This window comes from Oncorhynchus gorbuscha, linkage group LG01 (genome assembly GCF_021184085.1).
Source record: "Oncorhynchus gorbuscha isolate QuinsamMale2020 ecotype Even-year linkage group LG01, OgorEven_v1.0, whole genome shotgun sequence".
NCBI lineage: Eukaryota > Metazoa > Chordata > Actinopteri > Salmoniformes > Salmonidae > Oncorhynchus > Oncorhynchus gorbuscha.
This window is the reverse complement of record NC_060173.1, coordinates 6057509-6129597: the sequence shown is the minus strand read 5'-3', so window position 1 is coordinate 6129597 and position 72089 is coordinate 6057509. Positions and strand designations below refer to the sequence as shown.

Genomic DNA, 72089 nt, shown 5'->3' with positions numbered 1-72089 from the left:
GTTCAATAAAAATGAGAGATTAGATGGAGAAAAGAACTCAACTGAATAACTGTATCTGTTACATGGTCCGTTAGTATAGGTCGTGGCCAAAGGTTTTGAGAATGACACGAATATTAATTTCCACAAAGTTTGCTGCTTTGCTGTCTTTAGATATTTGTTGTCAGATGTTACTATGGACACTGAAGTATTAATTACAAACATTTCATAAGTGTCAAAGGCTTTTATTGACAATTACATGAAGTTGATGCAAAGAGTCCATATTTGCAGTGTTGACCCTTCTGGTTCAAGACCTCTGCAATCAGCCCTGGCATGTTGTCAATTAATTTCTGGGCCACATCCTGACTGATGGCAGCCCATTCTTGCATAATCAATGCTTGGAGTTTGTCAGAATTTGTGTGTTTTTGTTTGTCCACCTGCCTCTTGAGGATTGACCACAAGTTCTCAATGGGATTAAGGTCTGGGGAGTTTCCTGGCCATGGACCCAAAATATCGATGTTTTGTTCCCCGAACCACTTAGTTATCACTTTTGCCTTACGGCAAGGTGCTCCATCATGCTGGAAAAGGCATTGTTCCTCACCAAACTGTTCCTGGATGGTTGGGAGAAGTTGCTCTCGGAGGATGTGTTGGTACCGTTCTTTATTCATGGCTGTGTTCTTAGACAAAGTGAGCCCCACTCCCTTGGCTGAGAAGCAACCCCACACATGAATGGTCTCAGGATGCTTTACTGTTGGCATGACACAGGACTGATGGTAGCGCTCACCTTGTCTTCTCCGGACAAGCTTTCCGGATGCCCCAAACAATCAGAAAGGGGATTCATCAGAGAAAATGACTTTACCCCAGTCCTCAGCAGTCCAATCCCTGTACCTTTTGCAGAATATCAGTCTGTCCCTGATGTTTTTCCTGGAGAGAAGTGGCTTCTTTGCTGCCCTTCTTGACACCAAGCCATCCTCCAAAAGTCTTTGCCTCACTGTGCGTACAGATGCACTCACACCTGCCTGCTGCCATTCCTAAGTAAACTCTGTACTGGTGGTGCCCCGATCCTGCAGCTGAATCAACTTTAGGAGACGGTCCTGGCGCTTGCTGGACTTTCTTTGGCGCCCTGAAGCCTTCTTCACAACAATTGAACCGCTCTCCTTGAAGTTCTTGATGATCCGATAAATGGTTGATTTAGGTGCAATCTTACTGGGAGAAATATCCTTGCCTGTGAAGCCCTTTTTGTGCAAAGCAATGATGACGGCACGTGTTTCCTTGCAGGTAACCCTGGCTGACAGAGGAAGAACAATGATTCCAAGCACCACCCTCCTTTTGAAGCTTCCAGTCTGTTATTCAAACTCAATCAGCATGACAGAGGGATCTCCAGCCTTGTCCTCGTCAACACTCACTCACACCTGTGTTAACGAGAGAATCACTGACATGATTTCAGTTGGTCCTTTTGTGGCAGGGCTAAAATGCATGGCAAAGAGGGACTTTGCAATTAATTGAAATTCATCTGATCACTCTTCATAACATTCTGGAGTATATGCAAATTGCCATCATGCAAACTGAGGCAGCAAGACTTTGTGAAAATTAATATTTGAGTCATTCTCAAAACTTTTGGCCACGACTGTAAATAAATGTTCTGAAGGTGGAAATATCGTCTTTGGGTTAGATTGCTGTGCAAATCTAAATCCTCTATAGTCTATTAATATTAGATTAGAGAACTTTAATGTCCTCAATGAGGCAATTCATTTCACAGCATACACATCATGTTGCATACACACTATTTCACAGCATACACAACATTCTTAAAGCACCCAGAGGCTTCCCAGGCATATTATATTGTGAATAGGTTCTTATTATGGTGTTTGCTATTAGTAAAATGCTTTATAAATCCTATAGAGCAGTAGCATTGGCGGCAGGTAGCCTGTCAGTTAAGAGCGTTGAGCCGACTAACACGAAAGGTCGCTGATTAGATTCCCCCGAGCCGACTAGGTGACAAATGTTCCCAGGTGCCATTGAGCAAGGCACTTAACCCTAATTTGTACTGTAAGTCGTCTGCTAAAATGTAAACATTGTAGTGATAGTGAAGAACCAGAGACTTCCCAGGCATATTGTGTAACTGTAAACATTGTAGTGATAGTGAAGAACCAGACTTCCCAGGCATAATGTGTAACTGTAAACATTGTAGTGATAGTGAAGAACCAGAGACTTCCCAGGCATATTGTGTAACTGCAAACATTCACTGGATGTCTATCACTTGGCAGTGACCTTAGGACAATCTCTAGCTTCCATTCCTGCTATTTCTGGTAAATTGTAGTCCAATATGTCTGGCAATCAATATCCTCATCCCCTGACTCTGCTAGACTGAGTGTGTCCCAAATTGCACCCTAAATAGTGCCTCGCTCTCTCTCTCTCTCTCTCTCTCTCTCTCTCTCTCTCTCTCTCTCTCTCTCTCTCTCTCTCTCTCTCTCTCTCTCTCTCTCTCTCTCTCTCTCTCTCTCTCTCTCTCTCTCTCTCTCTCTCTCTCTCTCTCATGAGCCCTTCTAGCTCGTGCAACGCTACTTACGTTTGGAAGATCGCATCGTGATACCTATAGAATTGGAATATGTTTCGACACCTAAGTACGGAGATAATATCTTATCGTGAGGTCCCTAGGGGACAGGGTGTCATCTGGAATTTAGCCGTTGTCCTTGAATGACCTGTCTGCTCACCTACGATGCTGCTCACATTTACAATACAGCAACAGAGTAATACTATTATCTAATAGTAACTAGGAGATTACAATGTGTATACAACATCAGTGACCATCTCTGCTGTCCTTATACACAAAAACTCAATGATTTTCATAGCAAATGCCTCTTTTCTGGCCTTTGCTCATGAAAGAAATTTGGTAGTGTCATAGCGTGAACTTGGTCATCTTGCATTGAATCTCCTTTGGAAACAGTTTCTACATCCACAAATGACACTCTATTCCCTTTATGTAATACACTAGGTGTCATTTTGGAACGCAGTATTTGTCCTCTAATGACGTTTCTGGGCTTGTGTCTGGATCGTAATGCTGCTCACATCTACAAAGGATCTATAACATTATACACCATCTCTGGTAGCCTAGTTCACAAAGGATCTATAACATTATACACCATCTCTGGTAGCCTCGTACATAAAGGATCTATAACATTATACACCATCTCTGGTAGCCTAGTTCACAAAGGATCTATAACATTATACACCATCTCTGGTAGCCTCGTACATAAAGGATCTATAACATTATACACCATCTCTGGTAGCCTCGTACATAAAGGATCTATAACATTATACACCATCTCTGGTAGCCTCGTACATAAAGGATCTATAACATTATACACCATCTCTGGTAGCCTAGTACATAAAGGATCTATAACATTATACACCATCTCTGGTAGCCTAGTACATAAAGGATCTATAACATTATACACCATCTCTGGTAGCCTCGTACATAAAGGATCTATAACATTATACACCATCTCTGGTAGCCTCGTACATAAAGGATCTATAACATTATACACCATCTCTGGTAGCCTCGTACATAAAGGATCTATAACATTATACACCATCTCTGGTAGCCTAGTACATAAAGGATCTATAACATTATACACCATCTCTGGTAGCCTAGTACATAAAGGATCTATAACATTATACACCATCTCTGGTAGCCTCGTACATAAAGGATCTATAACATTATACACCATCTCTGGTAGCCTACACCAGTACATAAAGGATCTATAACATTATACACCATCTCTGGTAGCCTCGTACATAAAGGATCTTATAACATTATACACCATCTCTGGTATCTCTGGTAGCCTCGTTAATAACATTATACAAGTAGCCTCGTACATAAAGGATCTATAACATTATACACCATCTCTGGTAGCCTCGTACATAAAGGATCTATAACATTATACACCATCTCTGGTAGCCTCATAAAGGTTCATAAAGGATCTATAACATTATACACCATCTCTGGTAGCCTGGTAGTTCATAAAGGATCTATAACATTATACACCATCTCTGGTAGCCTCATAAAGGATCTATCATAAAGGATCTATAACATTATACACCATCTCTGGTAGCCTCGTACATAAAGGATCTATAACATTATACACCATCTCTGGTAGCCTCGTACATAAAGGATCTATAACATTATACACCATCTCTGGTAGCCTCGTTCATAAAGGATCTATAACATTATACACCATCTCTGGTAGCCTCTGGTACATAAAGGATCTATAACATTATACACCATCTCTGGTAGCCTAGTACATAAAGGATCTATAACATTATACACCATCTCTGGTAGCCTAGTACATAAAGGATCTATAACATTATACACCATCTCTGGTAGCCTCGTACATAAAGGATCTATAACATTATACACCATCTCTGGTAGCCTCGTACATAAAGGATCTATAACATTATACACCATCTCTGTACATAAAGGTAGCCTCTCTGGTAGCCTCGTACATAAAGGATCTATAACATTATACACCATCTCTGGTAGCCTCGTACATAAAGGATCTATAACATTATACACCATCTCTGGTAGCCTAGTACATAAAGGATCTATAACATTATACACCATCTCTGGTAGCCTAGTACATAAAGGATCTATAACATTATACACCATCTCTGGTAGCCTCGTTCATAAAGGATCTATAACATTATACACCATCTCTGGTAGCCTCATAAAGGATTAACATAAAGGATCTATAACATTATACACCATCTCTGGTAGCCTCGTACATAAAGGATCTATAACATTATACACCATCTCTGGTAGCCTCGTACATAAAGGATCTATAACATTATACACCATCTCTGGTAGCCTCGTTAATAAAGGATCTATAACATTATACACCATCTCTGGTAGCCTCGTACATAAAGGATCTATAACATTATACACCATCTCTGGTAGATCTATAACATTATACACCATCCTAGTACATAAAGGATCTATAACATTATACACCATCTCTGGTAGCCTCACCATCTCTGGTAGTACATAAAGGATCTATAACATTATACACCATCTCTGGTAGCCTAGTACATAAAGGATCTATAACATTATACACCATCTCTGGTAGCCTCGTACATAAAGGATCTATAACATTATACACCATCTCTGGTAGCCTCGTTCATAAAGGATCTATAACATTATACACCATCTCTGGTAGCCTCGTACATAAAGGATCTATAACATTATACACCATCTCTGGTAGCCTAGTACATAAAGGATCTATAACATTATACACCATCTCTGGTAGCCTCGTACATAAAGGATCTATAACATTATACACCATCTCTGGTAGCCTCGTACATAAAGGATCTATAACATTATACACCATCTCTGGTAGCCTCGTACATAAAGGATCTATAACATTATACACCATCTCTGGTAGCCCTCATAAAGGATCTTTAACATTATAAAGGATCATAAAGGATCGATATAAGGATCTATAACATTATACACCATCTCTGGTAGCCTCGTACATAAAGGATCTATAACATTATACACCATCTCTGGTAGCCTCGTTCATAAAGGATCTATAACAATATACACCATCTCTGGTAGCCTCGTTCATAAAGGATCTATAACATTATATTATACACCATCTCTGGTAGCCATAAAGGATCTATAACATTATACACCATCTCTGGTATAAAGGATCTATAACATTATACACCATCTCTGGTAGCCTCGTACATAAAGGATCTATAACATTATACACCATCTCTGGTAGCCTCGTACATAAAGGATCTATAACATTATACACCATCTCTGGTAGCCTCGTTCATAAAGGATCTATAATCTCATTATAAAGGATCACCATCTCTGGTAGCCTCGTACATAAAGGATCTATAACATTATACACCATCTCTGGTAGCCTCGTACATAAAGGATCTATAACATTATACACCATCTCTGGTAGCCTCATTATTACCATAAAGGATCTATAACATTATACACCATCTCTGGTAGCCTCGTACATAAAGGATCTATAACATTATACACCATCTCTGGTAGCCTCTGGTTCATCATAAAGGATCTATAACATTATACACCATCTCTGGTAGCCTAAAGGTAACATAAAGGATCTATAATCTATTATACACCATCTCTGGTAGCCTCGTACATAAAGGATCTATAACATTATACACCATCTCTGGTAGCCTCATAAAGGATCTATAACATTATAAAGGATCTTTAACATTATACACCATCTCTGGTAGCCTCGTACATAAAGGATCTATAACATTATACACCATCTCTGGTAGCCTCGTTAATAAAGGATCTATAACATTATACACCATCTCTGGTAGCCTCGTTCATAAAGGATCTATAACATTATACACCATCTCTGGTAGCCTCGTTCATAAAGGATCTATAACATTATACACCATCTCTGGTAGCCTCGTACATAAAGGATCTATAACATTATACACCATCTCTGGTAGCCTCGTACATAAAGGATCTATAACATTATACACCATCTCTGGTAGCCTCGTACATAAAGGATCTATAACATTATACACCATCTCTGGTAGCCTCGTACATAAAGGATCTATAACATTATACACCATCTCTGGTAGCCTCGTACATAAAGGATTTATCATTTACATAACAAATGCATCTCTTTTTTTCTCCTTTTTTTCTTTTTTGCTGGTGAGAGAGATTCATAGCGGACTCATTTTAACCAGTGACATTGTCATCCTACATATCATCTCATGGATATCACCAAAACTCATATACATAAAATACTGCTTTAGCAAATTCACTCACCATACACCTTAGGGAAACAATGGTGCTATCTAAAACCTTAAAGGGTTCTCCTACGGGGACAGCCCAGAAACCTTTTGGAAGGGTGGATCGTATACAATGTGTAGTGTATAGCATATTCTGTATAGTATACTCTATTGGAGTGGTCATCGCAAAGCCCTGATCTCCATCCTATATAAGATTTGTGGGCAGAACTGAAAAAGCGTGTGCGAGCAAGGAGGCCTACAAACCTGACTCAGTTACACCAGCTCTGTCAGGAGGCCTACAAACCTGACTCAGTTACACCAGCTCTGTCAGGAGGAATGAGCCAAAAGTCACCCAACTTGTGGAAGGATACCCGAAACGTTTGACCCAATTTAAACAATATAAACACAATGCTACCAAATACTAATTAAGTGTATGTAAAATTCTGACCCACTGGGAATGTGATGAAAGAAATAAAAGCTGAAATAAATCATTGTCTCTACTATTATTCTGACATTTCACATTCTTAAAATAAAGTGGTGATCCTAAATGACCTAAGACAGGGACTTATTTCTAGGATTAAATGTCACGAATTGTGAAAAACTGAGGTTAAATGTATCTGGCTAAGGTTTTTTATTTATTTCCGACTTCAACTGTATATGAAGATGTTGTGAGTTCTGGGAGAACAGTGCAGAGACAGAGAGAGAGAGAGAGAGAGACAGAGAGACAGAGAGACAGAGAAAGAGAGAGAGACAGAGAAAGAGAGAGAGACAGAGATGTTTCGCATGCCAATATAGCCCTTAAATTGAAATTGATTTGAATTGAGAGATGGAGAAAGAGCGAGACAAAGACAGAGAGAATGAGACAGGAAAAGAGAATTTGTGTAAGAGATTGAGAGAGAAAGATTGAGAGAGAGAGAGAGAGAGAGAGAGAGAGAGAGAGAGAGAGAGAGAGAGAGAGAGAGAGAGAGAGAGAGAGAGAGAGAGAGAGAGAGAGAGAGAGAGCAGAGAGAGAGCAGAGAGATGTATAGTTTGCTGCAGCTCAGTGTTATGTGCCTCTGGGGAGTGTGTGGGCACATGGTGATAGATTCCCTCTGTTTCCATAGAAGCAACACCACGGCAACCAAGCAAGTTGCCTCTGGCATAAACAGGACAACCAATGGCCTGCAGGTAGAAAGCTTCACTACTTGTTATAAGCATGTATGACTTATAATATGCCATGTATTTTATGTAAAGGAAATGTACTCTTGCTGGCTGTTATTTAGTCAAGGATCATTAGGAGATCATTATAAAACATTATAAGCAGCTCATACATGCTTATGATAAGTCTTATAATGCATTATAAGCACATGATAATACAGAGTCATGTGTTACTGGGACCACTAGGGTGGAAGGGAGGGTAGTGGGGACTGGGACCACTGGGGTGGAAGGGAGGGTAGTGGGGACTGGGACCACAAGGGTGGAAGGGAGGGTAGTAGGGACTGGGACCACTAGGGTGGAAGGGAGGGTAGTGGGGACTGGGACCACTGGGGTGGAAGGGAGGGTAGTGGGGACTGGGACCACTGGGGTGGAAGGGAGGGTAGTGGGGACTGGGACCACAAGGGTGGAAGGGAGGGTAGTAGGGACTGGGACCACTAGGGTAGAAGGGAGGGTAGTGGGGACTGGGACCACTAGGGTGGAAGGGAGGGTAGTGGGGACTGGGACCACAAGGGTGGAAGGGAGGGTAGTAGGGACTGGGACCACTAGGGTAGAAGGGAGGGTAGTGGGGACTGGGACCACTAGGGTGGAAGGGAGGGTAGTGGGGACTGGGACCAATAGGGTGGAAGGGAGGGTAGTGGGGACTGGGACCACTAGGGTGGAAGGGAGGGTAGTGGGGACTGGGACCACTAGGGTGGAAGGGAGGGTAGTAGGGACTGGGACCACTAGGGTAGAAGGGAGGGTAGTGGGGACTGGGTGGGGACAGGGACCACTAGGGTGGAAGGGAAGGTAGTGGGGACTGGGACCACTAGGGTGGAAGGGAGGGTAGTGGGGACTGGGACCACTAGGGTGGAAGGGAGGGTAGTGGGGGCTCGGACCACTAGGGTGGAAGGGAGGGTAGTGGGGACTGGGTGGGGACTGGGACCACTAGGGTGGAAGGGAGGGTCGTGGGGGCTGGGACCACTAGGGTGGAAGGGAGGGTAGTGGAGGCTGGGTGTGGACTGGGACCACTAGGGTGGGAGGGAGGGTAGTGGAGGCTGGGTGGGGACTGGGACCACTAGGGTGGAAGGGAGGGTAGTGGGGGCTGGGACCACTAGGGTGGAAGGGAGGGTAGTGGGGGCTGGGACCACTAGGGTGGAAGGGAGGGTAGTGGGGACTGGGACCACTAGGGTGGAAGGGAGGGTAGTGGGGGCTGGGACCACTAGGGTGGAAGGGAGGGTAGTGGGGACTGGGACCACTAGGGTGGAAGGGAGGGTAGTGGGGACTGGGACCACTAGGGTGGAAGGGAGGGTAGTGGGGACTGGGTGGGGACTGGGACCACTAGGGTGGAAGGGAGGGTAGTGGAGACTGGGACCACTAGGGTGGAAGGGAGGGTAGTGAGGACTGGGACCACTAGGGTGGAAGGGAGGGTAGTGGGGACTGTGACCACTAGGGTGGAAGGGAGGGTAGTAGGGACTGGGACCACTAGGGTGGAAGGGAGGGTAGTGAGGCTAGGTGGGATGTTTTTTTTGGGGGGGGGGGGGTGTTATAAGTAGTGTTGTTGTGTCTGCAAAATGTCAATAAAACATTGATCACAATAAGGAACATATTTACAAGATGACTATGGATAAAATGTTGTTAATAAAGTCATTACAGGAAGAAGAACAACGCAAACACAATAACTTAGAGAAAAACATAAAACAAAACATGTATTGTATTTTTGTAAAATTTCTCTTCTTTTTTTTGTTCCGTAACCATATCCAGTTTAATGTTCCGTAACCTTATCAGGGTTTAATGTTCTGTAACCTTATCAGGGTTTAATATTCTGTAATCTTATCGGTTTAATGCTCCTTAACCTTATCAGGGTTTAATGTTCTGTAACCTTATCAGGGTTTAATATTCTGTAATCTTATCGGTTTAATGCTCCTTAACCTTATCAGGGTTTAATGTTCTGTAACCTTATCAGGGTTTAATATTCTGTAATCTTATCGGTTTAATGCTCCTTAACCTTATCAGGGTTTAATGTTCCGTAACCTTATCAGGGTTTAATGTTCTGTAACCTTATCAGGGTTTAATGTTCTGTAACCTTATCAGGGTTTAATGTTCTGTAACCTTATCAGGGTTTAATGTTCTGTAACCTTATCAGGGTTTAATGTTCTGTAACCTTATCAGGGTTTAATGTTCTGTAACCTTATCAGGGTTTAATGTTCTGTAACCTTATCAGGGTTTAATGTTCTGTAACCTTATCAGGGTTTAATGTTCTGTAACCTTATCAGGGTTTAATGTTCTGTAACCTTATCAGGGTTTAATGTTCTGTAACCTTATCAGGGTTTAATGTTCTGTAACCTTATCAGGGTTTAATGTTCTGTAACCTTATCCGGTTTAATGCTCCGTAACCATAAGCGGTTTAATGCTCCGTAACCTTACCCGGTTTAATGCTCCTTAACCATATCAGGGTTTAATGTTCTTAACCATATCAGGGTTTAATGTTCTGTAACCTTATCAGGGTTTAATGTTCTGTAACCTTATCAGGGTTTAATGTTCTGTAACCTTATCAGGGTTTAATGGTCCGTAACCTTATCCGGTTTAATGCTCTGTAACCTTATCCGGTTTAATGTTCCGTATGTCACGCCCTGGTCGAAGTATTTTGTGTTTATCTTCATTTATTGGTCCTTGGTTGGTGGGGATCTGCCATTGTAGCTTGGTGGGGTGTTCTAGTTAAGTCTATGGCTGTCTGAAGTGGTTCTTAATCAGAGGCAGGTGTTTATCGTTGTCTCTGATTGGGAACCATATTTAGGCAGCCATATTCTTTGAGTGTTTCGTGGGTGATTGTCCTTAGTGTCCTTGTTCCTCTCTCTGTGTTAGTTTACACAAGTATAGGCTGTTTCGGTTTTCGTTACGTTCATTACGTTCTTTGTTTTGTAGTTTTTGTAATTGATTCGTGTTTTACGTTTGTTAATTAAACATGGATCGCAATCTACACACTGCATTTTGGTCCGACTCTCCTTCACCACAAGAGAACCGTTACACCGTAACCTTATCCGGTTTAATGCTCTATAATAGAGGTCGACCGATTATGATTTTTTTCAACGCCGATACCGATTATTGGAGGGCCAAAAAACTGCCACCGATTAATCGGACGGTTTTTATTTATTTATAATAATGACAATTACAACAATACTGAATGAACACTTATTTTGACTTAATATAATACATCAATAAAATCAATTTAGCCTCAAATAAATAATGAAACATGTTCAATTTGGTTTAAATAATGCAAAAACAAAGTGTTGGAGAAGAAAGTAATATGTGCCAATATGCAATATATGTGCCATGTAAAAAAGCTAACGTTTAAGTTCCTTGCTCAGAACATGAGAACATATGAAAGTTGGTGGTTCCTTTTAACATGATACTTCAACATTAACTTCAATATTCCAAGTAATATAGTATTTATAGGACTATTTATAGGACTATTTCTCTCATTCTTTCATTTACCTTTGACTATTGGATGTTCTTATAGGCACTTTAGTATTTTGCCAGTGTAACAGTATAGCTTCCGTCCCTCTCCTCGCTCCTACCTGGGCTCGAACCAGGAACACATCGACAACAGCCACCCTCGAAGCAGCGTTACCCATGCAAAGCAAGGGGAACAACTACTCCAAGGCTCAGAGCGAGTGACGTTTGAAACAGTATTAGCGCACACCCAGCTAACTAGCTAGCCATTTTACATCGGTTACACCAGCCATTAGGCTGATAGGCTTGAAGTCATAAACAGCGCTGTGCTTGCAAAGAGCTGCTGGCAAAACGCATGACAGTGCTATTTGAATGAATGCTTACGAGCCTGCTGCTGCCAACCATCACTCAGTTAGACTGCTCTATCAGATCATAGATTTAATTATAACATAACACACAGAAATACGAAACTTTGGTCATTAATATGGTCGAATCCAGAAACTAGAATTTCGAAAACAAAACGTTTATTCTTTCAGTGAAATACGGAACCGTTCGGTATTTTATCTAACGGGTGGCATCCCTAAATCTAGATATTCCTGTTACATTGTACAACCTTCAATGTTATGTCATAATCACGTAAAATTCTGGCAAATTAGTTCGCAATGAGCCAGGAGGCCCAAACTGTTGCATATACCCTGACCCATGAACTCAAGAGAAATTACACAATTTCACCTGGTTAATATTGCCTGCTAAACTGGATTAGTAGTTATAACTAGTGATTATGATTGATTGTTTTTTTATAAGATAAATGTAATGCGAGCTAGCAATTTACCTTGGCTTCTACTGCATTCGCGTAACAGGCAGGCTCCTCGTGGAGTGCAATGGTTAGAGCCTTGGACTAGTTAACTGTACGGTTGCAAGATTGGATCCCCTGAGCTGACAAGGTGAAAATCTGCCCCTGAAGAAGGCAGTTAACCCTCCGTTCCTAGGCCGTCATTGAAAATAGGGATGTGTTCTTGGCACTGACCTGCCTAGTCAAATAAAGGTATAACAAAATAAAAAATACCAACAAAAAAAATCAGCGGAAATCAGCACCCAAAAATACTGATTTCCGATTGTTATGAAAACTTGAAATCGGCCTAATTAATCGGCCATTCAGATTAATCGGTCGACCTCTACTCTGTAACCATAGCTGGTTTAATGTTCCGTAACCACAAAACACTGTAGTGTCCCGTCCCCTTATTAATACAAGTGACTGGGCTGATCTTTTCAATGCTCTCATTTACCTTATGATGTCTAATCCCTCACACCTACTCTATTACATCTAATCCCCCATACCTACTCTATTACATCTAATCCCCCATACCTACTCTATTACATCTAATCCCCCATACCTACTCTATTACATCTAATCCCCCATACCTACTCTATTACATCTAATCCCCCATACCTACTCTATTACATCTAATCCCCCATACCTACTCTATTACATCTAATCCCCCATACCTACTCTATTACATCTAATCCCCCATACCTACTCTATTACATCTAATCCCCCATATCTACTCTATTACATCTAATCCCCCATACCTACTCTATTACATCTAATCCCCCATACCTACTCTATTACATCTAATCCCCCATACCTACTCTATTACATATAATCCCCCACACCTACTCTATTACATCTAATCCCCACACCTACTCTATTACATCTAATCCCCCATACCTACTCTATTACATCTAATCCCTCACACCTACTCTATTACATCTAATCCCCCATACCTACTCTATTACATCTAATCCCCCATACCTACTCTATTACATCTAATCCCTCACACCTACTCTATTACATCTAATCCCCCATACCTACTCTATTACATCTAATCCCCCATACCTACTCTATTACATCTAATCCCCCATACCTACTCTATTACATCTAATCCCCCATACCTACTCTATTACATCTAATCCCCCATACCTACTCTATTACATCTAATCCCCCATACCTACTCTATTACATCTAATCCCCCATACCTACTCTATTACATCTAATCCCCCATACCTACTCTATTACATCTAATCCCCCATACCTACTCTATTACATCTAATCCCCCATACCTACTCTATTACATCTAATCCCCCATACCTACTCTATTACATCTAATCCCCCACACCTACTCTATTACATCTAATCCCCCATACCTACTCTATTACATCTAATCCCCCACACCTACTCTATTACATCTAATCCCCCATATCTACTCTATTACATCTAATCCCCCATACCTACTCTATTACATCTAATCCCCCACACCCTCTATTACATCTAATCCCCCATACCTACTCTATTACATCTAATCCCCCATACCCTCTATTACATCTAATCCCCCACACCTACTCTATTACATCTAATCCCCACACCTACTCTATTACATCCCCCATACCTACTCTATTACATCTAATCCCCACACCTACTCTATTACATCTAATCCCCCACACCTACTCTATTACATCTAATCCCCCACACCTACTCTATTACATCTAATCCCCCATACCTACTCTATTACATCTAATCCCCCATATCTACTCTATTACATCTAATCCCCCATACCTACTCTATTACATCTAATCCCCCATACCTACTCTATTACATCTAATCCCCCACACCTACTCTATTACATCTAATCCCCCACACCTACTCTATTACATCTAATCCCCATACCTACTCTATTACATCTAATCCCCCATATCTACTCTATTACATCTAATCCCCCATACCTACTCTATTACATCTAATCCCCCATACCTACTCTATTACATCTAATCCCCCATACCTACTCTATTACATCTAATCCCCACACCTACTCTATTACATCTAATCCCCCACACCTACTCTATTACATCTAATCCCCCATACCTACTCTATTACATCTAATCCCCCATATCTACTCTATTACATCTAATCCCCCATACCTACTCTATTACATCTAATCCCCCACACCTACTCTATTACATCTAATCCCCCATACCTACTCTATTACATCTAATCCCCCACACCTACTCTATTACATCTAATCCCCCATACCTACTCTATTACATCTAATCCCCCACATCTACTCTATTACATCTAATCCCCCACATCTACTCTATTACATCTAATCCCCCACACCTACTCTATTACATCTAATCCCCCATACCTACTCTATTACATCTAATCCCCCATATCTACTCTATTACATCTAAACCCCCATATCTACTCTATTACATCTAATCCCCCATATCTACTCTATTTCATCTAATCCCTCATACCTACTCTATTTCATCTAATCCCTCATACCTACTCTATTTCATCTAATCCCTCATACCTACTCTATTACATCTAATCCCTCCTACCTACTCTATTACATCTAATAATAATATAATATATGCCATTTAGCAGACGCTTTTATCCAAAGCGACTTACAGTCATGTGTGCATACATTCTACGTATGGGTGGTCCCGGGGATCGAACCCACTACGCTGGCGTTACAAGCGCCATGCTGTACCAACTGAGCTACAGAAGGACCATATCTCATCCCCCATACCTACTAGATGTACTGTAGGTGACTTTGCTTTGTTATTTTCAAATAATCTGTTATTCTCTCACCAGTGGGGAATGAATTGAAACAGTCCTGTCCTGTTGTATTCATCTATTAAAGGACAACCTGTCTCACTGACTGAAAACATCATACATTAGTGGCATTGAGGCCAAGTGAAACACACACACACACACACACACACACACACACACACACACACACACACACACACACACACACACACACACACACACACACACACACACACACACACACACACACACACACACACACACACACACACACACACACACACACACACACACACACAGGCAAACACACGCACAGTGGGGAGTCTTTATCTCAGCAGTAGGTTAAATCTGGCGAGGCTTCAAATATGAATAGCCATTAGTTGATATAAATGGTGTCTCCCCTGTGGTCTGTAGCTGCTCTACTATGCTCTGTTCTGCTCTACTATGCTCTGTTCTGCTCTACTATGCTCTGTTCTGTTCTGCTCTACTATGCTCTGTTCTGCTCTGCACTACTATGCTCTGTTCTGCTCTGCACTACTATGCTCTGTTCTGCTGCTCTGTTCTGCTCTACTATGGTCTGTTCTGCTCTACTATGCTCTGTTCTGCTCTGTTCTGCTCTGTTCTGCTCTACTATGGTCTGTTCTGCTCTACTATGCTCTGTTCTGTTCTGCTCTACTATGCTCTGTTCTGTTCTGCTCTACTATGCTCTTTTCTGCTCTGTTCTGTTCTGCTCTGCTCTGTTCTGCTCTACTATGCTCTGTTCTGTTCTGTTCTGCTCTACTATGCTCTGTTCTGTTCTGCTCTGTTCTGTTCTGCTCTACTATGCTCTATTCTGCTCTACTATGCTCTGTTCTGCTCTACTATGCTCTGTTCTGCTCTGTTCTGTTCTGTTCTGCTCTACTATGCTCTGTTCTGCTCTACTATGCTCTGTTCTGTTCTGCTCTACTATGCTCTGTTCTACTATGCTCTGCTCTGTTCTGCTCTACTATGCTCTGTTCTGTTCTGTTCTGCTCTACTATGCTCTGCTCTGTTCTACTATGCTCTGCTCTGTTCTGCTCTACTATGCTCTGTTCTGTTCTGTTCTGCTCTACTATGCTCTGTTCTGCTCTACTATGCTCTGTTCTGTTCTACCATGCTCTGTTCTGCTCTGTTCTACTATGCTCTGCTCTGTTCTACTATGCTCTGTTCTGCTCTACTATGCTCTGTTCTGCTCTACTATGTTCTGTTCTACTATGCTCTGCTCTGTTCTACTATGCTCTGTTCTGCTCTACTATGCTCTGTTCTGCTCTACTATGCTCTGTTCTGCTCTACTATGCTCTGTTCTGCTCTACTATGCTCTGTTCTGCTCTACTATGCTCTGTTCTGCTCTACTATGCTCGGTTCTGCTCTGCTCTACTATGCTCTGTTCTGCTCTGCTCTACTATGGTCTGTTCTGCTCTACTATGCTCTGTTCTGCTCTACTATGCTCTGTTCTGCTCTGCTCTGCTCGACTATGCTCTGTTCTGCTCTACTATGCTCTGTTCTGCTCTACTATGCTCTGTTCTACTATGCTCTGCTCTGTTCTGCTCTACTATGCTCTGTTCTGCTCTACTATGCTCTGTTCTGCTCTACTATGCTCTGTTCTGCTCTACTATGCTCTGCTCTGTTCTGCTCTCAGGCCTTTTCCTCCCATGTGTTTTGAGACAGTTGAAGAAAAGACATCTTTAACATAGCCTTTATAGGCCTACTACACTATTCACTTAGAAACACTGGAGACCCATATGTTACTTCACAACCATACCTTACACCTATCTAAACCACTGAGGAGAGGTGACACACAGTGAATGTTCCTGACTGTCCAAGATGCAGTTTTGACATAAATCTGCTTGAAAATCTATGGCAAGACCTGAAAATGATGGCTGTCTAGCAATGATCAACAACCAATTTTGACAGAGCTTGAAGAATTGTAAAAAGAATAATGGACAAATGATGCACAATCCAGGTGCGGAAAGCTCTTAGAGGTTTACCCAGAAACACTCACCGCTGCCAAAGATGATTCTAACATGTATTGACTCAAGGGGTTGAATACTGATCTAATCAAGATATACAGTGCCTTGCAAAAGTATTCATCTCCCTTTGTATTTTTCCTATTTTGTTGCGTTACAACCTGTAATTTAAATAGATTTTTATTTGGATTTCATGTAATGGACATACTACACAAAATAGTCCAAATTTGTGAAGTGAAATGAAAAAAATAACTTGATTCAAAAAATTCTAAAAAATAAAATATGGAAAACCTGCCAAGAGATGGCTGACAACCAAAACTCACAAACCAGGCAAGGAGGGCAACAAAGATACCAAAGATAACCCTGAAGGAGCTGCAAAGCTCCCCAGCGAAGATTGGAATATCTGTCCATAGGACCACTTTAAGCAGCTATACAGAGCTGGGCTTTACGGAAGAGTGGCCAGAAAAAAACATTTTTTAGAGAAGAAAATAAGCAAACACACTTGGTGTTCGCCAAAAGGCATGTAGGAGACTCCCCAAATATATGGAAGAAGGTACTCTGGTCAGATGAGACTAAAATTGAGCTTTTTGGCCATCAAGAAAAACACTGTCTGGTGCAAACCCAACACCTCTCATCACTCCAAGAACACCATCCCCACAGTTAAGCATGGTGGTGGCAGCATCATGCTGTGGGGATGTTTTTCATAGGCAGGGACTGGGAAACTGGTCAGAATTGAAGGAATGATGGATGGTGCTAAATACAGGGACATTCTTGAAGGAAACCTGTTTCAGTCTTCCAGAGATTTGAGACTGGGACGGAGGTTCACCTTCCAGCAGGACAATGGCCCTAAGCATACTGCTAAAGCAACACTCGAGTGGTTTAAGGGGAAACATTTAAATGTCTTGGAATGGCCTACTCAAAGCCCAGACCTCAATCCAATTGAGAATCTGTGATATGAATTAAAGATCGCTATACACCAGCGGAACCCATCCAACTTGAAGGAGCTGGAGTAGTTTTGCCTTGAAGAATGGGCAAAAATCGCAGTGGCTAGATGTGCCAAGCTTATCGAGACATACCCCAAGAGACTTGCAGCTGTAACTTCTGCAAAAGGTAGCTCTACAAAGTATTGAATTTGGGGGGGTTGAATAGTTAAGCACGCTTAAGTTTAATGTTTTTTTTGTCTTATATCTTGTTTATTTCACAAGAAAAAAAAACTTCTTCAAAGTGTGTTGTGTAAATAAAATGATACAACATCCCCCCAAAAATCCATTTTAATTCCAGGTTGTAAGGCAACAAAATAGTAAAAAAGCCAAGGGGGTGAACACTTAAGGATTTTTCTTTATTTCTACTATTTTACACATTATAGAATAGTACTGAAGACATCAAAACTATGAAATAACACATATAGAATCATGTAGTAACCAAAACAAGTGTTAAACAAACTACTCAAAGTAGCCTCGCTTTGCTTTGGTGACAGCTTTGGACACTCTTGGCATTCTCTCAACCAGCTTCACCTGGAATGTTTTTCCTACAGTCTTGAAGCAGTTCCTACATATGCTGAGCACTTGTTGGCTGCTTTTCATTCATTCCGTAGTCCAACTCATCACAAACCAACTCAATTGGGTTGAGGTCAGGTGATTGTGGAGGCCAGGTCATCAGATGCAGTACTCCATCACTCTCTCAAAAAAACCTTACACAGCCTGGAGGTGTGTTGGGTCATTGTCCTGTTGAAAAACAAATGATAGTCCCACTAAGTGCAAACCAGAAGGGATGGCGTATCACTGCAGAATGCTGTGGTAGCTATGCTAGTTAAGCATGTCTTGAATTGTAAATAAATCACAGTGTCACCATCAAAGCACCCCCACACCATCACACATTTCCACCGGTCTAATGTCCATTGCTCGTGTTTCTTGGCCCAAGCAAGGCTTCTTATTATTGGTGTCCTTTAGTAGTGGTTTCTTTGCAGCAATTTGACCAAGAAGCCTTATTCACACAGTCTCCTCTGAACAGTTGATGTTGAGATGTGTCTGTTATTTGAAGTATTTATTTGGGCTGCAAACTGAGGTGCAGTTAAGTCGAATGAACTTATCCTCTGCAGCAGAGGTAACTCTGGGTCTTCCTTTCCTGTGGCGGTCCTCGTGAGAGCCTGTTAACTCTAATAAACGTATCCTCTGCTGCAGAGCTAACTCTGGGTCTTCCTTTCCTGTGGCGGTACTCATGAGAGCCAGTTTCATCATAGTGCTTGATGGTTTTTGAAGAAACTTTCAAAGTTCTTTAAATTTTCCAAATTAACTGACCTTGTCTTAAAGTAATGATGGACTGTCATTTCTCTTTGCTTATCTGAGCTGTTCTTGTCATAATATGGACTTGGTCTTTTACCAAATAGGGCTATCTTCTGTATACCACCACTACTTTGTCACAAAACAACTGATTGGCTCAAACACATTCAGGAAAGAAATTCCAAAGATTAACTTTTAACAAGGCACACCTGTTTATTGAAATGCATTCCAGGTTACTACCTCATGAAGTTGGTTGAGAGAATGCCAAGAGTGTCCAAAGCTGGCATCAAGGCGAAGGGTGGATACTTTGAAGAAACTCAAATATAACATATATTTTGATTTGTTTAACACTTTTTTGGTTACTACATGATTCCATGTGTTATTTAATAGTTTTGATGTCTTCAATATTATTCTACAATGTAGAAAATAGTTGTTTTTTAAATAAAGAAAAACCCTTGAATGAGTAGGTGTTCTAAAAACGTTTGACTGGCACTATATATATATTTTTAATGTATTTTGTGTAGATTTGTTGACCAAAAAAAAGGTGGATGAGCTGGCCAATCAGCAGTCTACTTGCATTAATATTTGTAACGACCGGTATAAACCCACACTCTTCTGTTATTGGGATACGCCCACACCATTATTTTGATGGGGGTACACCCACACCATTCCAACACTGAAAAGCTGCTTTTTAACACCTGTTAAACTCTACCACCCCCTTGTGGCATTTTCAAAACTTCACGTAATATCGTATACTACCCTCATAAAATACATTTTGGTCCTACAAACACATACTTAGTACTGTTAGAAAGGTATGAACTACAGAATTCAGATAAAGGTCTCAGAAACTACTATAGATGTTGTTTTTTCTCGGAGGTGGGGGGGGATAAGAGATTTAAAAGTCTTGATTGGTGACATATTTTATCTCCAATTACTGTTCTAAAATTATATTTTTGTGCAAAATTGTGTTGTTGATATTTTTCCTTACCTAATGGTGGTGCTCTAAACATGCATAAATTCCCTTAGGAACACAATTTAAAAGCACAGGGCTTGTGAAAAGTTTTTTTTTTGTCTTACAGGATTGATAAACACAGAGTGGACAAAACATTAAGAACACCTTCCTAATATTGAGTTGCATTTTTATGATATTGCCAGCAGTAAGATTTCAGTTTGATTTCCAAAAAGACTAGGCCTGTCGTTTTCAAATGATATGTCACTTTCTATTTTTTTAATTTTTTAAAATGATGTGTGGGTGGAAGGGATGGGGGGGTACCCCCCCCCCCCAACTCAAATCAACCACTCAGAGTTTAACAGAATTTATAAACATACTTAATTACCATACAATTTTTTGGAAGGAAAACTATTTTATTGATATTGTAAGTAATTATAGGTCATATTTCATAGACATCTGGAAACACTGGACAGTTACTTTAAATCAATAGCATTCCACAGTGCCTTGTCCCGCATCTCTCTCTGTGAAGAGTTAACCGATCCATTATTCTCTTCCAGGAGAGGACATTAAAGGCATAGTGGTGTGTGTGTTCCAGGAGAGGACATTAAAGGCATAGTGGTTTGTGTGTTCCAGGAGAGGACATTAAAGGCATAGTGGTGTGTGTGTTCCAGGAGAGGACATTAAAGGCATAGTGGTGTGTGTGTTCCAGGAGAGGACATTAAAGGCATAGTGGTGTGTGTGTTCCAGGAGAGGACATTAAAGGCATAGTGGTGTGTGTTCCAGGAGAGGACATTAAAGGCATAGTGGTTTGTGTGTTCCAGGAGAGGACATTAAAGGCATAGTGGTGTGTGTGTTCCAGGAGAGGACATTAAAGACATTAAAGGCATAGTGGTGTGTTGTGTTCCAGGTTCCAGGAGAGGACATTAAAGGCATAGTGGTGTGTGTTCCAGGAGAGGACATTAAAGGCATAGTGGTTTGTGTGTTCCAGGAGAGGACATTAAAGGCATAGTGGTTTGTGTGTTCCAGGAGAGGACATTAAAGGCATAGTGGTGTGTGTGTTCCAGGAGAGGACATTAAAGGCATAGTGGTGTGTGTGTTCCAGGAGAGGACATTAAAGGCATAGTGGTTTGTGTGTTCCAGGAGAGGACATCAAAGGCATAGTGGTGTGTGTGTTCCAGGAGAGGACATTAAAGGCATAGTGGTGTGTGTGTTCCAGGAGAGGACATTAAAGGCATAGTGGTTTGTGTGTTCCAGGAGAGGACATTAAAGGCATAGTGGTTTGTGTGTTCCAGGAGAGGACATTAAAGGCATAGTGGTTTGTGTGTTAGTGGTGTGTGTGTTCCAGGAGAGGACATTAAAGGCATAGTGGTGTGTGTGTTCCAGGAGAGGACATTAAAGGCATAGTGGTGTGTGTGTTCCAGGTTCCAGGAGAGGACATTAAAGGCATAGTGGTGTGTGTGTTCCAGGAGAGGACATTAAAGGCATAGTGGTTTGTGTGTTCCAGGAGAGGACATTAAAGGCATAGTGGGTGTGTGTTCCAGGAGAGGACATTAAAGGCATAGTGGTGTGTGTTCCAGGAGAGGACATTAAAGGCATAGTGGTGTGTGTGTTCCAGGAGAGGACATTAAAGGCATAGTGGTTTGTATGTTCCAGGAGAGGACATTAAAGGCATAGTGGTTTGTGTGTTCCAGGAGAGGACATTAAAGGCATAGTGGTGTGTGTGTTCCAGGAGAGGACATTAAAGGCATAGTGGTGTGTGTGTTCCAGGAGAGGACATTAAAGGCATAGTGGTGTGTGTGTTCCAGGAGAGGACATTAAAGGCATAGTGGTGTGTGTGTTCCAGGAGAGGACATTAAAGGCATAGTGGTTTGTGTGTTCCAGGAGAGGACATTAAAGGCATAGTGTTGTGTGTGTTCCAGGAGAGGACATTAAAGGCATAGTGGTGTGTGTTCCAGGAGAGGACAAAGGCATAGTGGTTTGTGTGTTAGACATTAAAGGTAGTGTGTGTGTTCCAGGTTCCAGGAGAGGACATTAAAGGCATAGTGGTGTGTGTTCCAGGAGAGGACATTAAAGGCATAGTGGTGTGTGTTCCAGGAGAGGACATTAAAGGCATAGTGGTGTGTGTTCCAGGAGAGGACATTAAAGGCATAGTGGTGTGTGTGTTCAAGGAGAAGAGAGGACATATCAAAGCTATGGTTCCCAGTGCTGAGTGATCTACAGTCTAAAAATAGCAACATGCAGCAGAATGGACTGGTGGAGCTATTTACAGTCAGTCAGTGCCTGCCTGCTTCTCTGCCTGCCCGCCTTTCTGCCTGCTTCTCTGCACTGTTGGAGCTAGGAACACAAGCATTTTGCAACACCCGTAATAACATCTGCATGTGACCAATAAAATGTGATTAGATTTGACTGCCTGCCTGCCTCTCTGACTGCCTGCCTCTCTGTCTCTCTGACTGCCTGCCTCTCTGACTGCCTGCCTATCTGACTGCCTGCCTATCTGCTTCTCTGACTAGCTGCATATGCCAATCATCAAGCATCTTACAATTACATCTGGACACACAACATGACTGAATAGCGTTCTGTTCTCAACGTCTGTCTGTGAGGTGTTTCTGGTTCATTTCAACCTGTAGGAGTTGAAATGATGCTTTGATGTAGCCACGACCAGACCAGGTGAATGCCTGAGTCATGTAGCGTTATTTGAGAGAGGACACGGAGGGAGAACTAAAGGGTTGTTGTTGTTGTTTGTTTTACATTTGAGCGGGGCCATGATCGGGTAGGACAGGCTATGTGATGATATCACAACTTACTGTACACCTATAACAAGTCACGGCTCCTCATGGTCAAGTCCCCTTTACATTCTAATGAACATGTCATGTCATTAGGAAATAAAAATATATATTTTGTGAACATAGATAAACATATAGGCCTAGGCTAGTTTAAAGGAATGTATAAATTCATCGTAGGTCTGTATTAATAACGGAAACCATCCATCCAATTGACAGTAATGACCATACATGGTTTATTGGCACTTTGTAACAAATGACTCGCATGGGTGCAAATATGCTATTATTCGATAATAATTTAATTAAATTCATAGTCTTAATTCTGAAATTCTATTCACCGCATTGCTCGGGTATGAACATAATTAATACAATAAAATAAATATATTGTATATAATATATAATATGTCCTTGTAATTTGCTGCCATTTTCTACTACATCCACTGAAAATAATGTGTATAGCCTATAAATCAATATTCACCGCAAGGATTTTGACGCACAACATTTAAATCCAGGGCCCCGATATTATGACAGAATTTGAAGCAAGATCATTGAGCGTCCAGTCAAAAACCCGCAAGGAGCCATGATGTCCCGGTATTTCTACCGAGCGGCAGGGCAACCGTGCACTTCACATTCTTACCGTTCTGCGAGGAGACCGAATGCAGCATCAGTACTCCAATGAACGCCACCGACACCGACATAATTTCGGCACTTCGTTTTCCAGGTAGCATCGACTCGGGTGGTAGATGCCGGTAATATGGATAGTGGTGGGGTGGAGTGGGGAGACCAGGTTACCGGGTAGATATCAATCTGACTGAAGGAAGCTTCCTCTAATACTCCAATCGGGTCACGCAAAAAAACCGCGGCGCGCTCGCTCAACCGACGAATGCATGACGCCACGCCACCTGTGCATTGGCGGTGCGTGGTGATGAAATCACTCGAAGGAACCACCTTTCTCGTCGGTTAGTGCTATCTGGGATCCCTGGTACGTCCCTACCCTAAATCCTAACCGTAAAACCCTTACCTTAACCACAATCCCTACCAAACACTAACCATTTTACTTTTCAACTTCAATTGGGAAGGGACCCTTTCTCATCTGCGGTGGTAAATCCCGCGAGATTACATTTTGTAGGCTGCATGGATAGAACAATAAATGTTAGTTGCTGTGTAACTACAGTGTAGAATAATTATCATTTAGTACATCCCTATAGGGCTTTTTCATAGAATCTGAAAGCCAGATGACAGTTCAGATGGGAATATCATGCCTTGCAAGTTATTTAGAAGCCACCTTTATCATTATGGTCGTTCAATAAACAAATTGTAGATTTAGAATAGATTAGAAGCATATCGCTGAGAATAGAATACAATAGGTCATGTGACATGACGTATTGGTAGGTAAGTCGCTTTGGATAGAAGCATCTGCTAAATGGCATATATGTTCAGCAGCCAGCTACCTGGTTCAATTCTACCTGGTTCAATTCTACCTGGTTCAATGCTACCTGGTTCATTTCTACCTGGTTCAACCTGGTTCAATCCTACCTGGTTCAATTCTACCTGGTTCAATTCTACCTGGTTCAATTCTACCTGGTTCAATGCTACCTGGTTCAATGCTACCTGGTTCAATGCAACCTTGTTCAATGCTACCTGGTTCATTTCTACCTGGTTCAATGCAACCTTGTTCAATGCTACCTGGTTCAAATGGCTACTTGGTTCAATGCTACCTGGTTCAATGCTACCTGGTTCAATGCTACCTGGTTCAAGGCAACCTTGTTCAATGCTACCTGGTTCATTTCTACCTGGTTCATTTCTACCTGGTTCAATGCTACTTGGTTCAATGCAACCTTGTTCAATGCTACCTGGTTCATTTCTACCTGGTTCATTTCTACCTGGTTCAATGCTACCTGGCTCAATGCTACTTGGTTCAATTCTACCTGGTTCAATACTACCTGGTTCAATGCTACCTGGTTCAAATCTACCTGGTTCATTGCTACCTGGTTCAATTATACCTGGTTCAATACTACCTGGTTCAATTCTACCTGGTTCAATGCTACCTGGTTCAACGCTACCTGGTTCAATTCAACCTGGTTCAATGCTACTTGGTTCATTTCTACCTGGTTCAATGCTACCTGATTCAATGCCACTTGGTTCAATGCTACCTGGTTCAATGCTACCTGCTTCAATTATACTTGGTTCAAATCTACCTGGTTCAATGCTACCTGGTTCAAATCTGCCTGATGTTCAATGGGTCAAGCTGACCCCACCCCACAGACAGACACACAGCCACCTGGCTAAGCCCTGACCTCAGTTTGCAGCCAGGCTTTATTGGGACTTTTAATCCTATTTCACTGTCAACTCCCTCATACTACAGCAGTAGGACAGGTGGCAGTCGGACAGGCAACGCTTGCAAAGTTATCTTGTGTCTGAATGAGCCACAAAATGATCTCCCTCCAAGGCTAAAGGATAAACCCTAATATATACTGTTGGCCTGTTTCACTGTGAACTCAAACAGCAGGAGAACATGGCAGCCTGGCAATGGAAGAACACCGACAACAACCCACAAACTGATCTCTACTACACTTCATGATAAACACTAGTAGGTCTACTGTAAACCCTTCATGATAAACACTTGGCCTACTGTACACCCTTCATGATAAACACTAGGCCTACAGTACACCCTTCATGATAAACACTAGGCCTAATGTAAACCCTTCATGATAAACACTCGTAGGGCTACTGTAAACCCTCCATGATAAACACTAGGCCTACTGTAAACCCTCCATGATAAACACTAGGCCTACAGTACACCCTTCATGATAAACACTAGGCCTATTTCAAACCCTCCATGATAAACACTAGGCCTACTGTAAACCCTCCATGATAAACACTAGGCCTACTGTAACCCCTCCATGATAAACACTAGGCCTAATGTAAACCCTCCATGATAAACACTAGGCCTACTGTAAACCCTCCATGATAAACACTAGGCCTACTGTAACCCCTCCATGATAAACACGAGGCCTACTGTAAACCCTCCATGATAAACACTAGGTCTACTGTAAACCCTTCATGATAAACACTAGGCCTACTGTAAACCCTCCATGATAAACACTAGGCCTACTTTAAACCCTCCATGATAAACACTCGTAGGCCTACTGTAAACTCTCCATGATAAACACTAGGCCTACTGTAAACCCTCCATGATAAACACTAGGCCTACTGTAAACCCTCCATGATAAACACTTGGCCTACTGTAAACCCTCCATGATAAACACTAGGCCTACTGTAAACCCTCCATGATAAACACTAGGCCTACTGTAAACCCTCCATGATAAACACTCGTAGGCCTACTGTAAACTCTCCATGATAAACACTAGGCCAACTGTAAACCCTCCATGATAAACACTAGGCCTACTGTAAACCCTCCATGATAAACACTAGGCCTACTTTAAACCCTCCATGGGAAACACTAGACCTACTGTAAACCCTCCATGATAAACACTAGGCCTACTGTAAACCCTCCATGATAAACACTAGGCCTACTGTAAACCCTCCATGATAAACACTAGGCCTACTGTAAACCCTCCATGATAAACACTAGGCCTACTGTAAACCCTTCATGATAAACATGACCCGGAGCATTCCTCTGCTGCCCCCTACAGTACAGATACAGTAGATGACCCAGAGCATTCCTCTGCTGCCCCCTACAGTACAGATACAGTAGATGACCCAGAGCGTTCCTCTTCTGCCCCCTACAGTACAGATACAGTAGATGACCCGGAGCGTTCCTCTGCTGCCCCCTACAGTACAGATACAGTAGATGACCCGGAGTGTTCCTCTGCTGCCCCCTACAGTACAGATACAGTAGATGACCCGGAGCGTTCCTCTGCTGCCCCCTACAGTACAGATACAGTAGATGACCCGGAGCGTTCCTCTGCTGCCCCCTACAGTACAGATACAGTAGATGACCCGGAGCGTTCCTCTGCTGCCCCCTACAGTACAGATACAGTAGATGACCCGGAGCGTTCCTCTGCTGCCCCCTACAGTACAGATACAGTAGATGACCCGGAGCGTTCCTCTGCTGCCCCCTACAGTACAGATACAGTAGATGACCCGGAGCGTTCCTCTGCTGCCCCCTACAGTACAGATACAGTAGATGACCCGGAGCGTTCCTCTGCTGCCCCCTACAGTGCAGATACAGTAGATGACCCGGAGCTTTCATCTGCTGTCCCCTACAGTACAGATACAGTAGATGACCCGGAGCATTCCTCTGCTGTCCCCTACAGTACAGATACAGTAGATGACCCGGAGCGTTCCTCTGCTGTCCCCTACAGTACAGATACAGTAGATGACCCGGAGCATTCATCTGCTGTCCCCTACAGTACAGATACAGTAGATGACCCGGAGCATTCCTCTGCTGCCCCCTACAGTACAGATACAGTAGATGACCCGGACACTGAGACAGTGTCATTGCATATTGGTACACCAGAATTACATTAATTTCCAATGAAAACGCTGCGTTTGCCTTGCAGCATTGCGTTGCAGAGGAAGTTGCAGTGCATTCTGGGTGGTGCAGGAGTTGGATTTATCTAACGTACGCATAAAACTGTGCGCGTAGACGGCTCGACAGAAATGGTCGCAGAAGGTGAATGTGGAACTTTTTGTTGCGCACATATCCAGGTGACGCCGCGTACTATTTTGCGTAATGACTCTGTCGTATTGTTCGAAGCGTCAATACTATACGTGACGGGGTCTAGCTAGACGGTGTTTCCTTCCTATACAGGTTCAGAGATGAGATTTTCTGTGTTTTTGAATGGAACTCAAATATACTCATTTTAATGTTATTGTAATTACTAATGTATACACATTGTAAAATCTGTATTACACAATACACGTCTATAGTTAGACAGTTATTTGGTCTCCATTTTCTGTAACATTTAAATACTATTTTCTGTTAGCATTCCTTGAAAAATGTGTTGGATCAACAAGATACATATTTATATCAAATCAAATCAAAGTTTACTTGTCACGTGCGCCGAATACAACACCTCACAGTGAAACGCTTACTTACAGGCTCTAACCAATAGTGCAAAAAAGGTATTAGGTGAACAATAGATAAGTAAAGAAATAAAAACAACAGTAAAAAGACAGTGAAACAGTAGAGAGGCTATATACAGTAGAGAGGCTATATACAGTAGAGAGTCTATATACAGTAGAGAGTCTATATACAGTAGAGAGTCTATATACAGTAGAGAGGCTATATACAGTAGAGAGTCTATATACAGTAGAGAGTCTATATACAGTAGAGAGTCTATATACAGTAGAGAGGCTATAAACAGTAGAGAGGCTATATAGTATATAGCCTCTCTACTGTTTATAGCCTCTCTACTGTATATAGCCTCTCTACTGTATATAGCCTCTCTACTGTATATAGCCTCTACATTTACATTTACATTTAAGTCATTTAGCAGACGCTCTTCTACTGTATATAGCCTCTACTGTATATAGTATATACAGTAGAGGCTATATACAGTAGAAGAGCGTCTGCTAAATGACTTAAATGTAAATGTAAATGTAGAGGCTATATACAGTAGAGAGGCTATATACAGTAGAGAGGCTATATACAGTAGAGGCTATAAACAGTAGAGAGGCTATATACAGTAGAGGCTATATACAGTAGAGAGGCGTTATACAGTAGAGAGGCTATATACAGTAGAGAGGCTATATAGAGTAGGGTGGCTATAAACAGTAGAGAGGCTATATACAGTAGAGAGTCTATATACAGTAGAGAGGCTATATACAGTAGAGAGGCTATATACAGTAGAGAGGCTATAGACAGTAGAGAGGCTATATACAGTAGAGAGGCTATATACAGTAGAGAGGCTATATACAGTAGAGAGGCTACATAGAGACACCGGTTAGTCAGGCTGATTGACGTAGTATGTACATGTAGATATGGTTAAAGTGACTATGCATATATTATGAACAGAGAGTAGCAGCAGCGTAAAAGAGGGGGTGGGTGGCGGGACACAATGCAGATAGCCCGGTTAGCCAATGTGTGGGAGCACTGGTTGGTCGGCCCAACTGAGGTAGTATGTACATGAATGTATAGTTAAAGTGACTATGCATATAAGATAAACAGAGAGTAGCAGCAGCGTAAAAGAGGGGTTGGGGGGGGAGGCACACAATGCAAATAGTCCGGGTAGCCATTTGATTACCTGTTCAGGAGTCTTATGGCTTGGGGGTAAAAACTGTTGAGAAGACTTTTTGTCTTAGACTTGGCACTCCGGTACCTCTTGCCATGCGGTAGTAGAGAGAACAGTCTATGACTGGGGTGGCTGGGGTCTTTGACACTTTTTAGGGCCTTCCTCTGACACCGCCTGGTGTAGAGGACCTGGATGGCAGGAAGCTTGGCCCCAGTGATGAACTGGGCCGTACACACTACCCCCTGTAGTGCTTTGCGGCCGGAGGCCGTGCAATTGCCGTACCAGTCAGGGTGCTCTCGATGTTGCAGCTGTAGAACCTTTTGAGGGTAGTTGAGTTCAACCATTGGGATACAAATTCTCGTGACAAGGGCATAGCAGGATTTCTTGTAAGCTTCCGGGTTAGAGTCCCTTGAAAGCGGCAGCTCTACCCTTTAGCTCTGTCACGACTTCCACCGAAGGTGACTCCTCTCCCTGTTCGGGCGGCGCTCGGCAGTCGTCGTCGCCGGTCTACTAGCTGCCACCCTTTTCTTTTTCGTTCGGTTATGTCTGTCTTATTGTTCACCTGTGTCTAGTTTAGTATTTCATCTCGCCCTACCCTTTTGGTTTTGTGCGGGTTTGTTCGTGTAGCTGTCATTTTGTTTGGGTTGCGTTTTGGTTGTTCTGTTGAACAGGTGTTTTTTTTTCAGTTTTGTGGTTACTGTTGTGGTCCTGTTCCTGTTCTTTCGACTTGTAAATAAACCTTTCTTGCATTCGCTCTCTCCTGGGCCTGACTCCACACCCACCTCTCCTAGGGAGAACCTGACAAGCTCAGTGCGAATGTTGCCTGTAATCCATGGCTTCTGGTTGGGGTATGTACGTACAGTCACTGTGGGGATGATGTCCTCGATACAATTATTGATAAAGCCTGTGACTGATGTGGTGTATTCCTCAATGCCATCGGATGAATCCCGGAACATGTTCCAGTCTGTGATAGCAAAACTGTCCTGTAGTTTAGCATCTGCTTCATCTGATCACTTTTATATAGACCGAGTCGCCGGTGCGTCCTGCTTTGATATTTGCTTATAAGCAGGAATCAGGAGGACAGAGTTGTGGTCGGATTTACCAAATGGAGGGCGAGGGAGAGCTATGTACGCGTCTCTGTGTGTGGAGTACAGGTGGTCTAGAATTTTTTCCCTCTGCTTGCACATTTAACATGTTGATAGAGATTTGGTAGAACTGATTAAAGTTTCCCTGCATTAAAGTCTCCGGCCACTAGGAGCGCCGCCTCTGGGTGAGTGGTTTCCTGTTTTCTTATTTCCTTATACAGCTGTCTGAGTGTGGTCTTAGTACCAGCATCTGTCTGTGGTGGTGAACAGCCACAAAAAGTATAGCTGAAAACTCTCTAGGCAGGTAGTGTGGCCTGCAATTTATCACAATATACTCTACTTCAGGCGAGCAAAATCTAGAGACTTCCTTAGATTTGGTGCACCACCTGTTGTTACAAATATGGTCTCCAATGTGGCTTTCGGCTTCGCCCTGATAGGCTTAAAGAAGCTAGAGATCGAGTGTCCCTGCGACCCCCAAATGGATTGGACTGTTTTCCTTCTTCGTGATTCCTGCCATCATGGTCTTTATGCTGATGCTAATCATCCAGGACTGCAGGTAAGACCTGGGCGGCTGCCCCAGGACGGATGTCCATCTCCAGGCTGGTTCACCTCCATCGTCTGACTGATCCGGCTCTTCCTGGATGGACAGTACTTGACTGACTGGAGCGGCAGGTTTGTGATTGTTGACAAGGCAGCTCCTCAGAAGTGGGTTGAGCCTCTACCTTGACGACATCATGCTGCAGGAGCTCATCTCAATAATTATTTGTGGAGTCTCAGGTGAGAAATTATACTGAGGTCAGTTTCCTAGACCCAGATTAAGCCTTGTCCTCAACTAAAAGATACTGAGGTCAGTTTCCTAGACCCAGATTAAGCCTTGTCCTTGACTAAACGACACTGAGGTCAGTTTCCTAGACCCAGATTAAGCCTTGTCCTCAACTAAAAGACACTGAGGTCAGTTTCCTAGACCCAGATTAAGCCTTGTCCTTGACTAAACGACACTTTCAATGGAGAAATGCCATTGAGATATATATATTTTTTAAATCAAGAACAAGGCTTAATCTGAGTCCGGGAAACCGGCTCCTGGTTATTATCATTGATGTCTGTGGCATTAAGCAAAGAAAATACCAGGAAAATCGTTTTCTATGTAATGTCATATACAAAACAAAGTGTTCATGATCAAAAGTGTATACTGTAAATGCTTATCCTCCATAACCCTTGACCTTAGTACAAATGGGGTGGCAGTTAGCATAGGTGGTGCTTGACAGCTGGAGTTTTTTTTTTCTCGCTTCAAACCCCAAGTCCGACAGGATACGTCTCCTGCCATTGTGCCCTCGAGTAGTGCACGTGTGCACTGCTCCCTTAATATTTCTCCAGGTTCACTGCACCATGGCTGAGCCTCTGGGTGTGCGGCTTGGTTTTCCTGGGAGAGTTGAGTTGTAAGTCAAATAAACACATGTCCGTTCTGCACAAGATTCTATCTTGTCTCCTTCTTCAAGGTTATTAGTGTTCCTCTGCTGATCTTCATCTGTGTGGAACTCGTAGTGTACATGATCAGAGGGAGCTGCCAGCAGGAAGAGGAGCTGCCAGCAGGAAGAGGAGCTGCCAGCAGGAAGTCAACAACACTTTATGAGATGCATGAGATGACATCACTTCAACAACGTCATTCCTTTAACACTTGTGTGTGTATCAGGTAGTTGTTGTGAAATTGTTAGATTGCATTTACATTTACATTTAAGTCATTTAGCAGACGCTCTTATCCAGAGCGACTTACAAATTGGTGCATTCACCTTATGACATCCAGTGGAACAGCCACTTTACAATAGTGCATCTACATATTTTAAGATATTACTGCACGGTCGGGAACTAGAAGCACAAGCATTTCGCTACACTCGCATTAACATCTGCTAACCATGTACATGTGACCAATTACATTTGATTTGATCATGATGCCAACACCTGTCTTGTGAAGCTATGTGGAGAGATTATGCATAATGTTACATTGTATAATGTGTCCTCTCCAAGGTGAAAGTACATTGCATAATGTGTCCTCTCCAAGGTGAAAGTACATTGTATAATGTGTCCTCTCCAAGGTGAAAGTACATTGTATAATGTTTCCTCTCCAAGGAGACAGTACATTGTATAATGTGTCCTCTCCAAGGTGAAAGTACATTGTATAATGTGTCCTCTCCAAGGTGAAAGTACATTGTATAATGTGTCCTCTCCAAGGTGAAAGTACATTGTATAATGTGTCCTCTCCAAGGAGACAGTACATTGTATAATGTGTCCTCTCCAAGGAGACAGTACATTGTATAATGTTTCCTTTCCAAGGAGACAGTACATTGTATAATGTGTCCTCTCCAAGGTGAAAGTACATTGTATAATGTGTCCTCTCCAAGGTGAAAGTACATTGTATAATGTGTCCTCTCCAAGGTGAAAGTACATTGTATAATGTTTCCTTTCCAAATCCCTCAAGACTTCAAATCTCTTTCCATTGACATTTGAAAAGTACAACAGCTGCTGGTACCTCCCTCTCCAACCAAGGTGTATGAACAGAGGTACGCACTTACAAATGTACTCTTGTCACTGTCAAAATGTTACATCAAGTTTGTATGTAAGGTATAGCAACCAATAAAACAAACGTTACACGCTTTCTTTGATCGGATCAGGCTTTATTGACATCATTAGCATAGCTATCATTTATAAATAGGAACGTTTACAAACATTGGTACAAATGATGTGTTGATTCCAATAAGTGATGTCTTGCCATGTACCTCTCTTTGCCAAACAGCAGATGGCCTCACACACCGTCTGCCCTGGTACACCTACTGAGACCCAGCAGGGGCTGCTGTGTTTGCAGGTGTACGTAATGATGGGCTGCCAGGTATACGTAATGATGGGTAGCCAGGTGTACGTAATGATGGGTTGCCAGGTGTGCATAATGATGGGTTGCCAGGTGTGCGTAATGATGGGTTGCCAGGTTTGCGTAATGATGGGTTGCCAGGTGTGCGTAATGATGGGTTGCCAGGTGTGCATAATGATGGGAACTATGTGTGCATAATGATGGGTTGCCAGGTGTGCATAATGATGGAAACTATGTGTGTGTAATGACAGGTTGCCAGGTGTGCGTAATGATGGGTTGCCAGGTGTGCATAATGATGGGTTGCCAGGTGTGCATAATGATGGGAACTATGTGTGTGTAATGATGGGTTGCCAGGTGTGCATAATGATGGGAACTATGTGTGTGTAATGATGGGTTGCCAGGTGTGCGTAATGATGGGTTGCCAGGTGTGCATAATGATGGGAACTATGTGTGTGTAATGATGGGTTGCCAGGTGTGCGTAAAGATGGGTTGCCAGGTGTGCGTAATGATGGGTTGCCAGGTGTACGTAATGATGGGTTGCCAGGTGTGCATAATGATGGGAACTATGTGTGCATAATGATGGAAACTATGTGTGTGTAATGATAGGTTGCCAGGTGTGCGTAATGACACGTTGCCAGGTGTGTTTAATGACGGGTTGCCAGGTGTGCGTAATGACGGGTTGCCAGGTGTGCGTAATGACGGGTTGCCAGGTGTGCGTAATGACGGGTTGCCAGGTGTGCGTAATGACGGGTTGCCAGGTGTGCGTAATGACGGGTTGCCAGGTGTGCGTAATGACGGGTTGCCAGGTGTGCGTAATGACGGGTTGCCAGGTGTGCATAATGATGGGAACTATGTGTGTGTAATGATGGGTTGCCAGGTGTGCGTAATGATGGGTTGCCAGGTGTGCATAATGATGGGAACTATGTGTGTGTAATGATGGGTTGCCAGGTGTGCGTAAAGATGGGTTGCCAGGTGTGCGTAATGATGGGTTGCCAGGTGTACGTAATGATGGGTTGCCAGGTGTGCATAATGATGGGAACTATGTGTGCATAATGATGGAAACTATGTGTGTGTAATGATAGGTTGCCAGGTGTGCGTAATGACACGTTGCCAGGTGTGTTTAATGACGGGTTGCCAGGTGTGCGTAATGACGGGTTGCCAGGTGTGCGTAATGACGGGTTGCCAGGTGTGCGTAATGACGGGTTGCCAGGTGTGCGTAATGACGGGTTGCCAGGTGTGCGTAATGACGGGTTGCCAGGTGTGCGTAATGACGGGTTGCCAGGTGTGCGTAATGACGGGTTGCCAGGTGTGCGTAATGACGGATTGCCAGGTGTGCGTAATGACGGGTTGCCAGGTGTGCGTAATGACGGGTTGCCAGGTGTGCGTAATGACGGGTTGCTATGTCATTTACATTACATTTACATTTAAGTCATTTAGCAGACGCTCTTATCCAGAGCGACTTACAAATTGGTGCATTCACCTTATGACATCCAGTGGAACAGTCACTTTACAATAGTGCATCTAAATCTTAAAGGGGGGGGGGTGAGAAGGATTACTTATCCTATCCTAGGTATTCCTTAAAGAGGTGGGGTTTCAGGTGTCTCCGGAAGGTGGTGATTGACTCCGCTGTCCTGGCGTCGTGAGGGAGTTTGTTCCACCATTGGGGGGCCAGAGCAGCGAACAGTTTTGACTGGGCTGAGCGGGAACTGTACTTCCTCAGTGGTAGGGAGGCAAGCAGGTCAGAGGTGGATGAACGCAGTGCCCTTGTTTGGGTGTAGGGCCTGATCAGAGCCTGGAGGTACTGAGATGCCGTTCCCCTCACAGCTCCGTAGGCAAGCACCATGGTCTTGTAGCGGATGCGAGCTTCAACTGGAAGCCAGTGGAGAGAGTCAATCACCACCTTCCGGAGACACCTGAAACCCCACCTCTTTAAGGAATACCTAGGATAGGATAAGTAATCCCTCTCACCCCCCCTCCCCTTTAAGATTTAGATGCACTATTTTAAAGTGACTGTTCCACTGGATGTCATAAGGTGAATGCACCAATTTGTAAGTCGCTCTGGATAAGAGCGTCTGCTAAATGACTTAAATGTAAAAATGTAAATGTAAGAGAGCGGAGGAGCGGGGTGACGTGAGAGAACTTGGGAAGGTTGAACACCAGACGGGCTGCGGCGTTCTGGATGAGTTGTAGGGGTTTAATGGCACAGGCAGGGAGCCCAGCCAACAGCGAGTTGCAGTAATCCAGACGGGAGATGACAAGTGCCTGGATTAGGACCTGCGCCGCTTCCTGTGTGAGGCAGGGTCGTACTCTGCGGATGTTGTAGAGCATGAACCTACAGGAACGGGCCACCGCCTTGATGTTGGTTGAGAACGACAGGGTGTTGTCCAGGATCACGCCAAGGTTCTTAGCGCTCTGGGAGGAGGACACAATGGAGTTGTCAACCGTGATGGCGAGATCATGGAACGGGCAGTCCTTCCCCGGGAGGAAGAGCAGCTCCGTCTTGCCGAGGTTCAGCTTGAGGTGATGATCCGTCATCCACACTGATATGTCTGCCAGACATGCAGAGATGAGATTCGCCACCTGGTCATCAGAAGGGGGAAAGGAGAAGATTAATTGTGTGTCGTCTGCATAGCAATGATAGGAGAGACCATGTGAGGTTATGACAGAGCCAAGTGACTTGGTGTATAGCGAGAATAGGAGAGGGCCTAGAACAGAGCCGTGGGGGACACCAGTGGTGAGAGCGCGTGGTGAGGAGACAGATTCTCGCCACGCCACCTGGTAGGAGCGACCTGTCAGGTAGGACGCAATCCAAGCGTGGGCAGCGCCGGAGATGCCCAACTCGGAGAGGGTGGAGAGGAGGATCTGATGGTTCACAGTATCGAAGGTAGCCGATAGGTTGGTCTGTAGTTGTTGTGTGTGTAAAGTTGCCAGAGCCGGTTGTTAGTAAACCGGCGATGTCGACCGTCGGAGCGGGAGTCAACGTGACAGCCAGGCTCCAAGGATTTCCCATTCTTTGTAGCACTGAATAGTTCCATCATCATCCTTCTTCTGATCCATCTGATTCATCAGAGGGTGTGGAGAGATCTCATATATTGCTTTCCCATTGCGTTCCCCCTAGTGTAGCAAACATGGGAATTAACTAACTATTTCCATCTGGGCTATTCTAATATTATCTTAAGTGTTACAGGATTGTCTATCAGGGTTGGGAGTCAAATCAGTTAATTCAGGAAGTAAACTATACTGAACCAAAATATAAACGCAACATGTAAAGTGTTGGTCCCACGTTTCATGAGCTGAAATAGAAGATCCCAGAAATGTTCCATACGCACAAACTTATTTCTCTCAAATTTTGTTTACAAATGTGTTTACATTCTTGTTAGTGAGAATTTCTCCCTTTCCAAGATAATTCATTCACCTGACAGGTGTGACATATCAAGAAGCTGTTTAAACAGCATGATCATTACACAGGTGCACCTTGTGCTGGGGACATTAAAAGACCACTCTAAAAAGTGCAGTTTGTCACACAACACAATGCAACAGATGTCTCAAGTTTTGATGGAGCGTGCTATTGGCATGCCGACTGCAGGAATGTCCACCAGAGCTGTTGACAGAAAATGTTATATTATTTTCTCTACCACAAGCCGCCTCCAACTACGTTTTAGAGAATTTGGCAGTACGTACAACTGGCCTCACAACCACAGACCATGTGTAATCACGCCAACCCAGGACCTCCACATCCGGCTTCTTCACCTGCGGGTTCATCTGTTTACACAACCAAAGAATTTCTGCACAAACTGTCAGAAACCGTCTCAGGGAAGCTCATCTGCGTGCTCGTCATCCTCACCAGGGTCTTGACCTGACTGCAGTTCGGTGTCGTAAACCGACTTCAGTGGGCAAATGCTCAACTTCGATGGCCACTGGCACGCTGGGAGAAGTGTGCTCTTAATGGATGAATCCCGGGTTCAACTGTATGGGCGAGCAGTTTGCTGATGTCAACATTGTGAACAGAGAGCCCCATGGTGAGGTGTTTGCAGTGGGACCCCGACCCTGGTTACTGGACTGACCCCAATCCTGGTTACTGGACTGACCCCGACCTTGGCTACTGGACCGACCGTACCCTGGTTGCTGGACCGACCACAAACTTAGCTACTGGACCGACCCCGACCCTGGATATTTCTTACATTGTTACCCCAGGAATTCTTGAGTCTTATTACATACAACCGGGAACAACTATTGGATATACCATCAATACGACAAGGAATACGACTTTCCCGAAGCGGGTCCTTTGTTCAGACCATCACCCAGGGCAATGGATCTAATTCCAGAAGCCGATCCAAAACAACAGCGCCCGCAGAAGGGGCAGACAAAGCGGCCTCCTGGTCAAACTCCGTAGACGTTCACATCGCCCACCGCTCCCGAGTATACTACTTGCCAACGTCCAGTCTCTTGATAAGAAGGTAGACGAAATTCAAGCAAGGGTTGCCTTCCAGAGAGACATCAGAGATTGTAATATTCTCTGTTACACAGACACATGGCTCTCTCGGGACATGTAGTCGGAATCGGTTCAGCCACCGGGCTTCTCCATGCATCGCGCAAACAAAGATGAGCACCTCTCGGGGAAGAGTGTATGCTTCATGATTAACGATGGATGGTGTAATAATAACATACAGGAACTCAAGTCCTTCTGCTCACCCAAACTAGCATTCCTTACAATCAAATGCCGGCCATTTTACCAACCAAGAGAATTCTCGTCAGTTATAGTCACAGCTGTTTACATTCCCCCTCAAGCAGACAAGACGGCCCTAAAGGAACTTCACTGGACTTTATGTAAACAGGAAATCATATATCCTGAGGGTGCATTTATTGTAGATGGGGATTTTAACAAAGCAAATTTTAGAACAAAGCTACCTAAATTCCATCATCATATTAATTGCACTAATACACTGGATCACTGCTACTATAACTTCCGTGATGCATATAAAGCCCTCCCCTGCCCTCCCTTCGACAAATCCAACCACTCAAACAGGATGTACCAGTGACGAGAACCAGTCACCGCTGGTCTGACCAATCGGAAGCCAAGCTTCAAGATTGTTTAGATCATGTTGGAATATGTTCTGGTCCGCCTCAGAGAACAACATCGACCTATACGCTGACTCATGAGTGAGTTTATAAAGAAGTGCATTGGAGATGTTGTACCGCCTGTGACTATTAAAACCTACCCTAACCAGAAACCGTGGATGGATGGCGGCATTTGCGAAAAACTGAAAGTGCGAACCACCGCATTTAAACAAGGGAAATAGGTCTGAGAATATGGCTGAATATAAACTGTGTAGTTATTCCCTCCGCAAGGCAATCAAACAAGAGAAATGACAGTACAGGGACAAGGTGGAGTCGCAATTCAATGGCTCAGGCACGAGACATATGTGGCAGGGTCTACAGGAAATTACAGACTACATAAAGAAAACCAGCCACGTCACGGACACCGACAACGACGTCACACTTCCAGACAAACTAAATGCCTTCTTTGCCCGTTTTGAGGATAATACAGTGCCAACATCGCAGTCCGCTAACAAGGACTGCGCACCCCCCCTCCCCCATCTCCTTCTCCGTGGCCGACGTGAGTAAAACAGTTAAATGAGTTAACCCTCGCAAGGCTACTGGCCCAGACGGCATCCCTGGTGTGTTTACAGACATATTCAGTCGCTCCCTATCCCAGTCTGTTGTCCTCACATGCTTCAAGATGGCTACCATTGTTCCTGTACTCACGATGGCAAAGATAACTGAACTAAATGACTACCGCCCTGTAGCCCTCACTTCTGTCATCGTGAAGTGCTTTTAGAGTAGTCAAGAATCATATCACCGCCACCTTACCGGCCACCCTAGACTCGCTTCAGTTTGCATACCTCCCCAACAGGTCCACAGAGGACGCAATCACCATCACACTGCCCTATTCCATCTGGACAAAATTAATAACTATGTAAGAATGCTGTTCATTGACTACAGGTCAGTATTCAAAACCATAGTACCCTCCAAGCTCATCATCAAGCTGGAGGCCCTGGGTCTCATCCCCGCCCTGTGCAATTGGGTCCTGGACTTTCTGACGGGCCGCCCCCAGGTGGGGCCCCATAAGGGTGCGTGCTCAGCCCCCTCCTGTATTCCCTGTTCACCCACGACTGCGTGTCCATGCACACCTCCAACTCAATCATCAAGTTTGCAGATGACACAACAGTAGTGGGCTTGATTACATACAAAGACGAGACAGCCTACAGGGAGGAATCAAGGGCACACGGAGTGTGGTGTCAGGAAAACAACCTCTCACTTAACGTCAACCAAACAAAGGAGATGATCATGGACTTCAGGAAACAGCAGAGGGAGCACCCCCCCTCTATCCACATCAAAGGGACAGCAGGTGGAAAGTTTTAAGTTCCTCGGCATACACATCACAGACAAAGTGAAATGGTCCACCCACATAGACAGTGTGGTGAAGAAGGCACAACAGCGCCTCTTCAACCTCTGGAGACTGAAGAAATTTGGCTTGTCACCCAAAACCCTGACAAACTTTTACAGATGTATAATCGAGAGCATCCTGTCAGGCTGTATCACAGCCTGATACGGTTACTGCACCACCCTAAACCGCAAGGCTCTCCAGAGGGTGATGAGGTCTGCACAACGTATCAACGGGGCATACTACCTGCCCTCCATGACACCTACAACACCCGATGTCACAGGAAGGCCAAAAAGATCATCAAAGACAACAACGACCGGAGCCACTGCCTGTTCACACCACTCCAATCCAGAAGGCGAGGTCAGTACAGCTGCGTCAAAGCTGGGACCGAGAAGAACAGCTTCTATCTCAAACAGCCATCATTAACTCAGAGAGGCTGCTGCCTACACTGAGACCCAATCACTGGCCACATTAGCATATGGATGACTAGTCACTTTATACAATGCCACTTTAAATAAGGCCACTTTAATGTTGTTTAAATATCTTACATTGCTCATATATGTATATACTGTATTTTATACCATCTATTGCACCTTGCCTATGCCGCTCGGCCCTCGCTGATCCATATATTTATATGTACATATTCTCATTCAAACCTTTTAGATTTGTCTGTAGTAGGTAGTTGTTGGGGAGTTGTTAGATTACTTGTTAGATATTACCACAGTCGTAACTAGAAGCACAAGCATTTCGCTACACTCGCATTAGCATTTGCTAACCATGTGTTTGTGACCAATAAAATTGGATTAGATTCGATTTTTACAGGACCGACCCCAACCCTGGTTAATGATTAGGATCAAAACCATAGATAATGGAACCACAAGGCTAGTGAATGTACCTAGCCGGGACCCAGATCTGTTTGTCATGCCAAACAATAGCTGTAGGAGTTCTGAATGCAATTCAAAGCCGACACTGTGGTTATTAACAAAATAACTTACAAAGGACGACTGCTTTGAGGACCAAGCTTTCATCCCTCTGTGAAAAGAGATCAAATCAAATGTATTTATATAGCCCTTCGTACATCAGCTGATATCTCAAAGGGCTGTACAGAGACCCAGCCTAAAAACCCCAAACAGCAAGCAATATAAAGTCAACATAACAGATCAGCTGCTGGTCATTCTGAAATAACCTCCGTCTCCAGTTCTCTAGTCTTTAAACGGTCAGGCTGATACACGAGTCAGTCTGGCCCTGGTAGATACGACAACTAAAAGTTTGTTGAAATTGTTAGATCACATGTTAGATATTACTGTACGGTCGAACCTAGAAACACAAGCATTTCGCTACACTCGCATTAACATCTGCTAACCATGTGTATGTGACCAAATACATTTTGATTTATAGTATTACTGATTCTACAATGTTGGGTAAAAAAATAAATGGATTGTCCATTACCTCTGCACCATATGATTACAATGATCCTGACAGAAGATGACTTCCTATTTACTGGTGACAGAATTTCAGGCCAATCGTAAATGGACATGATAAAGTCATCGTGATCTCTTCCCCCGTCTCCTGAGTATACTGCATATATTATTTAAATCTATACCCATTAAAAAAAAATAATGACAAAGGTATCACATACCCTAAAACTATGTTTTATTGATAAAATGTAAATGTTATTGATAAATTGCTGATTGAGCAATGATAAGATAATATTTTAATATTCACATCTCAAAACACATTATCATTCACTTTTCACTTTGTTCCTGCAAAACACCTTACGACAAACACATCTTACGACTGCCAGGCAAACCAGCGTTACAAGCAACACACACGCCAGCAAAGTCGCTATCACATCAACCGAGTGGTATATTATCCAGGACATCTTATAGGACTCTGTCCTCAGGTGACGAGCTCCTTTATGTCTCATAACAAACTCGATCCAGAACACTGCCTTGTCCAGTGGTTTAATGGGTTGGTCTCTGTGCAGTCTGGACAACCTCTGCATGTTCTCCCTGTAGGACGGTTCATGCAGCACAGCCTTCAAAGACTCCAGGAACACATTTCTGTCCATTGTGATGATATCCACCGTGTTAGCTGCCCCCCTCTCCTTCAACTTGGAGAGGTTGTCGGACTGGTCGAAGGCGAGAGGGAGGCCGACTACGGGGACACCGTGGTAGATGGCCTCCTGGACACCGTTGGATCCTCCATGGGCTACGAAGGCCCGGGTCTTGGGGTGTCCTAGGAGATCGTTCTGGGGAAGCCAGTCCACCAGTAGGGTGTTGTTACCCAGGGTAGAGGGTCTCTGTCCAGTATACCTGAGAATCACAAGAGAACCACAGTGGATATACATGGAAATCTGACACTTTTGTTTTTAAGTCTAGGCCCAGATAAAGTCCTGGACTAAAAGCATGCTCAATGGAGAATAACATTTGAAATAGTTTTTTAGTCTAGGACCAGGCCTTATTGTTTTTGGAAAACTGGCTCCATTTTACTAATAATTTGTCCAATTAATTAAAGGATCTATCCATCCATCCATACCTCCAGATGACCTTCTGAGGCAGCTGAGCAAAGGCGGCAGCGATTTCATCTGCGATATCTCCAGGAAGCTCTGCCACCAAAGTCCCCAGAGTCATCATAACAACCCCATGCTCGCTGGAACTCTGAACAAACACCTCCAGGTCCTGTGGAAGAGGCTTGGAGGGCTTACACTGGAATCCCCCAATGTAGACCATATTCGGCATGGTGGGTTTCGGAAATTCAAAGACAAAATCGCTTCTCATGAGCCAGATATCTGCTTCCTGGAAGAATGCGTTGTAATCCACGTCAGGGCCAAAGTAACGCTGGACTATCGGTTTGTAGTTGGGTTCTGTGATAGATGTCAACGTGTAACTCCCGAGTATGTAAGCTAAGACGTTGGTGACTCTCTGGAGGAAGGTCATCTTATCTGTGAACTCTGTGGCTGTGTATGGGACGTAAGAGAGAGGCGACGGGGCGATGACCAAATGAGCTTCACCTTGAATGGTCCATCTGACATTGTAAACCAGAGGAAGGTGGAGGACGCGGGCTAAGATCGTCCCTCCACCAATCCCAGGATCCGTCAGAACCAAATCAAACTTAGCATCCTGGAGAGACTGGATCAACTTTCTGTCTTCAAGGACACGAGTGATCATTTCAACCATGTTCTTGTGGAACTCAAAAAAAGTCTCCTTCATTGATGACTGAAGCTTGAGTTCGGTCCAAAAACCTTTCCCCTGCTCCCTTTGAATCTTGAGATGTTTACTCAATATAAATTCACCAAAGAAGTTTTCATCGAAGCCACCAGTGTTGGGGATGGTAATGGTGGTGTAGTGGGGGGAATTCTCCTTGACGTACCAGCTGTTTGACGCTCGCACCACTGTGATGTCATGGCCTTTGGAATGCAACTCTTCGATGATGACTCTCATGTTGACCCAGTGACTTCCATCCATTGGGTAGATTAATATTTTACCCGCATGGACAATATTGGACAGGGTGAAGAGCAATACGACCAATGAGATAAGGGTTGGTTGATACATCCTTCTGTCCATGGTGAAACCTTAATTAGATACAAGGAAGTAGATGTCAAACAATCAATCACAATAATTAACTAGCCGTCAGCTATAGTTTTTAGCACATTCTGTAACATCTGACAATTGTATAGGAATCAGAGAATTTAATTGTCTCTCTTGCCCTTTTTATAAAGGTGCGAAATGGGTTGGTATTCAACGAATCTACTAGGTAACCTAGCTAATGTACACTGTCATACAAATCCAATAGGGTCATATTCAGATGGACTCGTAGTTGCACAAGATCAAATCTGATACATCTGAATCAGACCTGGGTTCAAAAACGATTTGATATAATTTTCAAATAGTTTAGCTGTGACAATGTATGCACACATGACTGTAAGTAGCTTTGGATAAAAGCGTCTGCTAAATGGCATATACTATATACTACAATGGGACCAGTAGAAAAGTACAAAAAGCACAAACTTGGCATTCCAGGTGTAACAGTATACATTTAGACCGTCCCCTCGCCCATACCCGGGCTCGAACCAGGGACCCTCTGCACACATCAACAACAGTCACCCTTGAAGCATCGTTAACCATCGCTCCACAAAAGCCACAGCCCTTGCAGAGCAAGGGGAACCACTACTTCAAGGTCTCAGAGCAAGTGACGTCACCGATTGAAACACTATTTAGCGCCGCTAACTAGCTAGCCGTTTCACATCCGTTACACAGGCACTCCAAAAGCAAACGCTTGAATTATTTAAAAGATTTCAAATGGTGGTTAAACCCAGGTCTGATCTGGGAGAGGGTTTATGGTTATGCAACCTCATTGTTCAATCAGAATATTCTGACTGCTGCAGATCACATTAGGAAGCATAGAATGGGTTGTGGATGGGAGGAGCAGCTAGCTGTGTTGCTACCATGGTGTGTTGTCATGTGTTGCTACCATGGTGTGTTGTCATGTGTTGCTACCATGGTGTGTTGTCATGTGTTGCTGCCATGCCGTGTTGTCATGTGTTGCTACCATGGTGTGTTGTCATGTGTTGCTACCATGGTGTGTTGTCATGTGTTGCTACCATGGTGTGTTGTCATGTGTTGCTACCATGGTGTGTTGTCATGTGTTGCTACCATGGTGTGTTGTCATGTGTTGCTACCATGGTGTGTTGTCATGTGTTGCTACCATGGTGTGTTGTCATGTGTTGCTACCATGGTGTGTTGTCATGTGTTGCTACCATGGTGTGTTGTCATGTGTTGCTACCATGGTGTGTTGTCATGTGTTGCTACCATGGTGTTGTCACGTGTTGCTACCATGGTGTGTTGTCACGTGTTGCTACCATGGTGTGTTGTCATGTGTTGCTGCCATGCTGTGTTGTTGTCTTAGGTCTCTCTTTATGTAGTGTTGTGGTGTCTCTCATGATGTGTTATGTCCTATATTATTAATCCCAGCCACCATCCCCACAGGAGGTATTTTGCCTTCTGATAGGTCGTCATTGTAAAAAAGAATGTGTTCTTAACTGACTTGCCTAGTTACATAAAAAAAAATATATAAAAAATGAAAATCCTTCTAGTCCCAGATCTATTTGTACAGTCTTGACAAGTCTGTTTGTTTGGTGTGACAATCACCATACACCCTTAGGGGGAAAAAAGGTGATATCTCGAACCTAAAAGGGTTCTTTGGCTGTTCCCATAGAAGAACCTTTTGAAGAACCACTTTAGGTTCCAGGTAAAAACCTTTTTGGGTTCCATGTAGAACCCTTTCCACAGAGGAAAATAGTTCTCCTATGAGGCAACCCGAAGAACCCTATTGGAACCCTTTTTCTAAGTGTAGGAGTTGGCAAGGCAACACAAACAGACCTGGAACGAGGCTAAGAAGTAGCATCCATGGAGAAACTCGTATTGCTTACTACATCCTCAGACATCCAGAACCGGTTTTGTGCAAACGTTCCACTTCTTGTGCTCCTTGTCATTGTTTGGCATGACAAGGAGTGGTATTTTAGCACAAAGAGACTACATTTCTCCAGGTTACACAGACCACATATCATTTTTCCAATTTGCTTTCCATCTTTGCATAATGAATTGCATTTATGATGCAAACAGAATGCCCCCTCCCCCCTCTACACACACACACATAATAAGTACTTAAACAAGTCACATAATAAATTGCATGGACTCACTCTGTGTGCAATAATAGTGTTTAACATGATTTGTGAATGACCACCTCATCTCTGTACCACACACACACACACACACACACACACACACACACACACACACACACACACACACACACACACACACACACACACACACACACACACACACACACACACACACACACACACACACACACACACACACACACTTATCTGTAAGGTCCTGTAGTCGGGCAGTGAATTTCAAACACAGATTCAACAACAAAGACCAGGGAGGTTTTCCAATGTCTCATAAAGAAGGGCCCCTATTGGTAGATGGGTTATAAAAAAATATAACTTTAAAAAAACAATCTTTTTTTAGAAGCTGACATTGAATATCCCTCTGAGCATGGTGAAGTTATTCATTACACTTTAGATGGTGTATCAATACACCGTGTCACTACAAAGATACAGGCGTCCTTCCTAACTCAGTTGCCGGAGAGGAAGGAAACCACTCAGGGATTTCAACATGAGGCCAATGGTGACCATAAAACAGTTACAGTTTAATGGCTGTGATAGGATAGAAAACTGAGGATGGGAAACTGAGGATGGATCAACAACATTGTAGTTACTCCACAATACAGCCTAAATGACAGAATGAAAAGAAGGAAGCCTGTATAGAATAAACACATTCTAAAATATGCATCCTGTTTGCAACAAGGCACTAAAGTAAAACCACAAAAAATGTGGCAAATTAACTTTATGTCCTGAATACAAAGTGTTATGTTTGGGGCAAATCTAACACAACCTATCACTGAGTACCACTCTTCATATTTTCAAGCATGGTGGTGGCTGCATCATGTTATGGGTATGCTTGCCATCAGCAAGAACTAGGGAGTTAACCTCTTGTTCCTACCTGACACGCAAGCGTCCCATCTAGACATCTGGAAATGCAAATGCGCTACGCTAAATGCTATTAGTACTAGTTAAAACTCAAATGTTCATTAAAATACACATGCAGGGTATTGAATTAAAGCTACACTCGTTGTGAATCCAGGCATCAAGTCAGATTTTTAAAAGGCTTTTCGGCAAAAGCATGAGAAACGATTATCTGATAGCATGTAACACCCCAAAAGACCCGCAGGGGACGTAAAGAAAATCATTTGCATAGTCATCGCTACACAAACCGCACAAATAAAATATAAAACATTCATTACCTTTGACCATCTTCTTTGTTGGCACTCCTAGATGTCCCATAATCACTATTGGGTCTTTTTTCCGATTAAATTGGTCCATATATAGCCTAGATATCGATCTATGAAGACTGTGTGATAAACGGAAAAAAATAGCTTCTTATAACGTAACATCATTTTTTAAAATTAAAAAAGTCGACGATAAACTTTCACAAAACACTTAAATACTTTTGTAATGCAACTTTAGGTATTAGTACACATTAATAAGCGATCAAATTGATCACGATGCGATATATATTCTATATGCGTCTGGAAATAATGTCCGGGTAAATCTCAACCAAAATATCCGGTCGGAGACCTGAACAAATGGCTTGTCTCTTCTTCGTTTGACCAAGAAACAAAGCCTAGGCAAATGACAAGACTGTTGACATCGTGTGGAAGCTGTAGGTAATTGCAACCTCAGCCCCATTTAATGTGGTTCGCCTTTAACAATGGGTTGATGTGACGGATGGATATATTTTTCCATTTTCAGTGATCAGATTTTCCTGCGCTTTTCGATGAAACGCACGTTCTGTTATAGTCACAGCCGTGATTTAACCAGTTTTATAAACGCCTGAGTGTTTTCTATCCACACATACTAATCATATGCATATACTATATTCCTGGCATGAGCAGCAGGGCACTGAAATGTTGCGCGATTTTTAACAGAATGTTCAAAAAAAGTAGGGGGTAGGAGTAACAGGTTAAGGATAAAAAGAAATGGAAAAGAACTAACCACAGGCAGAATCCTAAAGGAAAACCTGGTTCAGTCAGCTTTCCAACAGACATTGGGAGACAAATCCCTTTCAGCAGGACAATAACCCAAAACACTAGACCAAATCTACCCTGCATTGCTTACCAAGAAACCAATGAATGTTCCTGGGTGGCCGAGATACAGTTTTGACTTAAATCTGCTTGAAGAATCTATGGTAAGACCTGAAAATGGTAATCTAGCAATGATCAACAAGAAATTTGACAGAGCTTGAAGAATTTAGAAAATAGATAAATGGGCGAATTTTGCACCATCCAGGCGTGGAAAGCTCTTAGAGATGTACCCAGAAAAACTCACAGCTGTAATCGCTGCAAAAGGTGCTTCTACAAAGTATTGACTCAGGGGTGTGAATACTTATGTAAATAAGTTATTTCTGTATTTCACTTTCAATAAATGTGCAAACATTTCAAAACACATGTTCAGGCTGTAACACAGCAAAATGTGGAATAAGTCAAGGGGTATGAATACTTTCTGAAGGCACTGTAACTTACTAACTAACCACTAACTAACTACCAACAAACTATCTGAACGAATTAAACAAAAATGTTTAAATAACCATTGTTACAATAAAAAATAAAGCCTTTATAAACCCTTAATGTACAGTGTTCTCACTGATAGATTACCTACCAAAACCAGCCAAGTCCACAAGCAACTTTAAAATCCAATTCAGTGTTAGTTTGTCCAACTGCCCAGACAACTACTTCAAATTCATTCACATCTCACTGAAAGGCAGTCCAGTAGGGTTGTGTCCCCTGATTGTTGGTATCAGACATGTGACATAAAGGTAAGTTAGGTTCCTCCTCACTACTACAACAGTGCCTTGTTAAACGCAAAACGACTTGGGGAGACGGGAGGTTACACAATCTCTGTGTGACCAGTGGCAAATCGTACCAAGTGGACTGTTTTTAACCATCGTCTAATACATTAAGTGTGTGTAACACTGCAGTCCAGAACTTGTTTGAACTTTAGATATGGGATATGGTCCCAAATTGTACCCTTTTCCCTATATAGTGCACTACTTCTGACCAAGGCTCTGGTTAAAAGCTGTACACTATCTATATAGGGGAAAGGGTGCCATTTGGAACATAAACCATGTTCAAAGTTCTGCAACCGTTTTTTTGTGTGTTTTTTTGTTTTTTTTTTGCATGAGACTCATACACTTGCTCATATGCATATATGCATATCAGTTCCATACATTAAGAAATGTCTCTCTTCGCCATTGGTAGCAATTGTAAGGTGACAGATAGCCAAGCGGTTAGAGAGGCAAGCCAGCAACTGGAAACTTGCCTGTTTCGAATCCAGGATCTGATGAGAAAAAAAAAAATCTGTTGCACTTGGGTTAAAAGTGGAAGTAACATTTGGGCTGACCTTGTGTGTTGCAATTGACCAATAAAATAATCTTAATCTGTTAGATAACATAGCCAAGGGGCATTGCACGCACCATAGTTGAACTGGGTTGAAACACAAGAGTAGTAGAGGAAAGGTGAGTGCCCAGGAAAAATAATTATGACATGTGACCATGACTGTGCTATGCCTTGTATTACCATGTGACGCTCTCAATGACGCCTTAAGAGAGGGTACAGAATGCAGTGCACACACTTTGCATTACTGTTATACTTCATTGCAAATAGTGTAAGACAAGGATTGTGAAGGCGATACAAATAAAAAGTCAGAATAGTTTGCCATTATTTAATAGTGAAAAGAGGGGCATTGTTAAAATAGTGACGCCTTTAAAGCAATAGTATAGTACGTAAACTCTCTCTCTTTCTCTGATTAGCTATGAATCATTTTACTGTGTGTGTGTGTCTCATTCTCAATATTCACCCACAATGGATAAATTGATAGAAGAGATCTCTGAAGTTTACATGAAAATGGTTCAAAAGCAACAAAATTATAGTTTTGGAATGGCCTAGTCAATGTCCAGGCCCCCGTAATAATGGCGCCGAAGGGAATGGCTGCCGTTTTACAGGCTCCAAACCAACTGTGCTATTTTGTTTGTTTTTACGCATAGTTTGTAACTTATTTTGTACAAAATGTTGCTGCTACCGTCTCTTATGACCGAAAAGGATATACTGCTTCTCCGAGACCAGGCCCAAATCCCCGTCATTCGCCTGAAGAAAATACAGAAATATAGGGGGGTGTAGATCGGGGTGCCCTGTGAAAATTTGTCGGCAAGTGGGTAACCCGCCTCTACCATCTCTTCTATTAGCCAACGTGCAATCACTGGAAAATAAACTGCATGATCTCCGTTCGAGATTATCCTACCAACAGGACATTGAAAAATGTAGGATCTTATGTTTCACCGAGACACGGATAATATAGAGCTGGCTTGGTTTTCCGTGCATCGGCAGGACAGAACAGCTACGTCTGATGAGACGAGGGCTGGGGGTATGTGTCTATTTGTCAATAAAAACTGGTGAGCGATGTCTAATATTAAAGAAGTCTTGAGGTATTGCTGTAAACCACACTATCTACCAAGAGACTCCATCCACTACCGACATACACAAATTACCGTGGCTAACCTGTATACCCGTACCCTCTGTATATAGCCTTGTTATTATTTTTACTTTAGTTTTTTCAGAATATATTTTCTTAACAATGCAGTTAAGAAAATAGAGTTAAGGGATTATAAGTAAGCATTTCATGGTAAGATCTACAACAGATTTGGTGAGACTGATCAACATACACCCCCCCCCCCCGACCGTGGCCCCCAATTCACATGACTATGGAGGGACTTAATGGAGAAGCTCAGCCAAACTTCCTGAATTGACTGAACTTTAAAATGGAATTGACTCCAACCCTGCTGGGAAGATAATATTCAACCAGACACTGCATTTCCCATTGGACAATATTCAAGTTGGATCAATTCCAGCCTGGTTTCAGAAGTGCTTCTGCTGTCCTGCCAATTCCTATCGTAATGACCAAAGAAGCTAACAGATCTGGGACCAGGCTAGATCCACTACAGCATGTTAAATGAAACATCAAAAAAGAAAAAAGTCAAATAGAAGAAATGACACATTTGTAAAGTTACCTTTGATCAGGATACAGAAGCAGAGGCAGACAGTCCGGTATCTCATAACGACGACATAGACAGGCGATCCTCACACAAGTGTTGTAAAGGTTCAATGGACCATCGAAATCAACAAATCAGAATTGACTGGAAACAGTTATTCTGAAGAATAAGGCTAGACCTAAAGAGTTAAAAGCGGAAACGAGAAAAAGTTAAAGTACCAACAATAAAGGTAACGGATTCTGTATCACAGGCCCCAGGAACCTGATGCGTTCAGAGACACTTCTAGATGGGTTATATAGATGGGCCGGTTCATATTCACTAACACCTGACAGTTCTGGGTCGCATCGGAATGTGAGAAATCGGTCATTCTTAATCCAGCATGGATTTATCCTTGCAGAGTAATAGGATTTGGGTGACATTATCACTTACAAATTAAACAAAGCATTTCAAAATGTTTTATTTATTTATTTAGATTTTTTAAAATGCAAAACTCAAATTATATTAGCTACATACTAAATAAAATAGACATTGTCATTACCTGACCATTAATAATAAGGCTAGAATGAGAACATGGCAGAAACCTAACAATGAGGCGTCACACAAATCAAATCAAATGTATTTATATAGCCCTTCGTACATCAGCTGATATCTCAAAGTGCTGCACAGAAACCCAGACTAAAACCCCAAACAGCAAACAATGCAGATGTAGAAGCACGGTGGCTAGGAAAAACTCCCTAGAAAGGCCAAAACCTACACAACCAACTGATTGATCATATGGTGTTCAATCTAGTAGCATAAATGACAAACACAGCATTTATTACGATACAATTTAAAAAAACGTCAGCAACCAAAGCAAATGATCTGCTCCTACTTTCGTACAGAGAAAGTACAGTGTTTTTTTTATGCATCATACAGGAAGTCCCTTTTAGGGTAATATTTGGATTATACTTAAAGGAATGAATTGACAACCAACCTGGTCGCTGATCAATTTGTGCTCTTGCATATTCTAAGATCAGTTTGGCACGACAATGAGTTGGTATGATAGAAGACTGGCAGTCCCAGACGTCGGAGTACGACAGACACTCAGAACCAATGAATGGACAACTAGCAAGCTATCCCTTGGTTCTTTTTTAGTTTTTAACCATTTACTTTCAATAGATGTTTGTCGTTGTCGTTGCTTTTGCCCAGCACTCATTGTTGAATTTGGCTGTTTACATTCCATCTCGGTGTATCTGGGTCCTGGGGACCCAAGCGGGTGAACTATTTAGTTTTCACCCTATCAGAGAAGACTGGGAAACATTTGCATCTATCCCAAATGGCATCTGTGTGTTAATCTATAGCCCTCATTTACAAAGTACAAAACTGTATTATTATTATGAGCAGCTGTTTAAGCACAAGCTGTAAAACGTTAAACAGTGCCCCCTGTTGGCTAATAATAATAATAATAATAATATATGCCATTTAGCAGACGCTTTTATCCAAAGCGACTTACAGTCATGTGTGCATACATTCTACGTATGGGTGGTCCCGGGAATCGAACCCACTACCCTGGCGTTACAAGCGCCATGCTCTACCAACTGAGCTACAGAAGGAATACTTATAATCAACCCCCAATTATTTTGTTGTTGTCATGATGACATCAAGCCCCAATCTCCAACCCTGACTGAAGCTGTCTGTTGCCAAGTAACAAATCAAGTAATAAATCACCGACAAATAATCTTAAAATTCTTTATTCATAAACTTGATGCAAGTTTACAAATTACTGTACATGGTCAAAATGTCCCTTGAAAACAAAAAAAACAAAGCATGCCAACCAACGGGTGCAAAACTTGACAATCTGTCCCAACCATTTGTTTGACGAGCAGAAAATGATTTGACAAATTAGTCTAGATAGAGAAGACAGATTAACCTTCTATCAAAAACACTGTCCAAGTACAGAGGAACGTGCAAACCTATTTAAAATCACAGAATGAATGACTGAACTGACTCTGCCCAAAGTGAATGAGCACCTATACCCCGCCCTCCGCCTCTGTCCAGAGATTTTGGGTCCTGTCCAGAATAAACCCCTAGCCACTCTACCTACCCCCTCCCCCAGACACTTGCGGAGATCTGAGAAGGTTGGACACGTGTAATAAATGTGGTAGTATATTCACCTAGCCCCGATCAGAGCATATGGCTTAAACCTATCAAATTTGTATCAGAGTCAGTCAGTATCAAGTGTCTCAAGAGTATGGGGATCTGATCTAGGATCCTCCTTGTCCGTGTCATCATATTCATAATTAGACTCCCACTCTGAGACACTTGATACATACAGCCTCAGATCCCACCGGTGTCTGGGGGTAGGTGAGGGGGGGCTTGTTTTCTAGACAGGGCCTGGGTATCAAATGGGAAGCAGCTACCTGAACGTGAGAGAAAAGTTCTACTGAGCTGAACTAAGTTACGGGAAAAAAAAGGGTATCACAAGACATCAATTCTGTGCAGAAGTAACGGACCCAGGCTTTGGCTACCGGATTCCCTATGTAGGGGGGCACTACTTTAGACCAGAGCCCTATAGAGCCCTACTCCCTATATAGTGCACTACTTTAGACCACAGCCCTATAAAACCCCTCCCTATATATAGTGCACTACTTTAGACCACAGCCCTATAAAACCCTACTCCCTATATAGTGCACTACTTTGGACTAGAGCCCTATAGAACCCTATTCCCTATATAGTGCACTACTTTAGACCAGGGCCCTATAGAACCCTATTCCCTACATAGTGCACTACTTTAGACCAGGGCCCTATAGAACCCTATTCCCTATATAGTGCACTACTTTAGACCAGAGCCCTATAGAATCCTATTCCCTATATAGTGCACTACTTTAGACCAGAGGCCTATAGAACCCTATTCCCTATATAGTGCACTACTTTAGACCACAGCCCTATGGGTCCTGGTCAAAAGGGTACCATTTGACACGTAATCTTGGGTCATACGGAGCCAAGTAGATGTACTACTAAACGACCATCCCCTTCTTCCCTCTCGAACCCCTAGAAGTTCAAACAACCCATCGCCATCCTCTACCTTTCTCCATAAGTGGGAGCCTGTATGATTCAGACTGGTATCAATTGAACGATTGAAGAAAAAAAAGGGACATAATTAGTTACCTCTAAAAAGACAGAGTTTTCCTCCGATTCAGAAAAAGGTGAGATCCTAAAAACCTGATTTGTTAGTTCAGGTGTATTGACTTCTGAGGCACATCCTTGCCATTTTGTGCAACAAAAATATACTTACCCATTACAGACAAGATATATTTAAAGACCTCCTCTCACACTCAGAAATAAAAACCCATAGTAGCCTAGCCTAGATATATGTATTAGGGACTAAAGACAACAAAGACCAGCAGATACCCATGTTTCTGATACAAGCCAAAAGCATGGAGGTAGACATGCAGATAAGACCCTAGCAGTGTTTTAGATGGCACCCTATTCCCTATATAGTGGACTATGAGCCTTGGACAGAAGTAGTGAACTATAGAGGGACTAGGGTGCCAATTGGGAGAGACATATTATAGTAGCACTGAACTTGTGTCACATTGCATGTTGAAAACACTAAACAAAACAGAGTAAATAACAGCGTTACAAAATTTCCACATTTCAGTTCATGAGAGCAATTTATACTTTCATAATACTGTAATCCTTATTAGTACACCTCAAAAATAGATATTTAGCCAAAACATATTCTTGGTATACAAGGTGGAAAAACACAGAAACACTCTATTCAGTATGTATAGACAAACGGTCAACCAGGTCTGGTATTCGAGGGTAGCATCCCATATAGAACCCTATTCCCTATATAGTGCACTACTTTAGACCAGAGCCCTATAGAACCCCATATAGTGCACTACTTTAGACCAGAGCCTTATAGAACCCTATTCCCTATATATAGTGCACTACTTTAGACCAGAGCCCTATAGAACCCTATTCCCTATACATAGTGCACTACTTTAGACCAGAGCCCTATAGAACCCTACTCCCTACATAGTGCACTACTTTAGACCAGAGCCCTATAGAACCCTATTCCCTATATATAGTGCACTACTTTAGACCAGAGCCCTATAGAATCCTATTCCCTATATAGTGCACTAATTTAGACCAGAGCCATATGATGAGCGATAGGGTCCAATTTAGGACGCATCTTAAGATGTTATTATTTTACCAGGTCAGGAGAGCTCCCCTCCAAATACGCTGAACAAAAACATAAAACTCAACTTGTAAAGTGTTGGTCCCATGTTTCATGAGCTGAAATTACACAACATTTTCCATATGCACAAAAAGCCTATTTCTCTCATATTTTGTTCACAGATTTGATTACATCTCTCTTAGTGAGCATTTCTCTTTTGCTAAGATAATTCATCCAACTGACAGGTGTGGCATATCAATAAGTTGATTACATGGCATGATCATTACACAGGTGCACCTTGTACGAGGGACAATAAAAGGCCACTAAAATGTGCAGTTTTTTTCACAACACTATGCCACAGATATCTCAAGTAGAGGGAGTGTGCAATTGGCATGGCGACAGCAAGGATTGTCCACCTGAGCTTTTGGCAGAGAACTGAATGTTCATTTTTTTTTACCATAAGCCGCCTCCAACTTCATTTTAGAGCATTTGGCAGTACGTCCAACCGGCCTCACAACCGCAGACCGCGTGTTACCAAGCAAGCCCCCCTCTACATCTGACTTCTTCACCTGCGGGATCGTCTGAGACCAGTCACCCGGACAGCTGATGAAACTGAGGAGTATTTCTGTCGGTAATAAACCCCCCCTGGGGGTAGAACTAATTCTGATTGGCTGGGGGTGGGCCTGGTTCCCAAGTGGGTGGGCCTGGTTCCCAAGTGGGTGGGCCTATGCCCTTCCAGGACCTTTCTATGGCTGTGCCCATGCCAAGTCATTTGTATTTCCTTATATAAGTATTTCCTTATATCCTTATATAATAAAATCATTTAATGTGTTGCATTTATATTTTTGTTCAGTATAGTTAACGGTGTTTCAATGTAGGTAGCTATAGAATATATCACCCAATAAAACTCACTACTGGTATACTAGTAAAATAGCTCAATGAAAACTCTGTCCTTTTATAACACAAAATATGATCTATTGAAAACATACAACTATGCAAGACCCACAAAGCGTCAGTCTCCAGTTAAAGCCGACTAAGTTAACCAACTGGTGATTTAGTTATGGTACCTAGCTGGTAATGCAACTATGATAACTAACTGGAGATGAAGCTGCCTATGGTAACTAACAGGTAATGCAACTATGGTAACTAACAGGTAATGCAACTATGGTAACTAACAGGTAATGTAACCGACTATGGTAACTAGCTGGTAATGTAGCTATGGTAACTAGCTGGTAATGTAGCTATGGTAACTAGCTGGTAATGTAGCTATGGTAACGGTGTTGTGCCGTGGTAGCCTTGCATGCTATGCTCCAGCCTGGTTGGTCCCAGGTCCATTTGTGCCGTCTTGTCCTATGGTCATTAGAGGACAATAGGCTTGGGCGATATATACAATTTATACCAGGGTAATACGAATGGTATGATTTAGAATTGAGGGTTTTTTTGGGGGGGGGGGGGGGGGGGTTGTTATGGGAGTGAGTGCAACACCATTGCCTATAACTTTAAATGTAGTATAACTATAAGATGTGTTAAATAAATGATATCCAGCTCAGGGCTCCAGCTATGCACGATGCTTGTTGACTTGCTAGCTAAGTGTTGAGATGTCAAGATCAAGCTTCTTGGTTACAGCAGAGACGTTCAATCCCCTTCCTGGATCAAGAGCCCCTGGTTACCTAAATTGTTTTGTGCATAAAAATAGAGCCAACAACTTCTGTGCACATTCGGTAATACCGCATACCCCGGTACGGTAGAGAAACGGTATGAACTTCTGGGTACAAACCATTTAACATTTACATTACATTTAAGTCATTTAGCAGACGCTCTTATCCAGAGCGACTTACAAATTGGTGCATTCACCTTATGACATCCAGTGGGGCAGTCACTTAACAATAGTGCATCTAAAACTTAGGGGGGGTGGGGTGAGAGAGATTACTTAACCTATCCTAGGTATTCCTTAAAGAGGTGGGGTTTCAGGTGTCCCCAGGAGATCTGGAACCAGGCCATCCCCTACGCCATCCCCTTTAAATAGAAAAACAACATGACAGACGGCGTGGTGGACCAAGCTCACTTAACCATTCTAAAAAAAACCAAACATGTTCAGGGTGATGTTGTAACTGAGGATCAACAGCCGCATCCTACAGGACAGCAGGGAGATGGTACGCAGTGGTAGATTTCATCTCAAAATGGCAACTCGTTTATACTACAGCGTCCAGTATTTTTTTGACCGACACACTTATCAGAAATATATATATATTTTTTAGAATGATCCAGAGTTACTTTGCTTTCCTAAGAATGTTGTCCATATCGTGCTTTTTCATTCCCATAGGTCAAAGGTCAAAAGAAGTGCACTATCTAGATACTAGGGTGTCTTTTGGGAGACCCCTTCCTGCATCCTAGTCAGCCACCATTTTGTCACCAATCTGGCACATGATGTTACTGCTGGGACATAAAAATAAAAAGCAAAAAAAAAAGCCAGCAAGCAGAATAACAATACATTTAAGCATATACTATTTCTTTTAAACAACGTCTGTAATTTGGTACCAGTAAATATTACACAAAGTCAGGGGAGAAAAAGGAGCAGCGTCACTAAAGATGACCACTGAAACATCTTAAGTGATCCTCCATCTTCCTTCATATTCACTTTAAAATCCAACTGCCACCACAGAGAGGTTTCAGTTCAAATCCAACTGTCACCACAGAGAGGTTTCAGTTCAAATCCAACTGCCACCACAGAGAGGTTTCAGTTCAAATCCAACTGTCACCACAGAGAGGTTTCAGTTCAAATCCAACTGCCACCACAGAGAGGTTTCAGTTCAAATCCAACTGCCACCACAGAGAGGTTTCAATTCAAATCCAACTGCCACCACAGAGAGGTTTCAGTTCAAATCCAACTGTCACCACAGAGAGGTTTCAGTTCAAATCCAACTGCCACCACAGAGAGGTTTCAGTTCAAATCCAACTGCCACCACAGAGAGGTTTCAGTTCAAATCCAACTGTCACCACAGAGAGGTTTCAGTTCAAATCCAACTGTCACCACAGAGAGGTTTCAGTTCAAATCCAACTGCCAGCACAGAGAGGTTTCATTTCAAATCCAACTGCCACCACAGAGAGGTTTCAGTTCAAATCCGACTGCCAATGCTGTGGCTGGCTGTAAGAGCGTACAGCTTCACACTAAAAACAGGGTGGTGGTGGTTGTGGATACGAACAAACCAGCTCTAGTCAGACCTGTCTGCTGTACAGTAGGTAGGTTCTCTCACAGAGGAGGAACTAATCACGATGATCTGTTAGTCGAGCCCACGTCGTCAAAACCAGCGCGTGTATGGAAGGAGAAAAGGCTGTTCTCCACATCGAGAGAGAGACAAGGGAAAACAAAATGTGAAAAGATGCAACAGGACCTCCGAGCCCCTCAGTTATAACAGACATTCTCCTCAGGTGAAGGGGGCTGTGGAGTGATGCAACAGGACCTCCGAGCCCCTCAGTTATAACAGACATTCTCCTCAGGTGAAGGGGGCTGTGGAGTGATGCAACAGGACCTCCGAGCCCCTCAGTTATAACAGACATTCTCCTCAGGTGAAGGGGACAGTGGAGTGATGCAACAGGACAGCCGAGCCCCTCAGTTATAACAGACATTCTCCTCAGGTGAAGGGGGCTGTGGAGTGATGCAGCAGGGAGTAGACAGTCTAGCCCGTTATTGGGCCAGGCAGAGAAGAGATACTGGTCTACTGAGCTGACGACAGGCCAGACGGAAGAATTTGCCAGTTGGTTTCCACAAGAAAGATGATATAACTCCCAAATAAGTCAGAAGGGAGAAAATAGCTCCAAAAGAAATTAAAATATATTGTTGTTTTTTTGTGTGTTTTTTTTTACCCAAACGACATTATGTTCCCAGGGAGAATGAGGAGTGAACTCTTTACCCATCTTCTTTAGGAGGTGTGTACCAGCCTGAAAAAAATATATATTTTAAAAATAAAACACACAGGGTTGCCATAACAACCACAGATTTGTATCATCGTCGTCTATTTTCATTCATGTTTATATGGATCGTTTACCATTCTTTTCGTGAATCTGCACCAGGGATTTGTATGACTGTTGTGCCCTGGCCAGACTGTACTGATTCTACAAGAATATTAGTGAAAATACGGATTAGATTCATCTTCAACAACCTCACATGGTGTGACAAAAAAAAGAATATATATATATATATATAATGTTTTACAAAAAAACAGTTGTTTACCTTATTGGCTCCGAACTGCACCCTGGCTTTTCCTTTGACTAGGGTCGCATTGATCTGCATGATGACAGACTCAATGGAATAGGCACTGCTCCAGCCCTGGAGCAACACAAAGAAATACTAATTGGTGGGTCTGAAAACCTCGTCAGATCAGTGACAATGAAGGAGAGGAGGTGAGGAGGAGAACAGACATAAAAACAGTTTTTTTTGTTTTTGTTTTAAAAAGACAATTGAGCAAAGAGAAAGAGACAGCTTCTTCAGGAACTTTGGTGAGGGATAAACAATGGTATGAATAGTATTCAAATACAGACCTGCTTTGTGAGAAGCTCCATACATAAGGCCCCTCCGCCAAGAACGTACCTGAAATAGAGGACAGAGAAGTACCAAGACTGGTTCACGAACCAGAAAATAATTTGGCCCGTCTAATTTTAGTCATTTAGCAGAAGCTAAAGTATTATGAAAAGACTACTCTAGATCCCGTTCAGGGACATGAGGAATACTCTAGATCCCGTTCAGGGACATGAGGAATACTCTAGATCCCGTTCAGGGACACGAGGAATACTCTAGATCCCGTTCAGGGACACGAGGAATACTCTAGATCCTGTTCAGGGACACGAGGAATACTCTAGATCCCGTTCAGGGACATGAGGAATACTCTAGATCCCGTTCAGGGACATGAGGAATACTCTAGATCACGTTCAGGGACATGAGGAAAAGGACAGACAGAACACTCTAGGGTAAAAACAGAAGCATAGGACAATAAGACCATCCAGACTTCACTGAGCAGCACTCACCCTCCGGACAGCACAGGAGAGACGACCCGTACGAACGGTGGATCAAAAGGAAAGTTATCCTGAAAGAGTCAAACAAGAAAACACATTTATCATCTCAAAACCTCTATCCCGCCTCATAAAAAAAACAAAAAAAAACACAATTAATTTATTTTAAAAAATCAAATCAAATGAATAAAACTCACTTTATATGAGAAACTGAGCAGAATGTAGTCCACCCCTTCCTTTTCCTTCAGAACCTGCAAGTCACTATGCAACGGACTATCTGGGTCTACCCTGTTAAAATAACGAGAGAATGATTACACTATTATTATCCAGACTTTAGACACAGCTAGGAAACAGGGGAAGCTACCACAGCTCTATGAAATAATACCCGGCTCTGAAAACTTACGTTCTTATTTTGACGTGCCACTCATAAAGGCTGTCATTGACTAGCTCCACCGAATAAATACCTGGAAATGAATGACAAGAGATATACAGGTGAACATCACTGTTAAATCAACCTGTTATCCCCCATCAGACCTACAATCACTGGAGGGTTAGGACCAATGGGGTGCTGAGCCAGGCCAGCACTCAGCTGTCTTGTAACCCCGACCCGTCGATCTCTCACCTGTCTTGTAACTCCGACCTGTCGATCTCTCACCTGTCGATCTCTCACCTGTCTTGTAACTCTGACCCGTCTATCTCTCACCTGTCTTGTAACTCTGACCCGTCTATCTCTCACCTGTCTTGTAACCCCGACCTGTCGATCTCTCACCTGTCTTGTAACCCCGACCTGTCGATCTCTCACCTGTCTTGTAACCCCGACCTGTCCATCTCTCATCTGTCTTGTAACCCCGACTTGTCAATCTCTCACCTGTCTTGTAACTCTGACCTGTCGATCTCTCACCTGTCTTGTAACTCTGCGATCTGTAGATCTCCCTGAGTTCCTTCATGAGACGATCAGACGCCTGAACTGAACCAGAAACGGCACCCTGAAACAGGCATCACAACGCGGATCAGAACCAGGGTACCTTAGAGCAAGACAAGAGACTATAAAAACGGTGGAAATGCCCCCCCCCCCCACTCTTGAAAAAAGAAAAAGACGCCTTACCGAATGAGCACTTACGTTCAAGTGGTCCTGCCTCTGGTTCTTACGGATCTTCTCGAGGATGGCCAGGTTCTCCTTCAAATCAAATCACATTCAACTTTATTAATGCAGTAGGAAGTGCTTCATTAAAATAATAAAAAGTTAGAAGAGATAGAAACTAAAATGTTGACAAATAGCTCAATTAAGATACCAAAACAATAGTAAAAAGTAATAATATACAGCAACGTGTACACCGTACAATGTAACACTGACTTTCACAATTACAAGAAGCAATTTTTTAAAAAACATGCAAGGGGAAGACAGTCTGGGGGGGAGACAGTCTGGGGGGAGACAGTCTGGGGGGAGACAGTCTTCTTGGGTCATATTGCCAAAGAAAATAGTATTTCAGAAATCTCAGCATTCAATATGATTTCCAGAGGAGTTGCTAATTGTTTTTTTATTTAATTTATATTTTTTTATTTAATTTATATTTTTTTATATTTTACCTTTATTTAACTAGGCAAGTCAGTTATGAACAAATTCTTATTTACAATGACGGCCTGGGAACAGTGGGTTAACTGCCTGTTCAGGGGCAGAACGACAGATTTGTACCTTCTCAGCCTCGGGGATTTGAACTTGCAACACTTTCGGTTGCTAGTCCAACGCTCTAACCACTAGGCTACCTTGGAAATAATATTCATACTTTTCCTGACAACATGAAGAGGAGCCTCGAAAGTAGAATACGATTTATAACAAAGTAAAAAAATTAAATTAAATAAAAACATTTAGCTGTTAGGTAGGAAAGTTCTTGTATTTTGAGCCTTAAGATGTTTTGTGGTTGGAATTGCCATATTTTAGAGGTGAATATGTAGTTTGACAGAATGGTTTTGTCTGGAAAAACAAAACAAAAATGGTTGCTTAGTAACCAGACACCAACACGATCTGTGGAGAAAGAAAAGTTCCAATATTTACCTTTGTGATTGGAGGATATATCTGTGGTAAAGCGACTCAGGATTACATCCTAAACCTAACCTTATTTTCATTTATTCTTTAATATATAGCCAATTTGACTGTGGTAACTGTCAAACTGTCAGATACCGTCTCAGGGAAGCTCATCTTCGTGCTCGTCATCCTCACCCGGGTCTTGAACTGACTGCAGTTCGGCATCGTAACCGACTTCATTGGGCAAACGCTCACCTTCGATGGCGACTGGAGAAAAGTGCTCTCCACGGATTAATCCCGGTTTCAAATGCACCCGGCAGATGGCAGACAGCGTGTATGGAGTCATGTGGGGGAGTGGTTTGCTGATGTCAACGTTGTGAACAGAGAGCCCCATGGTGGCGGTGGGGTTACGGTATGGGCAGGCATAAGCTACGGACAATGAACACAATTGCATTTTATCAATGGCAACTTGAATGCCCGAGATACCGCGACGAGATCCTGAGGCCTGTTGTTGTTCCATTCATCCACCTCCATCACCTCATATTTCAGCATGATAATGCACGGCCCCATGTCGCAAGTATCTGGACACAATTCCCGGAAGCTGAAAATGTCCCAGTTCACTTCCATGGCCTGCACTCTCACCAGACATGTCTCCCTTTGAGCAAGTTTGAGATCCTTTGCATCAATGTATACGACAGCGTGTTCCAGTTCCCGCCAATATCCAGCAACTTCACACAGCCATTGAAGAGGAGTGGGACAACATTCCACAGGCCACAATCAACAGCCTGATCAACTCTATGTGAAGGAGATGTGTCGCACTGCATGAGGCAAATGGTCACACCAGATACTGACTGGTTTTATGATCCATGTCCCTGTTTTTTTTTTTTTAAAGGTATCTGTGACCAACAGATGTATATCTGTATTCCCAGTCATGTAAAATCCATAGATTAGGGCCTAATGAATTTATTTCAATTGACTGATTTCCTTATATGAACTGTAACTCAGTAAAATCTTTGAAATTGTTGCATGTTGCATTTATATTTTCTCTCAGTGTAGATAGACATATAGAGAGAGAGAGCGAGGGAGGGAGAGACCGACAGAGAGCGAGGGAGAGAGACCGACAGAGAGCGAGGGAGGGAGAGACCGACCGACAGAGAGCGAGGGAGGGAGAGACCGACCGACAGAGCGAGGGAGGGAGAGACCGACCGACAGAGAGCGAGGGAGGGAGAGACCGACCGACAGAGAGCGAGGGAGGGAGAGACCGACCGACAGAGAGCGAGGGAGGGAGAGACCGACCGACAGAGAGCGAGGGAGGGAGAGACCGACCGACAGAGCGCGAGGGAGGGAGAGACCGACCGACAGAGCGAGGGAGGGAGAGACCGACCGACAGAGCGCGAGTGAGGGAGAGACCGACCGACAGAGAGCGAGGGAGGGAGAGACCGACAGAGAGCGAGGGAGGGAGAGACCGACAGAGAGCGAGGGAGGGAGAGACCGACAGAGAGCGAGGGAGGGAGAGACCGACAGAGAGCGAGGGAGGGAGAGACCGACAGAGAGCGAGGGAGGGAGAGAGACAGACCGACAGAGAGCGAGGGAGGGAGAGAGACAGACCGACAGAGAGCGAGGGAGGGAGAGAGACAGACCGACAGAGAGCGAGGGAGGGAGAGAGACAGACCGACAGAGAGCGAGGGAGGGAGAGAGACAGACCGACAGAGAGCGAGGGAGGGAGAGAGACCGACCGACAGAGAGCGAGGGAGGGAGACCGACCGACAGAGAGCGAGGGAGGGAGAGAGACCGACCGACAGAGAGCGAGGGAGGGAGAGAGACCGACCGACAGAGCGAGGGAGAGAGACCGACAGAGAGCGAGGGAGAGAGAGACCGACCGACAGAGAGCGAGGGAGAGAGACCAACCGAGAGCGAGGGAGGGAGGGAGAGAGACCAACCGAGAGCGAGGGAGAGACCGACAGAGAGCGAGGGAGAGAGAGAGACCGACCGACAGAGAGCGAGGGAGGGAGAGACCGACCAACCGAGAGCGAGGGAGGGAGAGACCGACCAACAGAGAGCGAGGGAGAGAGAGACCGACCAACAGAGAGCGAGGGAGAGAGAGACCGACCAACAGAGAGCGAGGGAGAGAGAGACCGACCAACAGAGAGCGAGGGAGAGAGAGACCGACCAACAGAGAGCGAGGGAGAGAGAGACCGACCAACAGAGAGCGAGGGAGAGAGAGACCGACCAACAGAGAGCGAGGGAGAGAGAGACCGACCAAAAGAGAGCGAGGGAGGGAGAGAGACCAACAGAGAGCGAGGGAGGGAGAGAGACCAACAGAGAGCGAGGGAGGGAGAGAGACCAACAGAGAGCGAGGGAGGGAGAGAGACCAACAGAGAGCGAGGGAGGGAGAGAGACCAACAGAGAGCGAGGGAGAGAGACCGGCAGAGAGCGAGGGAGAGAGAGACCGACCGACAGAGAGCGAGGGAGGGAGAGAGACCAACCGAGAGCGAGGGAGAGAGAGACCGACCAACAGAGAGCGAGGGAGAGAGAGACCGACCAACAGAGAGCGAGGGAGGAGACCGACCAACAGAGAGCGAGGGAGGGAGGGAGAGAGACCAACCGAGAGCGACCGACAGAGAGCGAGAAAGAGGTGTGTATCACAGTAATCACCTTCTCAATCCCGTCGTCCTCCGACTTCTTCCCATGTACAGGCTCCTCCTCCTTCATCTCATAGTGGTCCAGGTCTTCAATGTCCTGCTGAACACAAACACCGTTATCACATATAGAGTGCTGCAGACACACAAGCAGGGCTCCAGGCTAACATTCCTCATCACCCTCCAAGAATCCAACCTCAGTGCGATTTCAACCGTCCCAACCTGAAGATATACCGTCCCAAATTAAGAAAAAACATTTGTTTACGTTTTGATATGCCAACATGGGTCTACTCTAGAACATTCAAATAGACAAAGATGTGCCTCGAAAAAAAGGCAACGTTGAAATAATATGAAATCTATTTTGCACAAAAAACAAACTCAACATGTAAAATGTTGGTACCATTTTTCATGAATTGAAATAAAAGATCCCCAACAAAATCAATATGCACAAAAAAAAATATTTTGTTAGATATTGTGAAAAAATGTGTTTAAATCCCTGTTAGTGAACATTTCTCCTTTGCTAAGATAATCCATTTACTTAACAGGTTCGGCATATCAAGAAACTGATTAAACAGCATGATCAATACACAGGTGCACCTGGTGCTGGGGCCACTCTAAAATGTGCCGTTTTGTCACACAACGCCACAGATGTCTCAAGTTTTGAAGGAACGTGCAATTGGCATGCTGAGTGCACCAATGTCCACCAGAGCTGTTGCCAGAAAATGTAAATGTTCATTTCTCTACCATACGCAGTTTGAGAATTTGGCAGTACATCCAACCGGACTCACAACCGGAAGACCACGTGTAACCACGACAGCCCAGGACCTCCACATCCTGCTTCTTCACCTGCGGGATCGTCTGAGATCAACCATCCGGACAGCTGATGAAACTGAGGAGTATTTCTGTATGTAATAAAGCCCTTTTGTGGGGGAAAACTAATTCTGATTGGCTGGACCTGGCTCCCCAGTGGCTGGACCTGGCTCCCCAGTGGCTGGACCTGGCTCCCCAGTGGGTGGGTCTATGCCCTTCCAGGCCCACCCATGGCTGCTCTCCGTCTCGGTGAAGCTCATCTGCATACTCGTCTTCCTCACCAAGGTCTTGACCCGACTGCAGTTTGGTGTCGAAACAGACTTCAGCGGGCAAAAGCTCAACGGCACGCTGGAGAAGTGTGCTCTTCACGGATGAATCCCAGTTTCAACTGCACGGAGTCGTGTGGGCGAGTGGTTTGCTGACGTCAAAGTTTTGAACAGAGATGGTGGCGGTGGGGCTATGATTTGGGCAGGCATAAGCTACGGACAATGAACACAATTGCATATTATCGATGGCAATGTGAATGCACAGAGATACCGTGACGAGATCCTGAGACCCATTGTCGTGCCCTTCATCTGCAGCAATCACCTCATGTTTCTGTTTCAGCATCATCATGCACTGTCCCATGTCGCAAGGATCTGTAAACAATTCCTGTAAGCTGAAAAGGTCCAACTTGTTCCATGGCCTGCATACTCAGATTCCACAGGCCAACATCAGCCTGATCAACTCTATGTGAAGGAAATGTGCCGCGCTGCATGAGGCAAATGGTGGACACATCAGATACTGACTGGTTTTCTGATCCAAGCTTCAACCTGTTTATTAAAGGTATCTGTGACCAACAGATGTATATCTGTATTCCCAATCATGTCAAATCCATGGATTAGGGCCTAATAAATGTTTTTAAATTGACTGATTTCCTTATGCGAACTGTAACTCAGTAAAATATTTGAATTTTTTTACATGTTGTGTTTATGTTTTTTGTTCAGTATAAATAATTAGCTTTTTTTGTCAAAGTGTAGGTGATAGCCTATGCGTATTGGCTACAGCCTGTCATGTCCAGACAGATGCTTTACATGAGGAGACAGAAATGTAGGCAATCTGTAACGATACTTTTAATTACATAAATAAAACGCCGGTCATGTTCGACAAATATATTGTAGGATAATTAACATTAAAGTTCTACAGGCTTGATACTTTGGACCTGGCCCACTCAAGGCACGGTTTGTTCAGATCTTATGGTCACAAGAGCGGAAAGTGCCTGTTTACACAACGCACACGATCTGAGCGGAGGAAGTCAGTATTTTGTAACTATTTAACCATAAACGTAATTGTTTAAGGAGGTTTTAAAGTCATTTTATGGGGCATGTCTCGCCGTGTTTTAAAGACATTTTATGGGGCATGTCTTACCGTGTTTTAAGGTCATTTTATGGGGCATGTCTTACCGTGTTTTAAGGTCATTTTATGGGGCATGTCTTACCGTGTTTTAAGGTCATTTTATGGGGCATGTCTTACCGTGTTTTAAGGTCATTTTATGGGGCATGTCTTACCGTGTTTTAAAGTCATTTTATGGGGCATGTCTTACCGTGTTTTAAAGTCATTTTATGGGGCATGTCTTACCGTGTTTTAAAGTAGCCTAACCAAAATAGGACCATAGAAATGTAGAGGGAATTATTTTATAAACATTGAAAACAGCTTTTCTCTCGTGTTCTATTGGTTTTCAAAAATCAACTTCCTTTCATTGTCCAGCAGCCAAAGACACAATCTTACTCATATTAGCGATAATCCTAGTCATTTTAGCAATACATGCTAGTTGACGATATTCCTAGTCATATTAGCATCCCATGCCAGTTGACGATAAACCTAGTCATATTAGCATCCCATGCTAGTTGATGATATTCCTAGTCATATTAGCAGTCCATGCTAGTTGATGATAATCCTAGGCATATTAGCATCCCATGCTAGTTGACGATAATCCTAGTCATATTAGCATCCCATGCTAGTTGACGATAATCCTAGTCATATTAGCATCCCATGCCAGTTGACGATAATCCTAGTCATATTAGCATCCCATGCTAGTTGACGATAATCCTAGTCATATTAGCATCCCATGCTAGTTGACGATAATCCTAGTCATATTAGCATCCCATGCTAGTTGACGATAATCCTAGTTATATTAGCATCCCATGCTAGTTGACGATAATCCTAGTTATATTAGCATCCCATGCTAGCTGACGATAATCCTAGTCATATTAGCATCCCATGCTAGTTGACGATAATCCTAGTTATATTAGCATCCCTTGCTAGCTGACGATAATCCTAGTCATATTAGCATCCCATGCTAGTTGAAGATAATCCTAGTTATATTAGCATCCCATGCTAGTTGACGATAATCCTAGTTATATTAGCATCCCATGCTAGTTGACGATAATCCTAGTTATATTAGCATCCCATGCTAGCTGACGATAATCCTAGTTATATTAGCATCCCATGCTAGCTGACGATAATCCTAGTTATATTAGCAATCCATGCCAGTTGTTGCATCTTTAGGATCTCCCCTCATTTTAAAATGTCAAACTTTCATTTCAGTCACATGAAACCGCTTCGATGTGCAGTGGGGTTTTAGAACGGAACATCTACACATAGCCTACTGCCGTGTGAATATATTGTTTATCAACATTTTAAACAAAACGTTCAGATCAATTGCATCCTCCTCATTACTGGTTAACATTGTAATTATGTTCAGCAGTTGTATGAATTTAGGATCTATCGTCCCAGAACTGTCCCCGAGTCTGTTTTGAACCGTCCCAGACATATGACAGGACGCCCTTAAATTCAAGGCCTGCACACTAGAGAAGTTTTATACAGCACACACACAATACGTTTAAGATGAATGTGGATATTATCTCTATATGTAATGTTTGTTGTACACAGGTAGGTAAACATGCACACACACACAAAAACCGGTACACACACAGAAACACACACACACACACACACACACACACACACACACACACACACACACACACACACACACACACACACACACACACACCTCGCCCATCTCTTCCTCCTCCTCCTCCTCGGATGTCACTTCATCTGCTGGTCCATGCTATAAAGAGAGTGGGGAAGGAAAGACAGAAAATGGATTGTGAGTTTAAAGACGAGGCAATGCCTTCTGACTATCAATTTTGGTATGGAATGTTACTCAGGCCCAGAATACGATTATTGCCTTGCGATAGGGCTGTCCCCATCCTTGAGTCACAATATTTAGATTAGTCTGAAACATCATTTGAGGCTAAAATTATTTCTACTTACAATGTGATTCAAACCAACTGAATATTTGTTGACTTCAAACTGTGTCAGCCTACAAACGTGATTCAAATCAGAGTCCACCAGTTCTAGGTTCTATTTATATGGGGTTGTCAGGACTACCAAATAAATAGAATTTCATTCTAGAATGAGCCCTACCTTGCGCTCTGGGTTGATGGGCCCAGCAGGGAGGGGCTGATCTAGCATCTCAACATCTGGGTGCTGGGGCAGGTTGTACAGTCGACACAGGTCACAGATGAGACGCTTCAGCTGCTGCAGGAGCTGGGGAAACAAAACAAAAAAACAGGTCATTCAACAGTATCTCTTTGGAGCCGGGTTCATTTACAGACGACTCCGCGCGACTAAAAAACACGAGGAATTTCAGTCAAAAAAAAAAATGAGTTTCATGTAGGAAATCTGTTGACCAAGTATTCCCAGGAATAACAAAGAAAAGAGAAAAGCATTGGGACAGTACACATTTTAGTTGTTTTATCTCTGTACTCCAGCATTTTGGATTTGACATGATACAATGACTATGGAGGTTAAAGTGCAATCTGTTTGCTTTAATTTGAGGGGATTTTCATCCATATCAGGTGAACAGTGTATTGTGCAATTTTTGGAGTTACAATAAAAGTAAATAAGAATATAATGTTTCTAAAAAAAAATCTATATTAATGTGGACGCTACAATGATTACGGATAATCCCGATTGAATTGTGAATAATTGTGAGTGAGAAAGTTACAGAGGTATAAATATCTAACAGAGGCCCAAAACACTAACCTCCAATACTATCGTAATGGCGAGAGGTTAGCATGTCTTGATGGTATGATATTTGTGTGGCGCAGCAATCTAAGGCACTGCATCTCAGTGCTAGAGGCGTCACTACAGACCTTTGTTCGATTCAACAAAACTAAGGAGATGATTGTGGACTTCAGGAAACAGCAGAGGGAACACCCCCCTATCCACATCGATGGAACAGTAGTGGAGAGGGTAGCTAGTTTTAAGTTCCTCGGCATACACATCACAGACAAACTGAATTGGTCCACTCACACTGACAGCGTCGTGAAGAAGGCGCAGCAGCGCCTATTGAACCTCAGGAGGCTGAAGAAATTCGGCTTGTCACCAAAAGCACTCACAAACTTCTACAGATGCACAATCGAGAGCATCCTGGCGGGCTGTATCACCGCCTGGTACGGCAACTGCTCCGCCCTCAACCGTAAGGCTCTCCAGAGGGTAGTGAGGACTGCACAACGCATCACCGGGGGCAAACTACCTGCCCTCCAGGACACCTACACCACCCGTTGTTACAGGAAGGCCATAAAGATCATCAAGGACATCAACCACCCGAACCACTGCCTGTTCATCCCGCTATCATCCAGAAGGCGAGGTCAGTACAGGTGCATCAAAGCTGGGACCGAGAGACTGAAAAACAGCTTCTATCTCAAGGCCATCAGACTGTTAAACAGCCACCACTAACATTGAGTGGCTGCGGCCAACACACTGTCATTGACACTGACCCAACTCCAGCCATTTTAATAATGGGAATTGATGGGAAATTATGTAAATATATCACTAGCCACTTTAAACAATGCTACCTTATATAATGTTACTTACCCTACATTATTCATCTCATATGCATATGTATATACTGTACTCTACATCATCGACTGCATCCTTATGTAACACATGTATCACTAGCCACTTTAACTATGCCACTTTGTTTACTTTGTCTACACACTCATCTCATATGTATATACTGTACTCGATACCATCTACTGTATGCTGCTCTGTACCATCACTCATTCATATATCCTTATGTACATGTTCCTTATCCCCTTACACTGTGTATAAGACAGTAGTTTTGGAATTGTTAGTTAGATTACTTGTTGGTTATCACTGCATTGTCGGAACTAGAAGCACAAGCATTTCGCTACACTCGCATTTAACATCTGCTAACCATGTGTATGTGACAAATAAAATTTGATTTGATTTGATTTCTAGGCTGTATCACAGCCCCAACGTGATTGGGAGTCCCATAGGGCGGCGAACAATTGGCCCAGCGTCGTCCGGGTTTGGCCGGGGTATTAAAGAATTTGTTCTTAACTGAATTGCCTAGATAAATAAAGGTTAACATTTTTTTTAAATGCCACTAACAACTGCAAGGGTAGTGGGTTCAATTCCCGCTGGGGTCACCCATTTGTAAAAATGTACGCAAGTATTGACTAAATCAGTTCGGGTAAAAGGCATATATAGCGTGACGGACCCTTTTAAATTATTTTTTACAATCAAACAATTTTGTAGGTGATATTAGGGCCTATGCCTTCTGTGAGAGCCGGTAGTGACATCCTACAACACATAGTATTGAAGATGAAGGAAGAAAACTCCACAATCTACACACACACACACACACACACACACACACACACACACACACACACACACACACACGAGACTTACCAAAGATGTTCCTTTTCTAACATCTTCCAAGCGCTCCAACACCTCTGTCAGACTTGGATCATCAGAGTCAACAAACCAGATTGGAGGTGTAGAGGGGTATGCCTCCTGGGAGGGGAGGGGATGATCAATTGATCACATCATTACTTGGTAAAGCTCTAATGGAACAGCATTGAACTGTAGCTCGTAGGTGGAGCTACTTCAGTATAAAGGAATGATATTTTACATATAGAAAGAAGAATCGATAAATATGCAACCTACCTACCTATAGTAGCGCTGACTTATAACGTTATGTCCTTGTTTTTAGTTAGCTAGCTAACAACTCTTATTAATTATTTTACCCAGGACTATTCATTATCTCCATTAGTCAGCAGGTCACGTTACCTTTTGACAAGTTATTGTATAAATACATAAAATATATTTTTTTTAAAGGTACAAATATCAAGATATATTTTTTATAGATTGGCCTTGTGGCAAAAAAAAGGCATTGTGAGTTTAAAAAAATAATAATTTAAAGACGCATTAGCCTACTAGCTAACATTAGCTTAATAACAAACCCCCTCCAAAAAAAGGGGGGTAACGTTTACAAATAAGGATCTTATTTCTTGTTTTCTAACGAGTTAGCAAGCATAGCTAACTATACCTGGACATATGACCCCATTTTTAAAAAAACATTTTTTTTTAATTAAGAGTATAAACTAACTGAAAAGTCTTAGCACATTTATATATTATGTGGTTAGCTAATGATCTCCAACAACAACAACAACACACAAAAACAAAACAAAGCATAGCTATCCAAATTCGTCATGTTTATCGCCCTGTGTGTGTCTCTGTCTGTCTGCACTAGCTACGTTAGCTACGCTTAGTTTCATTCCTTACCGTGATGTTGCAATGTATTATCAGCAGTTTTTCACCGGTTACGTTAAACTGACAACTAAGCTCGTCGGGCTTCCAATCGATAATTCTGAAACGTTCGTGGTTTGGGTCAAAAATTGACTCCAAAAACTTCAATTCGGCCTTCAGACCCGAAACCGACATCTTCCACTCACATCTCAAACCAGGCAGTCCGCGGGGGAGGGGAGGGGAAGTTGGGGTGTATATTGAGACCGCGTAGTCGGTGTTTGGTAGGAATATCATATAGTCCAATGTTCCTGAATACATAACAGGTGAAGTAGATATATATGTATGATTAATATGGATTGAGATCAAATTCTGTAAATAAATATATATATATATATATAAAACAAATTAATGTAAAATGTTTTTTTTTTTTTTTTGCACAATGCTGAGGCAGTGCAGGGCACCATCCTGAAAGGACATGAGGCTCACAGCCCTGTCAGATAAACCAAATTCCTCTGCAAGGTATTGTTATCATACTGGCCGCTATTGTGATTATTCAGCAAGGTAGAATCTAGATGG

General features: G+C 43.0%; 3 protein-coding genes across 9 annotated transcripts in view; all 3 read right to left on the bottom strand.

Annotated features, from left to right (window-relative positions):
- LOC124032035 (neuroplastin-like) overlaps positions 1–24062 on the bottom strand; it is a 49528-nt gene extending 25466 nt beyond the window's left edge. Inside the window, exon 1 of one of the 3 annotated variants that reach the window (XM_046344026.1) lies at positions 23635–24062. In XM_046344026.1, the coding sequence (XP_046199982.1) occupies positions 23635–23725 (91 nt within the window). In that variant the 5' untranslated portion in view covers positions 23726–24062. The remainder of the gene's footprint in view (positions 1–23634) is intronic. The other 2 variants (XM_046344016.1, XM_046344036.1) reach the window with 2 other exon arrangements.
- Positions 24063–41218: 17156 nt separating this feature from the next.
- Positions 41219–48138, bottom strand: LOC124032031 (UDP-glucuronosyltransferase 2C1-like). Its single transcript, XM_046344001.1, has 3 exons — positions 47878–48138; positions 42126–43161; positions 41219–41902 (listed from the first exon to the last, which is right to left on the bottom strand). Exons 2-3 carry the CDS (start codon positions 43151–43153, stop codon positions 41329–41331), a joined length of 1602 nt encoding a protein of 533 aa, XP_046199957.1. The 5' UTR covers positions 43154–43161; positions 47878–48138; the 3' UTR covers positions 41219–41328.
- A 6151-nt stretch (positions 48139–54289) lies between these two features.
- LOC124032014 (ubiquitin-conjugating enzyme E2 Q2-like) lies at positions 54290–71728 on the bottom strand. 5 transcript variants are annotated; one of them, XR_006838196.1, is made up of 15 exons: positions 71550–71728; positions 70674–70778; positions 68376–68498; positions 67960–68016; positions 64111–64197; positions 60538–60609; positions 60334–60418; positions 59836–59896; positions 59630–59720; positions 59448–59506; positions 58965–59013; positions 58657–58752; positions 58472–58538; positions 57887–58364; positions 54290–57817 (listed from the first exon to the last, which is right to left on the bottom strand). XR_006838196.1 is itself a non-coding variant. In XM_046343956.1 (14 exons), exons 1-14 carry the CDS (start codon positions 71706–71708, stop codon positions 58333–58335), a joined length of 1143 nt encoding a protein of 380 aa, XP_046199912.1. In that variant the 5' UTR covers positions 71709–71728; the 3' UTR covers positions 54290–58332. The 5 variants fall into 5 exon arrangements, 4 of the variants coding, with proteins under 4 accessions (XP_046199912.1, XP_046199934.1, XP_046199925.1 ...); XM_046343956.1 differs by having other exon boundaries at positions 54290–58364; XM_046343978.1 differs by having other exon boundaries at positions 54290–58364; positions 60553–60609.
- Between the last annotated feature and the right edge of the window lie 361 nt (positions 71729–72089).

Excerpts from the sequence above, each read along its gene's own strand:
- LOC124032031 (XM_046344001.1), bottom strand. The coding sequence starts at position 43,153 with ATGGACAGAAGGATGTATCAACCAACCCTTATCTCATTGGTCGTATTG. Across the intron at positions 41,903-42,125 it reads CCTCAGAAGGTCATCTGGAG|GTATACTGGACAGAGACCCT; the intron begins GTATGGATGGAT and ends TGTGATTCTCAG.
- LOC124032014 (XM_046343956.1), bottom strand. The coding sequence starts at position 71,708 with ATGTCGGTTTCGGGTCTGAAGGCCGAATTGAAGTTTTTGGAGTCAATT. Across the intron at positions 68,017-68,375 it reads CCATCAACCCAGAGCGCAAG|CATGGACCAGCAGATGAAGT; the intron begins GTAGGGCTCATT and ends CTCTCTTTATAG. Across the intron at positions 59,721-59,835 it reads TGGCACGTCAAAATAAGAAC|GGTAGACCCAGATAGTCCGT; the intron begins GTAAGTTTTCAG and ends TTATTTTAACAG.